The sequence below is a fragment of the Medicago sativa genome, chromosome 3 (genome assembly GCF_051527215.1).
Source record: "Medicago sativa cultivar Bolivia chromosome 3, Bolivia_mono, whole genome shotgun sequence".
NCBI lineage: Eukaryota > Viridiplantae > Streptophyta > Magnoliopsida > Fabales > Fabaceae > Medicago > Medicago sativa.
Genome location: NC_140751.1, coordinates 46,204,300 through 46,276,388, shown reverse-complemented (window position 1 = coordinate 46,276,388; position 72,089 = coordinate 46,204,300). Strand labels below are relative to the sequence as shown.

Here is a 72,089-nt window from a genome sequence, read left to right as displayed (position 1 = left end):
TGTTGAGAACTAGAAATAATAGCATGAATGATAAGTATGGCAAGTATAGGATATGAATCCCTAGAATGATAAGACGCGTAGTGTATTCTCTTCGTTTATGATCAAGTATGTATATGTTTAGCTTATGTGTACAACAAGACCATGACTAATAAGTGTAGGTGGCATGTCTCTTGTTATCCACATCAGGGGGATACAAGGGGTTCTCATGATGGGAATGGTTCAAGCCGTAAGGGACCCACATGTCACTGAGTAACAAGACGTAGGTGCTCGTGTCTCTTGTTATCCACGCCAGGGGGATACGAGAGGTTCTCAACCTAAGGAGAACGGTTCAAGCCGCAAGGGACCCGCACGACACCGAGGGAGTTCAATGTACGTACATCGGTCATGTATGGGATTGTTCTCGGGGTTACTCCACCCGGGACTATCCGTAAAATGAATCAAGATAATGACTGTTTGTTCAACGCTAACCTAATGAATGAACTTAGATACGTTTATGCATGATATGAATATGATTATGTTATGGCATGTAGAATGATTCCATGCAAGACCATGTTTAAGAACAAGAGCATTAGATGCTGCAAGCAAGTACAGGTTATGTATAGAGCAAGTAAAGATTATGATACCGATGACGATCTTAGGTTTCCCCTAATCGTCCGGTTTAGAAACGTGCCATGATTATGTTATGTTTAGGCCTCGATACGTAGAGCGTATTCTTGGCAATGCGGTTCTAGATTCCCCCTCGACCGCCATGACACGTATAGGAAGTGAAGTAAGATAAGACTATGACGGCCCTAGTATGCACGACCGTCTAAGCATGCAAGTCCCCACACACGTATAATCAACCGTCAGGTTGTATTGTAGACACGTGGTGACCGTAGGTTTCCCCTTGAGGTTGCCTATAGCCTAGGATTTGTGGGAACTCACTGAGACATTATGTCTCATCCCAATCCTTATTTGTTTCAGATAAGCAGATGGTTATGCAAGCTTGAAGTCGGATGGATGTTTCAGCAAGTGTGCATTCGTATCGCTGCGGGATGCTTTGGATTCCAAGGATGAAATTATATATGTATGGTTGAGATGTTATGTGATTTACGTATGAACGCAATTTGTTGTATAAATATTCATTCGTATGTATTTAATGTTGTATATTTTAATGTATCCAGTACTAAATTTAATGCACGTGCTAGACTTTCTAGATACATCTGGTATGGGTGTTACATGTGTAGTCTTAGTTCATTGTTTAGTGACCTAAAAGGATATTGTTAGTTAATATTATAATCATTTTTATGTGATATATTTATTTAGTTTCTTATCTTGTGGAGATTAATAGTTTGAAAAAGTACTATAAGATAGACAAAATAATGACTTTTATAAATTTATATATCCAATTAAATATACTTTTTAAAATAAAATATTTGTTTTTTAACGATATATTATAACATTTCAATGTTATGAAATTTAAGAAAATTTGACATAGCTATCTATAAACTTTAATAAATCTTTTTTTTGTTATTTTCTTTTAAAAAATTAATTTGGCTAAGTGGACGTTGTCGTCTATAGTGTGGTGATTGTAATGTCCATTTGAAAATTGTCGTATATGAGGTTTGAACTTCACCCTTTAAGATTGTAAAGATAAGTTCTTACTGTTGAGTTAACACATCATGTGGAATTATTTTCAATAATTAAATAAACTCAAACCTTATATGTAACATCCCATACGACTTTAAGTATTGCCGACAGACCCCACAAACCAGCACGGGTGCTTTTAGCGTCCTTTGTCCTCACTCACACACTTTAAGAAAAACTTGCCAGAAGGTCACCCATCCCAATATTAATCCAAGTAAAGCACACTTAACTGTGGAGTTCTAATGGTCCTGGCTACTGAAAAAAAGTTGCATCTTGTTTGTACAGGTAGTACCAAACAATTCTTATAAGCGTTCTTCAACCGTGCACTCAAATACCTGCACGAACTCAGGAACCCTATCATTCCTATGTCAATACGGTTGCTTAGAAGCTTCTAGGAGCCACTCATTGTCATACCTTGTGGACCCGCGATCACTCCCTGCCCTTGTCAGCCTCAGGCATTGCAATATTTATGTAAATTTCAAACACAGTGGTTTTCTACGTGATGTTTTGATACAAGACGTCAGTGAACAAGATCAATATACTCCTTCTGATCAAATACTTAACTAAAATATTGCTCATGGTATCCATTTTTTTAAAGAATTCTATAAAATGAACATTGTTTTATTTCAGATGTCTCCAAGTCAAAATAAAAATTTCATAAAATCATTGTATTTAGTTGTTTATAATACTCGTTCAACGGTGCGGACCAGTTCTCCTAATACTCTAAAATTGATTTTTGTTCTCGGGTATGATTTACGTCCTCCATAAAATAAAATTCTCTTATAGTAATATTATTTGTCGCGCGCACACACTTGTTTAAACAAACATTTCAAAGAAAAAGACTTGAGTAAAAATTTATAAAGTATATAAATAGCTAAAATAAATTTGAGAATTGTAATACTAAATGAATTTTTTGTTTTATTGTTTGATTTATTTAAAAAAATTATTACAATTGATTTAAGAGTAATATTTCAAATTACGAACATTCACATTTTACTAATTACAGTGAAAATAATGGCCATTATAACTATCCTTGAGGGGGTTAGAACTATTGTAACACCCATACTAGACGTATCTAGAAAGTCTAGCATGTGCATTCTTTTAGTACTGGATACATTAAAATTTACAACATAAATTACATACGAATGAATATTTATACAACAAATTGAGTTCGTACATAAATCACATAAACATCTCGACCATACATATATAATTTCATCCTTAAAAATCCAAAGCATCTTGCAGCAACACAAACGCACACTTGCTGAACATCCATCCGACTTCAAGCTTGCATAACATCCTGCTTATCTGAAACAAATAAGGATTGGGATGAGACATAATGTCTCAGTGAGTTCCCCTAAATCCTAGGCTATAGGTAACCTCAGGGGTATCCTACGGTCACCACGTGTCTACATTACAACCTGACGGTTGATTATACGTGTGTGGTCATGTTTCCTAGACGGTAGTGCATGCTAGACCCGTCATAGGCTTATCTCACTTGTTATAGGCTTCACTTCCTATACGTGTCATGGCGGTCGAGGGGGGATCTAGAACCGCATTGCCAAGAATACACTCTACGTATCAAGGCCTAAACATAACATAATCATGGCACGATTCTAAACCGGACGATAAGGGAAACCTAAGGTCGTCATCGGTATCATGTTCATAACTTGCTCTATACATAACTTGTACTTGTCTTAGAATATAATGCTCTTAACTTGATCATACATGTAATCATTCTTAACATGACGGTTGATTATACGTGTGTGGTCATGTTTCCTAGATGGTAGTGCATGCTAGACCCGTCATAGGCTTATCTCACTTGTTATAGGCTTCACTTCCTATACGTGTCATGACAGTCGACGGGGGATTTAGAACCGCATTGCCAAGAATACACTCTACGTATCAAGGCCTAAACATAACATAATCATGGCACGATTCTAAACTGGACGATTAGGGGAAACCTAAGGTCATCATCGGTATCATGTTCATAACTTGCTCTATATATAACTTGTACTTATCTTAGCATCTAATGCTCTTAACTTGATCATACATGTAATCATTCTTGCATAAACATAACATAATCATATCTGGCATAAACATATCTAAGTTCATTCATTAGGTTAGCATTGAACAAACAATATTTATCTTGGTTCATTTTACGGATAGTCCGGGTGGAGCAACCCCGAGATCAATCCCATACATGACCGATGTACGTACATCAGACTCCCTCGGTGTCGTGCGGGTCCCTTGCGGCTTGAACCGTTCCCCTTAGATCGAGAACCTCCCGTATCCCCCTGACATGGATAACAAGAGACACGAGCACCGCCATGCGGTTATAATCTTAGTCTCGCGGTTTCGGTGACATGCGGGTCCCTTGCGGCTTTAATCGTTCTCATAAAGAGAACCCCTTGTATCCCCCTGATGTGGATAACAAGAGACATGCCAACTACTTATACATATCATAGTCTTGTCATTAATTTAGGTAAAACCTAATCATGCATGCATGTTTACCTCGGAACCTTGATCGGTCCGATTAATGGTAAGTTCATACTTAATCATGCTTGTTCATTTTAAATCACAACTTAACATACTTGCTACATCACTCTTGATCATGTGCGAAGACAACAAGCTTCGCGTCTTATCATTCTAGGGATTCATGCTAACAAGCTAGTTCTCGACAACTATGTTGAGGCTCTAGTTTTTCCCTTGCTTAATGAGTAACTTACTACCCAATTCATGACATGATTCTCTCGTATGCCATGCCTTACTAATATGTATAATACTTGCCTCTTTAACATAAGAATCTTGCTTTCATTGATCATCATTTGGGACCTTGGTTTGAGGGGTTTACTTTCGTAAAAAGACACCACGGAGAAAACCGCGTCGCGAATCCCCATGCCTGCCTGAAGCAAGCAAAACAGTGAGGTTTCTCACTGTATTACTCGCATAGGCGAGTAGATTTGCTGGGGAGGCGAGTGGTAGCTCGCCGTGGCGAGTTGGGGGCGAGCAGGACCCCCCTTTCGGAGTTCTAGCTCGCCGTGGCGAGTTAGGACAGTCCAGAACACTTAAAAATGGTATTTTTGACCCAAAAACCTCAAACCAAGTGTCTCTAAGTATTTTGGAACATAATTGATCATATGAAACATGTAAAACGTGCATATGGCAAGTATTAACATGTATAGCATGCATGGCATAAAAAGGGGCAACTAGACTAACACTTAAACCCTAGAATTTCTTATTATTCATAACATACATACATATCATAATCATAATCCCAAAGGGTGGGAATTCTATCTATGGAACTCACCTAGCAAAATCTTGAAGCATTAACTAGCGTCCAAGCATTAAAACCCTAACTTGATTCTCTTGCACTCTTAACCCATACCATTCAAACTTGTCATCCTATTCTTGCAAACCAAGACTCCTTATCAAGCTCCAAACCATGCTCCTAACATCACCCTCAAAACACATAATCAAACCTTAACATCAAGAGGAATTCTTTGTGAGGAAGGATAAAAATATCAATCCATTCAAACTTAATATTATTACCTTGATCATGTAGAGACCATTCCTTCTACCAATTTAGAATCCATCTTCACCATACATCAAACCCTAGTTTTCCAATCACTTCCTCAAGAGGAGAAAATAGAAGAATCAAACACAATACACACTTCCTTAATCTTAAGTGACCACCAAGGAACAAGTTTGGAACTTACCATGTGAGGATGGAATGTCATGAAAGATTGGTGAAGAGAGAAAGAGAGAGTGGCGTGAGGGATGAGAGGAAAGAAGAGATTCCAACAAAACTCTAGCTTGCATACATCTCTATGATCTTGGAGAAACATAGATCAAAGCCTTGCCTTGAGGGAAGAAGATTTGATAAATTTGTGAGGTGGGAAGAGAGAAAAGAAATCGATGGAAGAAAAGAGAAGGAAGAGAAAGCTTATGCCAAAACCTAGAGAGAGAAACACAAAGGGAAAATGAGATATTCTGGCCCCAACTTGCTTAAATATCCCTTTTTCGTGAAATTACCAATTTGCCCTTGCCTCAAGCGTGTTTAAAACAACTCTGATACTTTTCCCGTAAAAAGCTGACATCTCATAAAATATTTCCATTAACTTACTTTTCATGAATTAAATTCATCTGACACGGTCAACGGGTAATATACCGATACTGACAGGCGGGATATTACAACTATGCATGCACCTTAAGGTTACAAGACTAACTTTTACACACTGAGCTAGCACCTAAAATGCAAACAATGCCATTCATGAAAAATAATTTAAAAATTATTTTAACATGTTGAATTGATCCAATATTAAGAAACATTATTTTGTCTCACTGGTAATTCATCATTTAAATTAAATAGAGGGTCATGATTTGTTTAAACTAGAAGTTATTAATAGTATAGCGACAGCTCTAATAATGGTTTAAAATTTCAATTTAATAATCTAAAAGATAAAGGAGTCACATGTCCTATGGATTGTTTACTGTGTACGGTGCAGTGAGGATACACTTCATTCATTTTTTCAATGTCCAAGTAGCTTAACTGTTTGGAGTATGCTTCCTTTCTTTTCTTCTATTTCTATTTTGCTACAACAAGATATGGATAGCAAGAACATTATTTTCAAAGCTTTACAGGAGGATTTATCTACGGAAGATGCAGCTTTATTTTGTTGTGTGTTGTGGAGTATATGGAAATAAAGAAACATCAAAGTGTGGATTAAGGTAATTGATACTCAAACCAGTTGAAATGGAGCTTTATTGGCAAGATGTACGTAGGTTTCGTAATACATCTTGTGCACATCCGAGACAAGAAGGAAATGTGAAATGGATCAAACCAGTTGAAGGAAGATGTAAGTGCAATATTGATGCTTCTTTCTCACAACTTTCTAATAGAGTACGAATAGAAGTTTGTATAAGGGAGTATACAAACACTTTTTTTTGGCAAAAACTGAATTGTTTACTCAAGTCTGTGAGGTACATGTTGGCGAAGCTATTGGATTGTTATTAGCTTTGGAATGTGTTCATCAATTACACTTGGGACCTATCGATTTCGAGCTTGATGCCAAAGAAGTGGTGGATAGTTTATCATCTGCATGTCAGGATGTTACAAAATTTGGGATGATTATCCATAATTATAAAACTATCATTGAACAATGTTATGTCAACTTTAGTGTTGAGTTTGTGAGGAGACATGCAAATGAGGCAGGCTATAGATTAGCTAAGGAGGCCACATCTTCAGCTAGATTTCAGATTTTGGTAGAAATACTGTAACACCCTATTTCTAATAAGCGGTAAAACGCGCGAATACATCAGACATATTCTAGAAATAGATGCTACGTCTCCGAATAAACCACAATACATACATGCATAAAGATCATGTTACACAACATAGCAGCGGACATACTTAAAAATCATAAAACATCTCCAGATCTTAACAAAATACAATTGTATTCTCCAAATCCCAAATAACAGAATATATCAACAACTCCAAGATACATAGTCAAAATGAAACAACATGCAAGGACTACCCTAGATCAGAGCCCTAATCTAGACACTTGCATGAAAAAGAGGAACTCCACTCCTCGGCATCAATAAGCAAACAACTAAGCATCCTGCACGCCGTCTACCCATCCATACAGAGAGGTAGGCGGTCCACCACAGACCACTGAGGGTTAGCATTACATCATCATAATCCACGAAAAACATTTATCATGAACATTGGAAATGAAAGAATATATATTCAAGAATACAGAATAATAAATCATACATGTATTCACAAGTATTCATGATTCTCATACCATTCAAACCATTCCATACAATCATTCCAAGTTCATATCAATAAGTGTATCATACACGTATCACATATACATAACCCTCCCTCCTAGAACACTAGCATCACATGATCATTATTATCCCCCATCACTTACATTTCAAGCTATCACATTAATATCATAGCATAGCATGCATATTCAACCTCTAATCAAGTCATCAACAAAAGCTCATTATTTATCAACATCAATCAATGAAAACGTTACTCACTTCATTACTCATCTAGCATGCTTATCTTAACACAAGAAGATGATAAAGCGTAAGAAAAAGAACGTGGAGTTTCATTCGTCTCTATGATTTTGAGTATTGGTTAAAGACAACCGGTGGGAATCAGAGTAGCGCAACGGAAGTAAATCGGTTGAGTTGTTAACAGTAAAGAAGATTCATGAGAAGTATTATGAGACAAACGAAAAGTTCCCGAAATGTTAAGTAATAAGACTTATACAGTCAGTGAAGGATAAGATAACAGTTCAGTATTCTAGAAACAAGGGAGTTAAATATTACTATGTGAATCAAGGATCCTACATGGTCTAAGTTATGTAGAATTGCGTATCGGAGGCATACACGTAAGTTAAGAAGGAATATATATATATATATATATATATATATATATATATATATATATATATATATATATATATATATAGAGTCCACTCCCAAAGTTTATGAACTAAGCAAGATGAGATTCATACTCTCCGATGCCCTAAGGGTTAAGTGATAACGATACTTGCTAGAACAAAGTTAAACCAGGATTTTATAACTTTTAAAAGTTAAGACGGGTATTAAGGGACTTGGAAATGAATTATTTTAAACAACATGATATTTTCCTTTTCTGAACCCGATGACACACGTCATAAATGAGTAAGTTCACTTAAGACGTGAGGACTTCCAGACCAACTCGTCAGAGGCGAGCTTGGGCGAGATTCAAACCTTTTTCAAAACATGGAAACTCGTCCTATGGTTCTACAGTACCGTTATCGGTTTGAATACAAAATGTTTTCTTTAAATAGGAAATACATATATTCATCCCAAGGATCCGTATACCAATGTTTATAAGATTTATTAAGGTAAAAAGATAGAACAAGTATCGTTATTATCTAATAGTATGTGGCACTTGGAAGTATGTAATACGTAATGGAAAATAAAGTTTGACGACATGGATAACAATGTTCTCCGAAAGGACGTCTGAAACGTACAAGAGTATGTTAAGGATATTCAAGTGCAAATGGTTTTAGTCGGCAAGTTTAAGAGCATGTGAACTAAAAGACCGGCTAATGAACGTAAAGAATAATTGCAAAATTTGAAGTCGCTTATCCATGCCAAGTTATATGAGTTACCGATAGTTCCAAGTGCATGAGATCATAATAAGATCGGAAGACTTTCCTAAGGCTTTGAAAGGAGATTCGTGGAATCGTCTAGTAAGTAATGTAAGTGAGACATACGTGTCTCAAGTTACATAAGGAAAAGTATGTATGAGTCAAGTGTTTACACGATAAGATATTTATGATGCAATTGAGCACTGCAGGGATTATTTCAAGATGTTATGTTTGAACTCGTTATATGTTAAATGATTTCTAAATTTCGAGGACGAAATTTTTTAAGGAGGGTAGAATGTAATATCCCGCATGTCAGTGTCGGAATATTACCGGCGATCGTGCCATAAGATTAGTATAAAGGAAAGTAAGTTTATGAAGGATATTATTAAGTGATGTCAGTTAAATACGAGCTAAGTCTCAGAGTCGTATTTAACACGCTTAAGGCAAAAGGGTATTTTGGTAATTTCACGTCAAGGGAGTATTTAAATGTTTTTGGGGCCAAATATCTTCATAATGTTTTCTCTTTCTCTCTCTAGGGTTTGAAGTTGGGAACTTCTCTCCCTTCTCTCTCCTTTCCCACGCCTTTCTCTCTTTCCCTCCACCAAAATCTTCCAAATTTTCTTCCTTCCTTGGCATGAGAATTCATCTTGTTTCCTCTTGATCTCTTATACTTTTAGAAGTTGGGTTTTGTTGGCTTCTCTACATCTTCTTTCAAGAAGAGAAACAAGGATTAGGGTTTTTGATTGGTAGAGGTTATTATTGAAGGTTTATGCATGAAGTTTCTTTATGGATGGAGCAAAAGAAACAAGAGGGACAAAAGCTAGGATTTGGATTTGTTGCAGCTTGGGACTTGTTGATGCTTCAAGAAATTGTTTAGGTGAGTTCTTTAGTTAGTTTCCACCTTTGGGATCATGTGATTTAAGCTTGCAAGAAAACTATGTATTTTCCCTAGGGTTTTTATATAGAAAAGTCACCCCTTTTTGTATCATGCATCCTTATACAAATGAATACTTGTTATAAGATGGTTTTACATGTTCTTTATGATCTCTAGTAGTGTGCCATGCCTTGGGAAGCTTGTGTTGAGGATTTTTGGGTCAAAACCACCATTTTTGCAGGTCTGGACAGTCATAACTCGCAACGGCGAGCAATTACTCGCCATGGCAAGCAAACACCACAGGAAGAGGTGTTTACTCGCCATGAACTCGAAGTGGCGAGTTGAGCAACTCGCAGTGGCGAGTAGAGGTACTCGCAGTTGCGAGTAATTGGGTGCCAGCACCCTGTTTGCTCGCTTCAGGCCCTTTTTGGCGTACTTCGGTCCAGTTTCTTCGAACATTCTTTTACAGTATTAAACCCCTCAACATATGACTCCAAGACATGGACTTTAAAAATGTTTCCTTGGAAAATTAAGTAAAGCAAGTATTCATTTAGTATAGAGAAGCATGGCTTATGAGGGCGTTATTTGAATCACGATCGGGTAGCAAGTTATATTTCAAGTAAGGGAATGGGACTAGAGCCTCGACATAGTAGTCGAGAACTAGAATGATTAGGAGCGAAGTATGTTATCTTCGCACATGAGTAAGATAGATATAGTAATGCATAAGTTGTGGACAAGATAGTTATCTTTACACCACGTTATGAATGAACAAGTATGAACACTTACCGCTATTCGGATCGATCAAGGTTCCGAGGTAAGCTTTAAGCATGAATAGGTTTAACCTAAATAAGCGACAAGACCATGACAAGTATAAGTAGGTGGCATGTCTCTTGCTATCCACGTCAGGGGGATACAAGGGGTTCTCAATATGAGAACGATTCAAGCCGTAAGGGACCCGCATGTCACTGAAATTAACAAGATGTAGGTGCTCGTGTCTCTTGTTATCCACGCCAGGGGGATACGGGAGGTTCTTGACCTAAGGGGAATGGTTTAAGCCGCAAGGGACCCGCACGACACCGAGGGAGTCCGATGTACGTACATCGGTCATGTATGGGATTGTACTCGGGGTTACTCCACCCGGGACTATCCGTAAAATGAATCAAGATAAGAATGTTTGTTCAACGCTAACATAAAGATTAATGAACTTAGATGCGATTATGATATGACAAGATTAAGATTACGAATGAACTTATGTATTAATGTTAAGTACAAGTCAAGATTAGGATAAGTAAAGAATGTGATGCCGATGACGTTCTTAGGTTTCCCTAATCGTCCGGCTTAGGATGGTGTCATGAACATGTTATATGAAGACCTCGATGCGTTTACCGTATCTTGGCATAGTGGTCTTAGGTTCCCTCGACCGCCATGACACATATGATTATAGTAAACCCTTAACAAGTAAGATGATTTATGACGGTCCTAGTATGCACCACCGTCTAAGCATGCAAGTCCCCACACACGTATAATCAACCGTCAGGTTGTAAAATAGACACGTGGTGACCTTAGGTTTTCCCCCGTGGTTGCCTATAGCCTAGGATTAGGTGGAACTCACTGAGACATTATGTCTCATACCAATCCTATTTTGTTTCAAATAAACAGGTTGGACGTCAAGTTAGATGCCGAATGAATGATTCAACAAGTGTTCGTTCGTACCGGCGATTGATGAGATGGACGTTCAAGGATGTACCTTTATGTTTCGGACAAGTTGAGTTGTATTTTTATGTACGAACGAATTTAGTTGTATAATGTATTCATTCGAAGTATTATTTGTTGTAAAATTTTAATGTATCCAATACTAAATTAACGCTCTTGCTAGACTTTCTAGATACGTCTAGTATGGGTGTTACAAATATACTTTTTAAAATAAAATATTTGTTTTTTAACGATATATTATAACATTTCAATGTTATGAAATTTAAGAAAATTTGACATAGCTATCTATAAACTTTAATAAATCTTTTTTTGTTATTTTCTTTTAAAAAATTAATTTGGCTAGGTGGACGTTGTCGTCTATAGTGTGGTGATTGTAATGTCCATTTGAAAAATGTTCGTATATGAGGTTTGAACTTCACCCTTTAAGATTGTAAAGATAAGTTCTTACTGTTGAGTTAACACATCATGTGGAATTATTTTCAATAATTAAATAAACTCAAACCTTATATGTAACATCCCATACGACTTTAAGTATTGCCGACAGACCCCACAAACCAACACGGGTGCGTTTAACGTCCTTTGTCCTCACTCACACACTTTAAGAAAAACTTGCCAGAGGGTCACCCATCCCAATATTGATGCAAGTAAAGCACACTTAACTATGGAGTTCTAATGGTCCTGGCTACTGAAAAAAAGTTGCATCTTGTTGGTACAGGTAGTAGCAAACAATTCTTATAAGCCTTCTTCAACCGTGCACTCAAATACCTGCATGAACTCAGGAACCCTATCATTCCTATGTCAATACGCGGTTGCTTAGAGCTTCTAGGAGCCACTCATTGTCATACCTTGTGGACCCGCGATCACTCCCTGCCCTTGTCAGCCTCAGGCATTGCAATATATATGTAAATTTCAAACACAGTGGTTTTCTACGTGATGTTTTGATACAAGACGTCAGTGAACAAGATCAATATACTCCTTCTGATCAAATACTTAACTGAAATATTGCTCATGGTATCCATTTTTTTAAAGAATTCTATAAAATGAACATTGTTTTATTTCAGATGTCTCCAAGTCAAAAATAAAAATTTCATAAAATCATTGTATTTAGTTGTTTATAATACTCGTTCAATGGTGCGGACCAGTTCTCCTAATACTCTAAAATTGATTTTTGTTCTCGGGTATGATTTACGTCCTCCATAAAATAAAATTCTCTTATAGTAATATTATTTGACGCGTGCACACACTTGTTTAAACAAACATTTCAAAGAAAAAGACTTGAATAAAAATTTATAAAGTATATAAATAGCTAAAATAAATTTGAGAATTGTAATACTAAATGAATTTTTTGTTTTATTGTTTGATTTATTTAAAAAAATTATTAAAATTGATTTAAGAGTAATATTTCAAATTACGAACATTCACATTTTACTAATTACAGTGAAAATAATGGTCATTATAACTATCCTTGAGGGGGTTAGAACTATACATGCACCTTAAGGTTACAAGACTAACTTTTACAAACTGAGCTAGCACCTAAAATGCAAACAATGCCATTCACGAAAAATAATTTAAAAATTATTTTAACATGTTGAATTGATCTAATACTAAGAAAATTATTTTGTCTCACTGGTAATTCATCATTTAAATTAAATAGAGGGTCATGATTTGTTTAAACTAGAGGTTATTAATAGTATAACGACACCTCTAATAATGGTTAAAAATTTCAATTTAATAATCTAAAAGATAAAGGAGTCACATGTCCTATGGATTGTTTACTGTGTACGGTGGGCAGTGAGGATACACTTCATTCATTTTATCAATGTCCAAGTAGCTTAACTGTTTGGAGTATGCTTCCTTTCTTTTCTTCTATTTCTATTTTGCTACAACAAGATATGGATAGCAAGAACAGTATCTTCAAAGCATTACAGGAGGATTTATCTACAGAAGATGTAGCTTTATTTTGCTGTGTGTTGTGGAGAATATGGAAATAAAGAAACAACAAAGTGTGGAATAAGGTAATTGATACTCAAACCAGTTGAAATGGAGCTTTATTGGCAAGATGTACGTAGGTTTCGTCATACATCTTGTGCACATCCGGGACAAGAAGGAAATGTGAAATGGATCAAACAAGTTGAAGGAAGATGTAAGTGCAATATTGATGCTTCTTTCTCACAACTTTCTAATAGAGTGTGAATAGAAGTTTGTATAAGGGATGATACAAACACTTTTGTTTTGGCAAAAACTGAATTGTTTACTCAAGTCTGTGAGGTACATGTTGGCGAAGCTATTGGATTGTTATTAGCTTTGGAATGTGTTCATCAATTACACTTGGGACCTATCGATTTTGAGCTTGATGCCAAAGAAGTGGTGGATAGTTTATCATCTGCACGTCAGGATGTTACAAAATTTGGGATGATTATCCGTAATTATAAAACTATCATTGAACAATGTTATGTCAACTTTAGTGTTGAGTTTGTGAGGAGACATGCAAATGAGGCAGCCCATAGATTAGCTAAGGAGGCCACATCTTCAGCTAGTTTTCAGATTTTGGTAGAAATACCAGATTGTATTAAACACATTTTAAGTAATACAAGATTGGATTGTTATAAAATATAGATTGTTTAAATATTTATGTCCCAGTTCTTTGACGATACAACTTTACCTATATTTTTAAGTATCTTATAAAACATTAAAATAAAATGACATGATAAAGTCTTAGAAAAATAATAAATTTATAAAAGTATTTTCATACAGAATTTATTCAACTAGAACTTTTAGTCCTTTGAGTACAATTTGACACACTATCCGTGTATACAGTTTATGATTGTCAACCAATCACATAGAACTCATATATGTGACTTTAGAAGTAGTTATGATTAAAGACATTTGTTTTTAACGATCTAACAAATATGATTGTTTGACAATGTAAAAACATTTCACATCCTTTTTTTATTAAATTTTTTCCATTCAAATTTTATAAAAGATAAATAATTATATGCTCTTAGTATTTCTTTTGTTCTTTTGTTTGATTTAATTACTGAAACAGCGTATTAAGCTTCAAAACAATGGAACAAAAATATGGAGATGGTAATGAAACAAATTATTTTTCAATTAATATTAAAATTCAGAAAAGTTAACCAACATTAAATAGTTGTTACAATTTTTTCAGTTTGCTTATTGCTACATTTATAGTTATCTTGGTAAATCTTCGATATTTCTTCACAGTCTGCAAGTCCATGTTGTAGAATCATTGAACCCTGCTCAAAAATGAAAACAAATAGGTTTAGAACAAAAATCAAATGTGCTAGCAATTAAATAATACTTAGGATTTTTGTGTTGGAAGGAGATGTGAGGTTAGATTATAAGGAGTTCTTGGTTTTAACTCGTTCCATTTAAAAAAACAATTATTAACTAACTTTTAATATTTTAAAAAATAATATATGCATATGTTTGAGAAAAACTTACGTGTTGCAATCGACGCTTGGATCAAATGGGACATTGAGAGTAATGTTGCAAAGTTGTGGTAGTTGTCTTGATCTATCAGACTTAACTCCGAATCTTGATGCAGCAGGTTTGAGACAATTGCACACATCCCTCCGAATCTGAGTGGTGTCAGCCTTTTGATTTAAATCATTTGCTCCTGCACAACAATAACTAGTTGGTGTAGCAGGGCCAACACCCTGCAAGAAAGGAAGACATGGCAACAACGAAAAAAGAGCCGAAGTGCAGCTCACGTCATCAATTTGGCGTGCATCCAATGTTGTTACTAGCATGCCTAAAATCATCACAAGCATAGAAAGAGAAATAAATTTCTTGCCCGCCATTTTAATTTAAATATGTGTGTATGATGTTTTTGTGGATATTTAGAATGATTGGTCTCTGCAAGTGTTCCTTAATTTATAGGCAAAACCTGTTACGATTTGTTTGGTAATTCTTTAGTTTTTTTCTTTATTTTAAAATTAAAACAATTCTTGTTAGTGATTTCTTATTTTTCTTACATAAAAGGAAATGTATTTACCTTCAAAAATCATGGTCAAACTAATAATTAAGACAATTAATTCTAGCTATAAAGAATTGTAAGAATATAATGTATTCAAAATGCTTATAAAAGTAGTTTATTTATTCTTGCGACCATGTTCACACATTCTAAAAACGCAAATATAAAATTACTAGATTATTATGCATTGTTAACAGCTTTGCAAGGGTATGAATAATTAAGACAAAAAAAGTAAGAATAATTTAATAGGACAAAATGGAAATATGTATTTTTTATTATGCTTGATGAAAAAAAATTGTTTTAGATCAATGTGTGATGTAGATTAATATGAAACGTTTTTTATTTTTGTTGTGTTAATCTCGTTAATTACAATAAATCATTTAATCATCATTTATTTTTTTGACAAAGATAGATGGATTGTGATGTGTAGTCTTAGTTCATTGTTTAGTGACCTGGAAGGATATTGTTAGTTAATATTATAATCATTTTTATGTGATATATTTATTTAGTTTCTTATCTTGTGGAGATTAATAGTTTGAAAAAGTACTATAAGATAGACAAAATAATGACTTTTATAAATTTATATATCCAATTAAATATACTTTTTAAAATAAAATATTTGTTTTTTAACGATATATTATAACATTTCAATGTTATGAAATTTAAGAAAATTTGACATAGCTATCTATAAACTTTAATAAATCTTTTTTTGTTATTTTCTTTTAAAAAATTGATTTGCCTAGGTGGACGTTGTCGTCTATAGTGTGGTGATTGTAATGTCCATTTGAAAATTGTCGTATATGAGGTTTGAACTTCACCCTTTAAGATTGTAAAGATAAGTTCTTACTGTTGAGTTAACACATCATGTGGAATTATTTTCAATAATTAAATAAACTCAAACCTTATATGTAACATCCCATACGACTTTAAGTATTGCCGACAGACCCCACAAACCAACACGGGTGCGTTTAACGTCCTTTGTCCTCACTCACACACTTTAAGAAAAACTTGCCAGAGGGTCACCCATCCCAATATTGATGCAAGTAAAGCACACTTAACTGTGGAGTTCTAATGGTCCTGGCTACTGAAAAAAAGTTGCATCTTGTTGGTACAGGTAGTACCAAACAATTCTTATAAGCCTTCTTCAACCGTGCACTCAAATACCTGCACGAACTCAGGAACCCTATCATTCCTATGTCAATACGGTTGCTTAGAAGCTTCTAGGAGCCACTCATTGTCATACCTTGTGGACCCGCGATCACTCCCTGCCCTTGTCAGCCTCAGGCATTGCAATATATATGTAAATTTCAAACACAGTGGTTTTCTACGTGATGTTTTGATACAAGACGTCAGTGAACAAGATCAATATACTCCTTCTGATCCAATACTTAACTGAAATATTGCTCATGGTATCCATTTTTTTAAAGAATTCTATAAAATGAACATTGTTTTATTTCAGATGTCTCCAAGTCAAAAATAAAAATTTCATAAAATCATTGTATTTAGTTGTTTATAATACTCGTTCAACGGTGCGGACCAGTTCTCCTAATACTCTAAAATTGATTTTTGTTTTCAGGTATGCTTTACGTCCTCCATAAAATAAAATTCTCTTATAGTAATATTATTTGACGCGTGCACACACTTGTTTAAACAAACATTTCAAAGAAAAAGACTTGAATAAAAATTTATAAAGTATATAAATAGCTAAAATAAATTTGAGAATTGTAATACTAAATGAATTTTTTGTTTTATTGTTTGATTTATTTAAAAAAATTATTAAAATTGATTTAAGAGTAATATTTCAAATTACGAACATTCACATTTTACTAATTACAGTGAAAATAATGGTCATTATAACTATCCTTGAGGGGGTTAGAACTATACATGCACCTTAAGGTTACAAGACTAACTTTTACAAACTGAGCTAGCACCTAAAATGCAAACAATGCCATTCACGAAAAATAATTTAAAAATTATTTTAACATGTTGAATTGATCTAATACTAAGAAAATTATTTTGTCTCACTGGTAATTCATCATTTAAATTAAATAGAGGGTCATGATTTGTTTAAACTAGAGGTTATTAATAGTATAACGACACCTCTAATAATGGTTTAAAATTTCAATTTAATAATCTAAAAGATAAAGGAGTCACATGTCCTATGGATTGTTTACTGTGTACGGTGGGCAGTGAGGATACACTTCATTCATTTTTTCAATGTCCAAGTACCTTAACTGTTTGGAGTATGCTTCCTTTCTTTTCTTCTATTTCTATTTTGCTACAACAAGATATGGATAGCAAGAACATTATCTTCAAAGCATTACAGGAGGATTTATCTACAGAAGATGCAGCTTTATTTTGCTGTCTGTTGTGGAGAATATGGAAATAAAGAAACAACAAAGTGTGGAATAAGGTAATTGATACTCAAACCAGTTGAAATGGAGATTTATTGGAAAGATGTACGTAGGTTTCGTAATACATCTTGTGCACATCGGGACAAGAAGGAAATGTGAAATGGATCAAACCAGTTGAAGGAAGATGTAAGTGCAATATTGATGCTTCTTTCTCACAACTTTCTAATAGAGTGTGAATAGAAGTTTGTATAAGGGATGATACAAACACTTTTGTTTTGGCAAAAACTGAATTGTTTACTCAAGTCTGTGAGGTACATGTTGGCGAAGCTATTGGATTGTTATTAGCTTTGGAATGTGTTCATCAATTACACTTGGGACCTATCGATTTTGAGCTTGATGCCAAAGAAGTGGTGGATAGTTTATCATCTGCACGTCAGGATGTTACAAAATTTGGGATGATTATCCGTAATTATAAAACTATCATTGAACAATGTTATGTCAACTTTAGTGTTGAGTTTGTGAGGAGACATGCAAATGAGGCAGCCCATAGATTAGCTAAGGAGGCCACATCTTCAGCTAGTTTTCAGATTTTGGTAGAAATACCAGATTGTATTAAACACATTTTAAGTAATACAAGATTGGATTGTTATAAAATATAGATTGTTTAAATATTTATGTCCCAGTTCTTTGACGATACAACTTTACCTATATTTTTAAGTATCTTATAAAACATTAAAATAAAATGACATGATAAAGTCTTAGAAAAATAATAAATTTATAAAAGTATTTTCATACAGAATTTATTCAACTAGAACTTTTAGTCCTTTGAGTACAATTTGACACACTATCCGTGTATACAGTTTATGATTGTCAACCAATCACATAGAAATCATATATGTGACTTTAGAAGTAGTTATGATTAAAGACATTTGTTTTTAACGATCTAACAAATATGATTGTTTGACAATGTAAAAACATTTCACATCCTTTTTTTATTAAATTTTTTCCATTCAAATTTTATAAAAGATAAATAATTATATGCTCTTAGTATTTCTTTTGTTCTTTTGTTTGATTTAATTACTGAAACAGCGTATTAAGCTTCAAAACAATGGAACAAAAATATGGAGATGGTAATGAAACAAATTATTTTTCAATTAATATTAAAATTCAGAAAAGTTAACCAACATTAAATAGTTGTTACAATTTTTTCAGTTTGCTTATTGCTACATTTATAGTTATCTTGGTAAATCTTCGATATTTCTTCACAGTCTGCAAGTCCATGTTGTAGAATCATTGAACCCTGCTCAAAAATGAAAACAAATAGGTTTAGAACAAAAAACAAATGTGCTAGCAATTAAATAATACTTAGGATTTTTGTGTTGGAAGGAGATGTGAGGTTAGATTATAAGGAATTCTTGGTTTTAACTCGTTCCATTTAAAAAAACAATTATTAACTAACTTTTAATATTTTAAAAAATAATATATGCATATGTTTGAGAAAAACTTACGTGTTGCAATCGACGCTTGGATCAAATGGGACATTGAGAGTAATGTTGCAAAGTTGTGGTAGTTGTCTTGATCTATCAGACTTAACTCCGAATCTTGATGCAGCAGGTTTGAGACAATTGCACACATCCCTCCGAATCTGAGTGGTGTCAGCCTTTTGATTTAAATCATTTGCTCCTGCACAACAATAACTAGTTGGTGTAGCAGGGCCAACACCCTGCAAGAAAGGAAGACATGGCAACAACGAAAAAAGAGCCGAAGTGCAGCTCACGTCATCAATTTGGCGTGCATCCAATGTTGTTACTAGCATGCCTAAAATCATCACAAGCATAGAAAGAGAAATAAATTTCTTGCCCGCCATTTTAATTTAAATATGTGTGTATGATGTTTTTGTGGATATTTAGAATGATTGGTCTCTGCAAGTGTTCCTTAATTTATAGGCAAAACCTGTTACGATTTGTTTGGTAATTCTTTAGTTTTTTTCTTTATTTTAAAATTAAAAAAATTCTTGTTAGTGATTTCTTATTTTTCTTACATAAAAGGAAATGTATTTACCTTCAAAAATCATGGTCAAACTAATAATTAAGACAATTAATTCTAGCTATAAAGAATTGTAAGAATATAATGTATTCAAAATGCTTATAAAAGTAGTTTATTTATTCTTGCGACCATGTTCACACATTCTAAAAACGCAAATATAAAATTACTAGATTATTATGCATTGTTAACAGCTTTGCAAGGGTATGAATAATTAAGACAAAAAAAGTAAGAATAATTTAATAGGACAAAATGGAAATATGTATTTTTTATTATGCTTGATGAAAAAAAATTGTTTTAGATCAATGTGTGATGTAGATTAATATGAAACGTTTTTTATTTTTGTTGTGTTAATCTCGTTAATTACAATAAATCATTTAATCATCATTTATTTTTTTGACAAAGATAGATGGATTGTGATGTGTAGTCTTAGTTCATTGTTTAGTGACCTGGAAGGATATTGTTAGTTAATATTATAATCATTTTTATGTGATATATTTATTTAGTTTCTTATCTTGTGGAGATTAATAGTTTGAAAAAGTACTATAAGATAGACAAAATAATGACTTTTATAAATTTATATATCCAATTAAATATACTTTTTAAAATAAAATATTTGTTTTTTAACGATATATTATAACATTTCAATGTTATGAAATTTAAGAAAATTTGACATAGCTATCTATAAACTTTAATAAATCTTTTTTTGTTATTTTCTTTTAAAAAATTGATTTGCCTAGGTGGACGTTGTCGTCTATAGTGTGGTGATTGTAATGTCCATTTGAAAATTGTCGTATATGAGGTTTGAACTTCACCCTTTAAGATTGTAAAGATAAGTTCTTACTGTTGAGTTAACACATCATGTGGAATTATTTTCAATAATTAAATAAACTCAAACTTTATATGTAACATCCCATACGACTTTAAGTATTGCCGACAGACCCCACAAACCAACACGGGTGCGTTTAACGTCCTTTGTCCTCACTCACACACTTTAAGAAAAACTTGCCAGAGGGTCACCCATCCCAATATTGATGCAAGTAAAGCACACTTAACTGTGGAGTTCTAATGGTCCTGGATACTGAAAAAAAGTTGCATCTTGTTGGTACAGGTAGTACCAAACAATTCTTATAAGCCTTCTTCAACCGTGCACTCAAATACCTGCACGAACTCAGGAACCCTATCATTCCTATGTCAATACGGTTGCTTAGAAGCTTCTAGGAGCCACTCATTGTCATACCTTGTGGACCCGCGATCACTCCCTGCCCTTGTCAGCCTCAGGCATTGCAATATATATGTAAATTTCAAACACAGTGGTTTTCTACGTGATGTTTTGATACAAGACGTCAGTGAACAAGATCAATATACTCCTTCTGATCCAATACTTAACTGAAATATTGCTCATGGTATCCATTTTTTTAAAGAATTCTATAAAATGAACATTGTTTTATTTCAGATGTCTCCAAGTCAAAAATAAAAATTTCATAAAATCATTGTATTTAGTTGTTTATAATACTCGTTCAACGGTGCGGACCAGTTCTCCTAATACTCTAAAATTGATTTTTGTTTTCAGGTATGATTTACGTCCTCCATAAAATAAAATTCTCTTATAGTAATATTATTTGACGCGTGCACACACTTGTTTAAACAAACATTTCAAAGAAAAAGACTTGAATAAAAATTTATAAAGTATATAAATAGCTAAAATAAATTTGAGAATTGTAATACTAAATGAATTTTTTGTTTTATTGTTTGATTTATTTAAAAAAATTATTAAAATTGATTTAAGAGTAATATTTCAAATTACGAACATTCACATTTTACTAATTACAGTGAAAATAATGGTCATTATAACTATCCTTGAGGGGGTTAGAACTATACATGCACCTTAAGGTTACAAGACTAACTTTTACAAACTGAGCTAGCACCTAAAATGCAAACAATGCCATTCACGAAAAATAATTTAAAAATTATTTTAACATGTTGAATTGATCTAATACTAAGAAAATTATTTTGTCTCACTGGTAATTCATCATTTAAATTAAATAGAGGGTCATGATTTGTTTAAACTAGAGGTTATTAATAGTATAACGACACCTCTAATAATGGTTTAAAATTTCAATTTAATAATCTAAAAGATAAAGGAGTCACATGTCCTATGGATTGTTTACTGTGTACGGTGGGCAGTGAGGATACACTTCATTCATTTTTTCAATGTCCAAGTACCTTAACTGTTTGGAGTATGCTTCCTTTCTTTTCTTCTATTTCTATTTTGCTACAACAAGATATGGATAGCAAGAACATTATCTTCAAAGCATTACAGGAGGATTTATCTACAGAAGATGCAGCTTTATTTTGCTGTGTGTTGTGGAGAATATGGAAATAAAGAAACAACAAAGTGTGGAATAAGGTAATTGATACTCAAACCAGTTGAAATGGAGCTTTATTGGCAAGATGTACGTAGGTTTCGTCATACATCTTGTGCACATCCGGGACAAGAAGGAAATGTGAAATGGATCAAACAAGTTGAAGGAAGATGTAAGTGCAATATTGATGCTTCTTTCTCACAACTTTCTAATAGAGTGTGAATAGAAGTTTGTATAAGGGATGATACAAACACTTTTGTTTTGGCAAAAACTGAATTGTTTACTCAAGTCTGTGAGGTACATGTTGGCGAAGCTATTGGATTGTTATTAGCTTTGGAATGTGTTCATCAATTACACTTGGGACCTATCGATTTTGAGCTTGATGCCAAAGAAGTGGTGGATAGTTTATCATCTGCACGTCAGGATGTTACAAAATTTGGGATGATTATCCGTAATTATAAAACTATCATTGAACAATGTTATGTCAACTTTAGTGTTGAGTTTGTGAGGAGACATGCAAATGAGGCAGCCCATAGATTAGCTAAGGAGGCCACATCTTCAGCTAGTTTTCAGATTTTGGTAGAAATACCAGATTGTATTAAACACATTTTAAGTAATACAAGATTGGATTGTTATAAAATATAGATTGTTTAAATATTTATGTCCCAGTTCTTTGACGATACAACTTTACCTATATTTTTAAGTATCTTATAAAACATTAAAATAAAATGACATGATAAAGTCTTAGAAAAATAATAAATTTATAAAAGTATTTTCATACAGAATTTATTCAACTAGAACTTTTAGTCCTTTGAGTACAATTTGACACACTATCCGTGTATACAGTTTATGATTGTCAACCAATCACATAGAAATCATATATGTGACTTTAGAAGTAGTTATGATTAAAGACATTTGTTTTTAACGATCTAACAAATATGATTGTTTGACAATGTAAAAACATTTCACATCCTTTTTTTATTAAATTTTTTCCATTCAAATTTTATAAAAGATAAATAATTATATGCTCTTAGTATTTCTTTTGTTCTTTTGTTTGATTTAATTACTGAAACAGCGTATTAAGCTTCAAAACAATGGAACAAAAATATGGAGATGGTAATGAAACAAATTATTTTTCAATTAATATTAAAATTCAGAAAAGTTAACCAACATTAAATAGTTGTTACAATTTTTTCAGTTTGCTTATTGCTACATTTATAGTTATCTTGGTAAATCTTCGATATTTCTTCACAGTCTGCAAGTCCATGTTGTAGAATCATTGAACCCTGCTCAAAAATGAAAACAAATAGGTTTAGAACAAAAAACAAATGTGCTAGCAATTAAATAATACTTAGGATTTTTGTGTTGGAAGGAGATGTGAGGTTAGATTATAAGGAGTTCTTGGTTTTAACTCGTTCCATTTAAAAAAACAATTATTAACTAACTTTTAATATTTTAAAAAATAATATATGCATATGTTTGAGAAAAACTTACGTGTTGCAATCGACGCTTGGATCAAATGGGACATTGAGAGTAATGTTGCAAAGTTGTGGTAGTTGTCTTGATCTATCAGACTTAACTCCGAATCTTGATGCAGCAGGTTTGAGACAATTGCACACATCCCTCCGAATCTGAGTGGTGTCAGCCTTTTGATTTAAATCATTTGCTCCTGCACAACAATAACTAGTTGGTGTAGCAGGGCCAACACCCTGCAAGAAAGGAAGACATGGCAACAACGAAAAAAGAGCCGAAGTGCAGCTCACGTCATCAATTTGGCGTGCATCCAATGTTGTTACTAGCATGCCTAAAATCATCACAAGCATAGAAAGAGAAATAAATTTCTTGCCCGCCATTTTAATTTAAATATGTGTGTATGATGTTTTTGTGGATATTTAGAATGATTGGTCTCTGCAAGTGTTCCTTAATTTATAGGCAAAACCTGTTACGATTTGTTTGGTAATTCTTTAGTTTTTTTCTTTATTTTAAAATTAAAACAATTCTTGTTAGTGATTTCTTATTTTTCTTACATAAAAGGAAATGTATTTACCTTCAAAAATCATGGTCAAACTAATAATTAAGACAATTAATTCTAGCTATAAAGAATTGTAAGAATATAATGTATTCAAAATGCTTATAAAAGTAGTTTATTTATTCTTGCGACCATGTTCACACATTCTAAAAACGCAAATATAAAATTACTAGATTATTATGCATTGTTAACAGCTTTGCAAGGGTATGAATAATTAAGACAAAAAAAGTAAGAATAATTTAATAGGACAAAATGGAAATATGTATTTTTTATTATGCTTGATGAAAAAAAATTGTTTTAGATCAATGTGTGATGTAGATTAATATGAAACGTTTTTTATTTTTGTTGTGTTAATCTCGTTAATTACAATAAATCATTTAATCATCATTTATTTTTTTGACAAAGATAGATGGATTGTGATGTGTAGTCTTAGTTCATTGTTTAGTGACCTGGAAGGATATTGTTAGTTAATATTATAATCATTTTTATGTGATATATTTATTTAGTTTCTTATCTTGTGGAGATTAATAGTTTGAAAAAGTACTATAAGATAGACAAAATAATGACTTTTATAAATTTATATATCCAATTAAATATACTTTTTAAAATAAAATATTTGTTTTTTAACGATATATTATAACATTTCAATGTTATGAAATTTAAGAAAATTTGACATAGCTATCTATAAACTTTAATAAATCTTTTTTTGTTATTTTCTTTTAAAAAATTGATTTGCCTAGGTGGACGTTGTCGTCTATAGTGTGGTGATTGTAATGTCCATTTGAAAATTGTCGTATATGAGGTTTGAACTTCACCCTTTAAGATTGTAAAGATAAGTTCTTACTGTTGAGTTAACACATCATGTGGAATTATTTTCAATAATTAAATAAACTCAAACCTTATATGTAACATCCCATACGACTTTAAGTATTGCCGACAGACCCCACAAACCAACACGGGTGCGTTTAACGTCCTTTGTCCTCACTCACACACTTTAAGAAAAACTTGCCAGAGGGTCACCCATCCCAATATTGATGCAAGTAAAGCACACTTAACTGTGGAGTTCTAATGGTCCTGGCTACTGAAAAAAAGTTGCATCTTGTTGGTACAGGTAGTACCAAACAATTCTTATAAGCCTTCTTCAACCGTGCACTCAAATACCAGCACGAACTCAGGAACCCTATCATTCCTATGTCAATACGGTTGCTTAGAAGCTTCTAGGAGCCACTCATTGTCATACCTTGTGGACCCGCGATCACTCCCTGCCCTTGTCAGCCTCAGGCATTGCAATATATATGTAAATTTCAAACACAGTGGTTTTCTACGTGATGTTTTGATACAAGACGTCAGTGAACAAGATCAATATACTCCTTCTGATCCAATACTTAACTGAAATATTGCTCATGGTATCCATTTTTTTAAAGAATTCTATAAAATGAACATTGTTTTATTTCAGATGTCTCCAAGTCAAAAATAAAAATTTCATAAAATCATTGTATTTAGTTGTTTATAATACTCGTTCAACGGTGCGGACCAGTTCTCCTAATACTCTAAAATTGATTTTTGTTTTCAGGTATGCTTTACGTCCTCCATAAAATAAAATTCTCTTATAGTAATATTATTTGACGCGTGCACACACTTGTTTAAACAAACATTTCAAAGAAAAAGACTTGAATAAAAATTTATAAAGTATATAAATAGCTAAAATAAATTTGAGAATTGTAATACTAAATGAATTTTTTGTTTTATTGTTTGATTTATTTAAAAAAATTATTAAAATTGATTTAAGAGTAATATTTCAAATTACGAACATTCACATTTTACTAATTACAGTGAAAATAATGGTCATTATAACTATCCTTGAGGGGGTTAGAACTATACATGCACCTTAAGGTTACAAGACTAACTTTTACAAACTGAGCTAGCACCTAAAATGCAAACAATGCCATTCACGAAAAATAATTTAAAAATTATTTTAACATGTTGAATTGATCTAATACTAAGAAAATTATTTTGTCTCACTGGTAATTCATCATTTAAATTAAATAGAGGGTCATGATTTGTTTAAACTAGAGGTTATTAATAGTATAACGACACCTCTAATAATGGTTTAAAATTTCAATTTAATAATCTAAAAGATAAAGGAGTCACATGTCCTATGGATTGTTTACTGTGTACGGTGGGCAGTGAGGATACACTTCATTCATTTTTTCAATGTCCAAGTACCTTAACTGTTTGGAGTATGCTTCCTTTCTTTTCTTCTATTTCTATTTTGCTACAACAAGATATGGATAGCAAGAACATTATCTTCAAAGCATTACAGGAGGATTTATCTACAGAAGATGCAGCTTTATTTTGCTGTCTGTTGTGGAGAATATGGAAATAAAGAAACAACAAAGTGTGGAATAAGGTAATTGATACTCAAACCAGTTGAAATGGAGATTTATTGGAAAGATGTACGTAGGTTTCGTAATACATCTTGTGCACATCGGGACAAGAAGGAAATGTGAAATGGATCAAACCAGTTGAAGGAAGATGTAAGTGCAATATTGATGCTTCTTTCTCACAACTTTCTAATAGAGTGTGAATAGAAGTTTGTATAAGGGATGATACAAACACTTTTGTTTTGGCAAAAACTGAATTGTTTACTCAAGTCTGTGAGGTACATGTTGGCGAAGCTATTGGATTGTTATTAGCTTTGGAATGTGTTCATCAATTACACTTGGGACCTATCGATTTTGAGCTTGATGCCAAAGAAGTGGTGGATAGTTTATCATCTGCACGTCAGGATGTTACAAAATTTGGGATGATTATCCGTAATTATAAAACTATCATTGAACAATGTTATGTCAACTTTAGTGTTGAGTTTGTGAGGAGACATGCAAATGAGGCAGCCCATAGATTAGCTAAGGAGGCCACATCTTCAGCTAGTTTTCAGATTTTGGTAGAAATACCAGATTGTATTAAACACATTTTAAGTAATACAAGATTGGATTGTTATAAAATATAGATTGTTTAAATATTTATGTCCCAGTTCTTTGACGATACAACTTTACCTATATTTTTAAGTATCTTATAAAACATTAAAATAAAATGACATGATAAAGTCTTAGAAAAATAATAAATTTATAAAAGTATTTTCATACAGAATTTATTCAACTAGAACTTTTAGTCCTTTGAGTACAATTTGACACACTATCCGTGTATACAGTTTATGATTGTCAACCAATCACATAGAAATCATATATGTGACTTTAGAAGTAGTTATGATTAAAGACATTTGTTTTTAACGATCTAACAAATATGATTGTTTGACAATGTAAAAACATTTCACATCCTTTTTTTATTAAATTTTTTCCATTCAAATTTTATAAAAGATAAATAATTATATGCTCTTAGTATTTCTTTTGTTCTTTTGTTTGATTTAATTACTGAAACAGCGTATTAAGCTTCAAAACAATGGAACAAAAATATGGAGATGGTAATGAAACAAATTATTTTTCAATTAATATTAAAATTCAGAAAAGTTAACCAACATTAAATAGTTGTTACAATTTTTTCAGTTTGCTTATTGCTACATTTATAGTTATCTTGGTAAATCTTCGATATTTCTTCACAGTCTGCAAGTCCATGTTGTAGAATCATTGAACCCTGCTCAAAAATGAAAACAAATAGGTTTAGAACAAAAAACAAATGTGCTAGCAATTAAATAATACTTAGGATTTTTGTGTTGGAAGGAGATGTGAGGTTAGATTATAAGGAATTCTTGGTTTTAACTCGTTCCATTTAAAAAAACAATTATTAACTAACTTTTAATATTTTAAAAAATAATATATGCATATGTTTGAGAAAAACTTACGTGTTGCAATCGACGCTTGGATCAAATGGGACATTGAGAGTAATGTTGCAAAGTTGTGGTAGTTGTCTTGATCTATCAGACTTAACTCCGAATCTTGATGCAGCAGGTTTGAGACAATTGCACACATCCCTCCGAATCTGAGTGGTGTCAGCCTTTTGATTTAAATCATTTGCTCCTGCACAACAATAACTAGTTGGTGTAGCAGGGCCAACACCCTGCAAGAAAGGAAGACATGGCAACAACGAAAAAAGAGCCGAAGTGCAGCTCACGTCATCAATTTGGCGTGCATCCAATGTTGTTACTAGCATGCCTAAAATCATCACAAGCATAGAAAGAGAAATAAATTTCTTGCCCGCCATTTTAATTTAAATATGTGTGTATGATGTTTTTGTGGATATTTAGAATGATTGGTCTCTGCAAGTGTTCCTTAATTTATAGGCAAAACCTGTTACGATTTGTTTGGTAATTCTTTAGTTTTTTTCTTTATTTTAAAATTAAAAAAATTCTTGTTAGTGATTTCTTATTTTTCTTACATAAAAGGAAATGTATTTACCTTCAAAAATCATGGTCAAACTAATAATTAAGACAATTAATTCTAGCTATAAAGAATTGTAAGAATATAATGTATTCAAAATGCTTATAAAAGTAGTTTATTTATTCTTGCGACCATGTTCACACATTCTAAAAACGCAAATATAAAATTACTAGATTATTATGCATTGTTAACAGCTTTGCAAGGGTATGAATAATTAAGACAAAAAAAGTAAGAATAATTTAATAGGACAAAATGGAAATATGTATTTTTTATTATGCTTGATGAAAAAAAATTGTTTTAGATCAATGTGTGATGTAGATTAATATGAAACGTTTTTTATTTTTGTTGTGTTAATCTCGTTAATTACAATAAATCATTTAATCATCATTTATTTTTTTGACAAAGATAGATGGATTGTGATGTGTAGTCTTAGTTCATTGTTTAGTGACCTGGAAGGATATTGTTAGTTAATATTATAATCATTTTTATGTGATATATTTATTTAGTTTCTTATCTTGTGGAGATTAATAGTTTGAAAAAGTACTATAAGATAGACAAAATAATGACTTTTATAAATTTATATATCCAATTAAATATACTTTTTAAAATAAAATATTTGTTTTTTAACGATATATTATAACATTTCAATGTTATGAAATTTAAGAAAATTTGACATAGCTATCTATAAACTTTAATAAATCTTTTTTTGTTATTTTCTTTTAAAAAATTGATTTGCCTAGGTGGACGTTGTCGTCTATAGTGTGGTGATTGTAATGTCCATTTGAAAATTGTCGTATATGAGGTTTGAACTTCACCCTTTAAGATTGTAAAGATAAGTTCTTACTGTTGAGTTAACACATCATGTGGAATTATTTTCAATAATTAAATAAACTCAAACTTTATATGTAACATCCCATACGACTTTAAGTATTGCCGACAGACCCCACAAACCAACACGGGTGCGTTTAACGTCCTTTGTCCTCACTCACACACTTTAAGAAAAACTTGCCAGAGGGTCACCCATCCCAATATTGATGCAAGTAAAGCACACTTAACTGTGGAGTTCTAATGGTCCTGGATACTGAAAAAAAGTTGCATCTTGTTGGTACAGGTAGTACCAAACAATTCTTATAAGCCTTCTTCAACCGTGCACTCAAATACCTGCACGAACTCAGGAACCCTATCATTCCTATGTCAATACGGTTGCTTAGAAGCTTCTAGGAGCCACTCATTGTCATACCTTGTGGACCCGCGATCACTCCCTGCCCTTGTCAGCCTCAGGCATTGCAATATATATGTAAATTTCAAACACAGTGGTTTTCTACGTGATGTTTTGATACAAGACGTCAGTGAACAAGATCAATATACTCCTTCTGATCCAATACTTAACTGAAATATTGCTCATGGTATCCATTTTTTTAAAGAATTCTATAAAATGAACATTGTTTTATTTCAGATGTCTCCAAGTCAAAAATAAAAATTTCATAAAATCATTGTATTTAGTTGTTTATAATACTCGTTCAACGGTGCGGACCAGTTCTCCTAATACTCTAAAATTGATTTTTGTTTTCAGGTATGATTTACGTCCTCCATAAAATAAAATTCTCTTATAGTAATATTATTTGACGCGTGCACACACTTGTTTAAACAAACATTTCAAAGAAAAAGACTTGAATAAAAATTTATAAAGTATATAAATAGCTAAAATAAATTTGAGAATTGTAATACTAAATGAATTTTTTGTTTTATTGTTTGATTTATTTAAAAAAATTATTAAAATTGATTTAAGAGTAATATTTCAAATTACGAACATTCACATTTTACTAATTACAGTGAAAATAATGGTCATTATAACTATCCTTGAGGGGGTTAGAACTATACATGCACCTTAAGGTTACAAGACTAACTTTTACAAACTGAGCTAGCACCTAAAATGCAAACAATGCCATTCACGAAAAATAATTTAAAAATTATTTTAACATGTTGAATTGATCTAATACTAAGAAAATTATTTTGTCTCACTGGTAATTCATCATTTAAATTAAATAGAGGGTCATGATTTGTTTAAACTAGAGGTTATTAATAGTATAACGACACCTCTAATAATGGTTTAAAATTTCAATTTAATAATCTAAAAGATAAAGGAGTCACATGTCCTATGGATTGTTTACTGTGTACGGTGGGCAGTGAGGATACACTTCATTCATTTTTTCAATGTCCAAGTACCTTAACTGTTTGGAGTATGCTTCCTTTCTTTTCTTCTATTTCTATTTTGCTACAACAAGATATGGATAGCAAGAACATTATCTTCAAAGCATTACAGGAGGATTTATCTACAGAAGATGCAGCTTTATTTTGCTGTGTGTTGTGGAGAATATGGAAATAAAGAAACAACAAAGTGTGGAATAAGGTAATTGATACTCAAACCAGTTGAAATGGAGCTTTATTGGCAAGATGTACGTAGGTTTCGTCATACATCTTGTGCACATCCGGGACAAGAAGGAAATGTGAAATGGATCAAACAAGTTGAAGGAAGATGTAAGTGCAATATTGATGCTTCTTTCTCACAACTTTCTAATAGAGTGTGAATAGAAGTTTGTATAAGGGATGATACAAACACTTTTGTTTTGGCAAAAACTGAATTGTTTACTCAAGTCTGTGAGGTACATGTTGGCGAAGCTATTGGATTGTTATTAGCTTTGGAATGTGTTCATCAATTACACTTGGGACCTATCGATTTTGAGCTTGATGCCAAAGAAGTGGTGGATAGTTTATCATCTGCACGTCAGGATGTTACAAAATTTGGGATGATTATCCGTAATTATAAAACTATCATTGAACAATGTTATGTCAACTTTAGTGTTGAGTTTGTGAGGAGACATGCAAATGAGGCAGCCCATAGATTAGCTAAGGAGGCCACATCTTCAGCTAGTTTTCAGATTTTGGTAGAAATACCAGATTGTATTAAACACATTTTAAGTAATACAAGATTGGATTGTTATAAAATATAGATTGTTTAAATACTTATGTCCCAGTTCTTTGACGATACAACTTTACCTATATTTTTAAGTATCTTATAAAACATTAAAATAAAATGACATGATAAAGTCTTAGAAAAATAATAAATTTATAAAAGTATTTTCATACAGAATTTATTCAACTAGAACTTTTAGTCCTTTGAGTACAATTTGACACACTATCCGTGTATACAGTTTATGATTGTCAACCAATCACATAGAAATCATATATGTGACTTTAGAAGTAGTTATGATTAAAGACATTTGTTTTTAATGATCTAACAAATATGATTGTTTGACAATGTAAAAACATTTCACATCCTTTTTTTATTAAATTTTTTCCATTCAAATTTTATAAAAGATAAATAATTATATGCTCTTAGTATTTCTTTTGTTCTTTTGTTTGATTTAATTACTGAAACAGCGTATTAAGCTTCAAAACAATGGAACAAAAATATGGAGATGGTAATGAAACAAATTATTTTTCAATTAATATTAAAATTCAGAAAAGTTAACCAACATTAAATAGTTGTTACAATTTTTTCAGTTTGCTTATTGCTACATTTATAGTTATCTTGGTAAATCTTCGATATTTCTTCACAGTCTGCAAGTCCATGTTGTAGAATCATTGAACCCTGCTCAAAAATGAAAACAAATAGGTTTAGAACAAAAAACAAATGTGCTAGCAATTAAATAATACTTAGGATTTTTGTGTTGGAAGGAGATGTGAGGTTAGATTATAAGGAGTTCTTGGTTTTAACTCGTTCCATTTAAAAAAACAATTATTAACTAACTTTTAATATTTTAAAAAATAATATATGCATATGTTTGAGAAAAACTTACGTGTTGCAATCGACGCTTGGATCAAATGGGACATTGAGAGTAATGTTGCAAAGTTGTGGTAGTTGTCTTGATCTATCAGACTTAACTCCGAATCTTGATGCAGCAGGTTTGAGACAATTGCACACATCCCTCCGAATCTGAGTGGTGTCAGCCTTTTGATTTAAATCATTTGCTCCTGCACAACAATAACTAGTTGGTGTAGCAGGGCCAACACCCTGCAAGAAAGGAAGACATGGCAACAACGAAAAAAGAGCCGAAGTGCAGCTCACGTCATCAATTTGGCGTGCATCCAATGTTGTTACTAGCATGCCTAAAATCATCACAAGCATAGAAAGAGAAATAAATTTCTTGCCCGCCATTTTAATTTAAATATGTGTGTATGATGTTTTTGTGGATATTTAGAATGATTGGTCTTTGCAAGTGTGCCTTAATTTATAGGCAAAACCTGTTACGATTTGTTTGGTAATTCTTTAGTTTTTTTCTTTATTTTAAAATTAAAAAAATTCTTGTTAGTGATTTCTTATTTTTCTTACATAAAAGGAAATGTATTTACCTTCAAAAATCATGGTCAAACTAATAATTAAGACAATTAATTCTAGCTATAAAGAATTGTAAGAATATAATGTATTCAAAATGCTTATAAAAGTAGTTTATTTATTCTTGCGACCATGTTCACACATTCTAAAAACGCAAATATAAAATTACTAGATTATTATGCATTGTTAACAGCTTTGCAAGGGTATGAATAATTAAGACAAAAAAAGTAAGAATAATTTAATAGGACAAAATGGAAATATGTATTTTTTATTATGCTCGATGAAAAAAAATTGTTTTAGATCAATGTGTGATGTAGATTAATATGAAACGTTTTTTATTTTTGTTGTGTTAATCTCGTTAATTACAATAAATCATTTAATCATCAATTATTTTGTAACACCCATACCAAACGTATCTAGAAAGTCTGGCACGTGCGTTAATATTAGTACTGGATACATTAAAATATACAACATAAAATTTTCCCGAATGAATAATATTTACATCAAGTCACGTTCGTATAAATCATAATACAATACATTCATCCATACATAAAAATTACATCCTTAATGTTCATATCGCCCTGCAGCTTCTCGAACGAACCCTTGAAGTAAATTCCATCCGGCTCCGATCAAGCATAAACATCCTGCTTATCTGAAACAAATAAGGATTGGGATGAGACATAATGTCTCAGTGAGTTCCGCTAAATCCTAGGCTATAGGCAACCTCAAGGGGAAACCTACGGTCACCACGTGTCTACAATACAACCTGCCGGTTGATTATACGTGTGTGGGGACTTGCATACTTAGACGGTAGTGAATACTAGAGCCGTCATAGTTTTATCTTAACTTGTTATAGGCTTCACATCCTATACGTGTCATGGCGGTCGAGGGGAACCTAGAACCGCGTCGCCAAGAATACACTCTATGTATCGTGGCCTAAACATAACATAATCATGACACGACTCTAAACCGGACGATTAGGGGAAACCTAATATCGTCATCGGTATCATGTTCTTTACTTGCTCTATTTCATGCCTTGTATTTATCATATAACATCTAGTGCTCATATTCTTAAACATAATGTGCATGGATTCATTCTTGCATAAACATGAGAAACATAATCATATTCATATACTGCATAAACGTATCTAAGTTCATTCATTAGGTTAGCGTTGAACAAACAGTTATTATCTTGATTCATTTTACGGATAGTCCCGGGTGGAGTAACCCCGAGATTAATCCCATACATGACCGATGTACGTACATCGGACTCCCTCGGTGTCGTGCGGGTCCCTTGCGGCTTAAACCGTTCCCCTTAGGTCGAGAACCTCCCGTATCCCCCTGGCGTGGATAACAAGAGACACGAGCACCTACGTCTTGTTTACTCAGTGACATGCGGGTCCCTTACGGCTTGAATCGTTCTCATTACGAGAACCCCTTGTATCCCCTTGATGTGGATAGCAAGAGACATGTCACCTACACTTATTAATCATGGTCTTGTCGTATACATAAGTTAAACATGTACATACTTGATTGTTTACCTCGGAACCTTAATCGAACCGATTAGTGGTAAACTCTTACTTGTTCTAGCTTATACGTTCTTATTCTTAGTGGAGAGATTGACTAATCAATCCATGGCTTAATGTGCTAACTAAACATATATGATCATATGCGAATAGATTACACTTCGCGTCTAAACATTCTTGGGATACTTGCTAGACATGCTAGTTCTCGACAACTAGTCGAGGCTCTAGTTCATTCCCTTACTTAAAGATTATCTTGCTACCCAAATCAAACATCATACTCTCGCTTACCATGCTTTACCATATTTGCCAAATACTTGTTTCATTTATAAGGAAGTCTCCTTTTAAAACTTTAACAATTAGGATCTTGGTTTGAGGGGTTTATTTCTCTTAAAAAGACTGCTCAAGAAAAACCGCTCGCGAAATGCCGAAACGACCTGAGGCGAACAAAACAATGGGTTCCCCCACTGTGTTGCTCGCCTAGGCGAGTAAAATTACTGGGGAGGCGAGCTCTTACTCGCCATGGCGAGTTGGGGGCGAGCAGGACCCCCTGTTCGACCTTCTAGCTCGCCTTGCGAGCAGTTTACTCGCCGTGGCGAGCTGTGACAGTCCAGCCACTTCAAAATTGATATTTTTGACTTAAAAACCTCAAACCAAGCATCACCAAGTGCCATATGACCCTTAGGATCATTAGAAACCTATAAAACAGTCATGGAACAAGTACATACAAGTATAGCAAGCATGGCAAGAAAAAGGGCAACTAAACATATACTTAAAACCCTAGAAATTATCATATGATTCATGTTAATTAACAAGGCTTAAACATAATCCCAAAGGGAGGGAAACTAACTAAGGAACTCACCAAGCATGATTGCACTTGATTCCCAAAAGCTCCTAAGCATCAACAAACCAAACCCTAGCTCCTTGCTCCTTTTGCTTTCTTGTTCAAACCAACTCACTCTTGATGTTTCCTTGCAATCCAAAATATCATCTTCCTTGCTAGCTCATCTCTAATCCAAGGCAAAGCTTCTTTCCACATAACCCTAATTCTTCATAAATTTCTTTCAAGGAGGAAAAGTAGTGAAAACACTTCAACCCAAACTTCATATTGCTTCTTTGATCATGTTGAGACCATAACATAGCGAGACTCAAGCTTCCACTTCACCAAACCATAAACCCTAACTTGTTGGATCCATCCATGAGAAGAGAAATAAAGGAATCTAACAAAAATCCAAGCTTTTAGAAGTTTAAGAATCAAGAGGAAGCAAGATGAATTCACTTGCCACGGAAGGAAGAAGATTTGGAAGATTTGGTGGTGAGAAAGAAAGATGGGGGCGTGAGGAAGAAGAGAGAAGAAGGAGAAAAGTTTTTGCCAAGCTTAGAGAGAGAAAGAGAATTGAAGAATGAGATATTTTGGGTCCAAACACAATTAAATATCCAATAGACACGCAATTACCAAATTGCCCTCACCATAAACTTGTTTTAAGCAACACTGATACTTTATCCGTATTTTGCTGACATGGCATAATAAATATTATCCATACTTACTTTCCTTAAATTTCATCCTCTGGCACGATCGACTGGCAATATTCTGATACTGACAGGCGGGATATTACATTCTACCCCCCTTAAAAAAATTTCGTCCTCGAAATTTAAAGATCGACTACCAATCATCATGATAAAAACTTATCATCTATGGTCTGGGTCAAACATTTTTTTTTTTCTTTTTCATTCATACATATCCAAAGGGTGCATCGCATCATGTCCTCATCTTATTTCTTAATCCACATGTAACTGAACATAGCCTTCTTGTAACTTACATGCTCTTAAAACTTCCGACTTGGACCTCTTGCATTTGAATACTCTTATCATATACTTGTGCGTCTCATAAGACTTTTCGAAAAACTGTTGTTTACTTCATCAAATCGTACCTTACATGGTGCCCTACATACTCTCAAGTGTCGCATCTTGTTAGATAATAACGATACTTGTTCCAACATCTTGATTAAAGAAATTTTCTAAACTTTGGTATTTGGGTCCTTGGAACAAATAATTGTACAACCAAAAAGAAAACATTACGAAATCATATTTTTAAAATAATCATCATTCCAAAGTCCCTTACTACCCATTTTAACTTTAAAAGTTATAAATCATAATTCGAAATCTTCATAGCAAGTATCGTGATCATTTAACAAGTTCGACATAGGAGAGTATGTACTTCCTCGTGCATAACTCACGGTTTATATCTCCATCCATAATAAAATTCTTGAACTTTAAAAGTAACTCCTTTATTATTCTTTCTTAACTTACATACATACCTTGGAGACTCACATAATCGCATAACATAAATCATATAGGATCCTTGACCCTCATAACATTATCTCCTTTCCTCGTTCTAAGAACAATAAACTTGAATCTTCAAAACATCATATCCGGTTACGATCACATATTGTTACCTTATCTCGCATAACACTTCTTCTTTTAATACCGGCTTCACACTTGATAGCTCAATTATTACTCTGAGTCACAAAAAGGAACCTCTCGACTCTTTCATGTATTTCTCTTGTCATAGCACATATTCTTCATTTGTTGTGTCTCTAGCCTTTCTTATCATACTTAGATGAAATCATATCCATCACTGACTGTATCGGTCTCATTACTTATTCCATATTTCGAGAACTCCTCGCTTGTTCCATAATGCTTCTTAAGAAGACTCTCCCTATCAAGCTCCATGCTTACCGTCGAAAACTTCATCCATTAACTTTCGTTGTGCCACTCTGATTCCCACCGGTTGGCTTCAACCATTACTCTATTCCATTAGGACAACTAAAACTTTATGTATGAGCATCATCTTCTTGAACTCTTGTCAAGACCTTTCATGTGGCAACCAAAGCCAAAATCTTGCACCCTAATAATACTTTACCATAATTACCTTGTAAGATTGAATCTCACGGTAGACTTGTCACATTACCATAATACTTTACTTGGGGATAGATCTTATATTCACACTGGTTGAGTTTACCCTATGACATATACTTATCGTATTTAAACTTGTCTCCGAGCAATCTCGAATTCCCATAGTAGACTCATCATATATTCATACATACTTTGCTTGATCATACTTCATTGTATTCTCGCGCACTATGTTTTGCATAATCAAACTAATGCTCGCTCGTTAATTTCTTTCTCAAATAAACTTCACAAATTTGCACACGGGTTATTGGCGTTGACGATTTCTTTTTATATAAAAACGTAATAAGTTTGGCCCCAGTCGTTACTCTAAAATCACGGAATAAGTTGACAACACAACTGTGTTATCCCACCTTAGTTCCGGTGAGTTTAGCCCACTCTACGTGAGTCGTAACAACCGGTACCTACAAAAAAATTCCATTTTAAAATCTATAAACATCAACTCCAATGACCCATATGTGTCTACCTTTCTAAAATCTTGTAAACTTTTGAATTCAATATCTTAACGGGCTTTAGCAATTCAATTAAGCAAAACATAGATCCGGGGGTACTCATAACTTTCTTAAATCTGAAAATCTCGCGACTTTACATAATTCCTTACCACTTACCTTCCATCTCATGCACGTGTATCCACTTTATCCATTCATATGCTGGAACCTTAAAACTTTTTGACCCAAGCTCTTCATCAACTCTTGCCGCATTAACTTCTAATGTTGCCTTAAACCAGATTGATTCCGTTAATACTTGTCCATGCATTTTCTTCCTTAGAAATCATAGGGTGTGATGTGCATTCGATACTTGATGTTATAGAGAGGGTTTGTTACATAAAAGTTTGTGAAAACAATTCCCCAATAGCTACTAAGGCCCTAGAGACGAAATGACAGTGTTCTGAAAACTGAAAATTTCGCTCCAGGCTCGCTATTAGCGAAATCCTCTTGAGTAATTTCTCTATTAGCGAAATTTTCGCTATTGGAGTATTTTCTTCAACTCAGTTTTCCAAAAATCATACTTTGCCTAAAAATCTCATTTCTCAAGTAATGCAATACATATCATTCCTTCAAATCATCTTAAAAACAATCTCACAACTGTTGCATGGCAAGCATTAACTCCAATCAATATTCCACGGCACCTCAGAAACTAATATCTTGTTCATCATGTCACTTAACATAAAACTTCCACATAAAACCTTAACTTCGTCCGCTAAGAACAACTTAACTTATTTCTTTGCCGAGTCATTTATTGTTAGAACCTTATTAACATTGAACATATAGATCTTTAACTTCATTCTCATAACTCAATCCCTGAGAGCTTATTAACTCCATCAACATATGTCGACTTCTCCTTAACTTTTAGTTTTGTACTTACGTTCCAAAATATATTTCCTTTGCATACAATAATCCCGTTCCAACAACGACTCTTACCAAAGCTCCCGGTCGTAGCTAGATATTCCAAACTCTGTACTTACAGGCATACGAAATATTACTAGCATCTTACCCAACGTTGTCGGAACATCCTGTCTTAACATCACTTTACATTCCCGGAGGATTTATACTTCTACTTGCTTAGTTCACCGGCCACTTACTGGCACGACCAACCTCTTGCTAATACTCATTCCGAGTTCTTACTCCTGAGTTCACATTTTCCAGTGCTTCTTCATCACATACTTCATTCCTCCTGGGTCCTATTCAACTCTCAGGCATCTATTCTAATCGTTGAATGCTAAATTGAGTTGATCAGACTCAACTAACAACAACAATTAGAACTTTTACCCGGAACCCAATGGTCCCACTACCTTAGTTGTAATTTAATGACCCAAGGCACGGTCTGAATCGACCTGCTCTGATACCAATTGTAACACCCATACCAAACGTATCTAGAAAGTCTGGCACGTGCGTTAATATTAGTACTGGATACATTAAAATATACAACATAAAATTTTCCCGAATGAATAATATTTACATCAAGTCACGTTCGTATAAATCATAATACAATACATTCATCCATACATAAAAATTACATCCTTAATGTTCATATCGCCCTGCAGCTTCTCGAACGAACCCTTGAAGTAAATTCCATCCGGCTCCGATCAAGCATAAACATCCTGCTTATCTGAAACAAATAAGGATTGGGATGAGACATAATGTCTCAATGAGTTCCGCTAAATCCTAGGCTATAGGCAACCTCAAGGGGAAACCTACGGTCACCACGTGTCTACAATACAACCTGCCGGTTGATTATACGTGTGTGGGGACTTGCATACTTAGACGGTAGTGCATACTAGAGCCGTCATAGTTTTATCTTAACTTGTTATAGGCTTCACATCCTATACGTGTCATGGCGGTCGAGGGGAACCTAGAACCGCGTCGCCAAGAATACACTCTATGTATCGTGGCCTAAACATAACATAATCATGACACGACTCTAAACCGGACGATTAGGGGAAACCTAATATCGTCATCGGTATCATGTTCTTTACTTGCTCTATTTCATGCCTTGTATTTATCATATAGCATCTAGTGCTCATATTCTTAAACATAATGTGCATGGATTCATTCTTGCATAAACATGAGAAACATAATCATATTCATATACTGCATAAACGTATCTAAGTTCATTCATTAGGTTAGCGTTGAACAAACAGTTATTATCTTGATTCATTTTACGGATAGTCCCGGGTGGAGTAACCCCGAGATCAATCCCATACATGACCGATGTACGTACATCGGACTCCCTCGGTGTCGTGCGGGTCCCTTGCGGCTTAAACCGTTCCCCTTAGGTCGAGAACCTCCCGTATCCCCCTGGCGTGGATAACAAGAGACACGAGCACCTACGTCTTGTTTACTCAGTGACATGCGGGTCCCTTACAGCTTGAATCGTTCTCATTACGAGAACCCCTTGTATCCCCCTGATGTCGATAGCAAGAGACATGTCACCTACACTTATTAATCATGGTCTTGTCGTATACATAAGTTAAACATGTACATACTTGATTGTTTACCTCGGAACCTTAATCGAACCGATTAGTGGTAAACTCTTACTTGTTCTAGCTTATACGTTCTTATTCTTAGTGGAGAGATTGACTAATCAATCCATGGCTTAATGTGCTAACTAAAAATATATGATCATATGCGAAGAGATTACACTTCGCGTCTAAACATTCTAGGGATACTTGCTAGACATGCTAGTTCTCGACAACTAGTCGAGGCTCTAGTTCATTCCCTTACTTAAAGATTATCTTGCTACCCAAATCAAACATCATACTCTCGCTTACCATGCTTTACCATATTTGCCAAATACTTGTTTCATTTATAAGGAAGTCTCCTTTTAAAACTTTAACAATTAGGATCTTGGTTTGAGGGGTTTATTTCTCTTAAAAAGACTGCTCAAGAAAAACCGCTCGTGAAATGCCGAAACGACCTGAGGCGAACAAAACAATGGGTTCCCCCACTGTGTTGCTCGCCTAGGCGAGTAAAATTACTGGGGAGGCGAGCTCTTACTCGCCATGGCGAGTTGGGGGCGAGCAGGACCCCCTGTTCGACCTTCTAGCTCGCCTTGCGAGCAGTTTACTCGCCGTGGCGAGCTGTGACAGTCCAGCCACTTCAAAATTGATATTTTTGACTTAAAAACCTCAAACCAAGCATCACCAAGTGACATATGACCCTTAGGATCATTAGAAACCTATAAAACAGTCATGGAACAAGTACATACAAGTATAGCAAGCATGGCAAGAAAAAGGGCAACTAAACATATACTTAAAACCCTAGAAATTATCATATGATTCATGTTAATTAACAAGGCTTAAACATAATCCCAAAGGGAGGGAAACTAACTAAGGAACTCACCAAGCATGATTGCACTTGATTCCCAAAAGCTCCTAAGCATCAACAAACCAAACCCTAGCTCCTTGCTCCTTTTGCTTTCTTGTTCAAACCAACTCACTCTTGATGTTTCCTTGCAATCCAAAATATCATCTTCCTTGCTAGCTCATCTCTAATCCAAGGCAAAGCTTCTTTCCACATAACCCTAATTCTTCATAAATTTCTTTCAAGGAGGAAAAGTAGTGAAAACACTTCAACCCAAACTTCATATTGCTTCTTTGATCATGTTGAGACCATAACATAGCAAGACTCAAGCTTCCACTTCACCAAACCATAAACCCTAACTTGTTGGATCCATCCATGAGAAGAGAAATAAATGAATCTAACAAAAATCCAAGCTTTTAGAAGTTTAAGAATCAAGAGGAAGCAAGATGAATTCACTTGCCATGGAAGGAAGAAGATTTGGAAGATTTGGTGGTGAGAAAGAAAGATGGGGGCGTGAGGAAGAAGAGAGAAGAAGGAGAAAAGTTTTTGCCAAGCTTAGAGAGAGAAAGAGAATTGAAGAATGAGATATTTTAGGTCCAAACACAATTAAATATCCAATAGACGCGCAATTACCAAATTGCCCTCACCATAAACTTGTTTTAAGCAACACTGATACTTTATCCGTATTTTGCTGACATGGCGTAATAAATATTATCCATACTTACTTTCCTTAAATTTCATCCTCTGGCACGATCGACTGGCAATATTCTGATACTGACAGGCGGGATATTACATATTTTTTTGACAAAGATAGATGGATTGTGATGTGTAGTCTTAGTTCATTGTTTAGTGACCTGGAAGGATATTGTTAGTTAATATTATAATCATTTTTATGTGATATATTTATTTAGTTTCTTATCTTGTGGAGATTAATAGTTTGAAAAAGTACTATAAGATAGACAAAATAATGACTTTTATAAATTTATATATCCAATTAAATATACTTTTTAAAATAAAATATTTGTTTTTTAACGATATATTATAACATTTCAATGTTATGAAATTTAAGAAAATTTGACATAGCTATCTATAAACTTTAATAAATCTTTTTTTGTTATTTTCTTTTAAAAAATTAATTTGGCTAGGTGGACCTTGTCGTCTATAGTGTGGTGATTGTAATGTCCATTTGAAAATTGTCGTATATGAGGTTTGAACTTCACCCTTTAAGATTGTAAAGATAAGTTCTTACTGTTGAGTTAACACATCATGTGGAATTATTTTCAATAATTAAATAAACTCAAACCTTATATGTAACATCCCATACGACTTTAAGTATTGCCGACAGACCCCACAAACCAACACGGGTGCGTTTAACGTCCTTTGTCCTCACCCACACACTTTAAGAAAAACTTGCCAGAGGGTCACCCATCCCAATATTGATGCAAGTAAAGCACACTTAACTGTGGAGTTCTAATGGTCCTGGCTACTGAAAAAAAGTTGCATCTTGTTGGTACAGGTAGTACCAAACAATTCTTATAAGCCTTCTTCAACCGTGCACTCAAATACCTGCACGAACTCAGGAACCCTATCATTCCTATGTCAATACGGTTGCTTAGAAGCTTCTAGGAGCCACTCATTGTCATACTTTGTGGACCCGCGATCACTCCCTGCCCTTGTCAGCCTCAGGCATTGCAATATATATGTAAATTTCAAACACAGTGGTTTTCTTCGTGATGTTTTGATACAAGACGTTAGTGAACAAGATCAATATACTCCTTCTGATCAAATACTTAACTGAAATATTGCTCATGGTATCCATTTTTTTAAAGAATTCTATAAAATGAACATTGTTTTATTTCAGATGTCTCCAAGTCAAAAATAAAAATTTCGTAAAATCATTGTATTTAGTTGTTTATAATACTCGTTCAACGGTGCGGACCAGTTCTCCTAATACTCTAAAATTGATTTTTGTTTTCAGGTATGATTTACGTCCTCCATAAAATAAAATTCTCTTATAGTAATATTATTTGACGCGTGCACACACTTGTTTAAACAAACATTTCAAAGAAAAAGACTTGAATAAAAATTTATAAAGTATATAAATAGCTAAAATAAATTTGAGAATTGTAATACTAAATGAATTTTTTGTTTTATTGTTTGATTTATTTAAAAAAATTATTAAAATTGATTTAAGAGTAATATTTCAAATTACGAACATTCACATTTTACTAATTACAGTGAAAATAATGGTCATTATAACTATCCTTGAGGGGGTTAGAACTATACATGCACCTTAAGGTTACAAGACTAACTTTTACAAACTGAGCTAGCACCTAAAATGCAAACAATGCCATTCACGAAAAATAATTTAAAAATTATTTTAACATGTTGAATTGATCTAGTACTAAGAAAATTATTTTGTCTCACTGGTAATTCATCATTTAAATTAAATAGAGGGTCATGATTTGTTTAAACTAGAGGTTATTAATAGTATAACGACACCTCTAATAATGGTTTAAAATTTCAATTTAATAATCTAAAAGATAAAGGAGTCACATGTCCTATGGATTGTTTACTGTGTACGGTGGGCAGTGAGGATACACTTCATTCATTTTTTCAATGTCCAAGTACCTTAACTGTTTGGAGTATGCTTCCTTTCTTTTCTTCTATTTCTATTTTGCTACAACAAGATATGGATAGCAAGAACATTATCTTCAAAGCATTACAGGAGGATTTATCTACAGAAGATGCAGCTTTATTTTGCTGTGTGTTGTGGAGAATATGGAAATAAAGAAACAACAAAGTGTGGAATAAGGTAATTGATACTCAAACCAGTTGAAATGGAGCTTTATTGGCAAGATGTACGTAGGTTTCGTAATACATCTTGTGCACATCGGGACAAGAAGGAAATGTGAAATGGATCAAACCAGTTGAAGGAAGATGTAAGTGCAATATTGATACTTCTTTCTCACAACTTTCTAATAGAGTGTGAATAGAAGTTTGTATAAGGGATGATACAAACACTTTTGTTTTGGCAAAAACTGAATTGTTTACTCAAGTCTGTGAGGTACATGTTGGCGAAGCTATTGGATTGTTATTAGCTTTGGAATGTGTTCATCAATTACACTTGGGACCTATCGATTTTGAGCTTGATGCCAAAGAAGTGGTGGATAGTTTATCATCTGCACGTCAGGATGTTACAAAATTTGGGATGATTATCCGTAATTATAAAACTATCATTGAACAATGTTATGTCAACTTTAGTGTTGAGTTTGTGAGGAGACATGCAAATGAGGCAGCCCATAGATTAGCTAAGGAGGCCACATCTTCAGCTAGTTTTCAGATTTTGGTAGAAATACCAGATTGTATTAAACACATTTTAAGTAATACAAGATTGGATTGTTATAAAATATAGATTGTTTAAATATTTATGTCCCAGTTCTTTGACGATACAACTTTACCTATATTTTTAAGTATCTTATAAAACATTAAAATAAAATGACATGATAAAGTCTTAGAAAAATAATAAATTTATAAAAGTATTTTCATACAGAATTTATTCAACTAGAACTTTTAGTCCTTTGAGTACAATTTGACACACTATCCGTGTATACAGTTTATGATTGTCAACCAATCACATAGAAATCATATATGTGACTTTAGAAGTAGTTATGATTAAAGACATTTGTTTTTAACGATCTAACAAATATGATTGTTTGACAATGTAAAAACATTTCACATCCTTTTTTTATTAAATTTTTTCCATTCAAATTTTATAAAAGATAAATAATTATATGCTCTTAGTATTTCTTTTGTTCTTTTGTTTGATTTAATTACTGAAACAGCGTATTAAGCTTCAAAACAATGGAACAAAAATATGGAGATGGTAATGAAACAAATTATTTTTCAATTAATATTAAAATTCAGAAAAGTTAACCAACATTAAATAGTTGTTACAATTTTTTCAGTTTGCTTATTGCTACATTTATAGTTATCTTGGTAAATCTTCGATATTTCTTCACAGTCTGCAAGTCCATGTTGTAGAATCATTGAACCCTGCTCAAAAATGAAAACAAATAGGGTTAGAACAAAAAACAAATGTGCTATCAATTAAATAATACTTAGGATTTTTGTGATGGAAGGAGATGTGAGGTTAGATTATAAGGAGTTCTTGGTTTTAACTCGTTCCATTTAAAAAAACAATTATTAACTAACTTTTAATATTTTAAAAAATAATATATGCATATGTTTGAGAAAAACTTACGTGTTGCAATCGACGCTTGGATCAAATGGGACATTGAGAGTAATGTTGCAAAGTTGTGGTAGTTGTCTTGATCTATCAGACTTAACTCCGAATCTTGATGCAGCAGGTTTGAGACAATTGCACACATCCCTCCGAATCTGAGTGGTGTCAGCCTTTTGATTTAAATCATTTGCTCCTGCACAACAATAACTAGTTGGTGTAGCAGGGCCAACACCCTGCAAGAAAGGAAGACATGGCAACAACGAAAAAAGAGCCGAAGTGCAGCTCACGTCATCAATTTGGCGTGCATCCAATGTTGTTACTAGCATGCCTAAAATCATCACAAGCAAAGAAAGAGAAATAAATTTCTTCCCCGCCATTTTAATTTAAATATGTGTGTGTATGATGTTTTTGTGGATATCTAGAATGATTGGTCTCTGCAAGTGTGCCTTAATTTGTAGGCAAAACCTGTTACGATTTGTTTGGTAATTCTTTAGTTTTTTTCATTATTTTAAAATTTAAAAAAATTCTTGTTAGTGATTTCTTATTTTTCTTACATAAAAGGAAATGTATTTACCTTCAAAAATCATGGTCAAACTAATAATTAAGACAATAAATTCTAACTATACAGAATTGTAAGAATATAATGTATTCAAAATGCTTATAAAAGTAGTTTATTTATTCTTGCGACCATGTTCACACATTCTAAAAACGCAAATATAAAATTACTAGATTATTATGCATTGTTAACAGCTTTGCAAGGGTATGAATAATTAAGACAAAAAAAGTAAGAATAATTAAATAGGACAAAATGGAAATATGTATTTTTTTATTATGCTCGATGAAAAAAAATTGTTTTAGATCAATGTGTGATGTAGATTAATATGAAACGTTTTTTATTTTTGTTGTGTTAATCTCGTTAATTACAATAAATCATTTAATCATCATTTATTTTTTTGACAAAGATAGATGGATTGTGATGTGTAGTCTTAGTTCATTGTTTAGTGACCTGGAAGGATATTGTTAGTTAATATTATAATCATTTTTATGTGATATATTTATTTAGTTTCTTGTCTTGTGGAGATTAATAGTTTGAAAAAGTACTATAAGATAGACAAAATAATGACTTTTATAAATTTATATATCCAATTAAATATACTTTTTAAAATAAAATATTTGTTTTTTAACGATATATTATAACATTTCAATGTTATGAAATTTAAGAAAATTTGACATAGCTATCTATAAACTTTAATAAATCTTTTTTTGTTATTTTCTTTTAAAAAATTAATTTGGCTAGGTGGACGTTGTCGTCTATAGTGTGGTGATTGTAATGTCCATTTGAAAATTGTCGTATATGAGGTTTGAACTTCACCCTTTAAGATTGTAAAGATAAGTTCTTACTGTTGAGTTAACACATCATGTGGAATTATTTTCAATAATTAAATAAACTCAAACCTTATATGTAACATCCCATACGACTTTAAGTATTGCCGACAGACCCCACAAACCAACACGGGTGCGTTTAACGTCCTTTGTCCTCACTCACACACTTTAAGAAAAACTTGCCAGAGGGTCACCCATCCCAATATTGATGCAAGTAAAGCACACTTAACTGTGGAGTTCTAATGGTCCTGGCTACTGAAAAAAAGTTGCATCTTGTTGGTACAGGTAGTACCAAACAATTCTTATAAGCCTTCTTCAACCGTGCACTCAAATACCTGCACGAACTCAGGAACCCTATCATTCCTATGTCAATACGGTTGCTTAGAAGCTTCTAGGAGCCACTCATTGTCATACCTTGTGGACCCGCGATCACTCCCTGCCCTTGTCAGCCTCAGGCATTGCAATATATATGTAAATTTCAAACACAGTGGTTTTCTACGTGATGTTTTGATACAAGACGTCAGTGAACAAGATCAATATACTCCTACTGATCAAATACTTAACTGAAATATTGCTCATGGTATCCATTTTTTTAAAGAATTCTATAAAATGAACATTGTTTTATTTCAGATGTCTCCAAGTCAAAAATAAAAATTTCATAAAATCATTGTATTTAGTTGTTTATAATACTCGTTCAACGGTGCGGACCAGTTCTCCTAATACTCTAAAATTGATTTTTGTTTTCAGGTATGATTTACGTCCTCCATAAAATAAAATTCTCTTATAGTAATATTATTTGACGCGTGCACACACTTGTTTAAACAAACATTTCAAAGAAAAAGACTTGAATAAAAATTTATAAAGTATATATATAGCTAAAATAAATTTGAGAATTGTAATACTAAATGAATTTTTTGTTTTATTGTTTGATTTATTTAAAAAAATTATTAAAATTGATTTAAGAGTAATATTTCAAATTACGAACATTCACATTTTACTAATTACAGTGAAAATAATGGTCATTATAACTATCCTCGAGGGGGTTAGAACTATACATGCACCTTAAGGTTACAAGACTAACTTTTACAAACTGAGCTAGCACCTAAAATGCAAACAATGCCATTCACGAAAAATAATTTAAAAATTATTTTAACATGTTGAATTGATCTAATACTAAGAAAATTATTTTGTCTCACTGGTAATTCATCATTTAAATTAAATAGAGGGTCATGATTTGTTTAAACTAGAGGTTATTAATAGTATAACGACACCTCTAATAATGGTTTAAAATTTTAATTTAATAATCTAAAAGATAAAGGAGTCACATGTCCTATGGATTGTTTACTGTGTACGGTGGGCAGTGAGGATACACTTCATTCATTTTTTCAATGTCCAAGTACCTTAACTGTTTGGAGTATGCTTCCTTTCTTTTCTTCTATTTCTATTTTGCTACAACAAGATATGGATAGCAAGAACATTATCTTCAAAGCATTACAGGAGGATTTATCTACAGAAGAAGCAGCTTTATTTTGCTGTGTGTTGTGGAGAATATGGAAATAAAGAAACAACAAAGTGTGGAATAAGGTAATTGATACTCAAACCAGTTGAAATGGAGCTTTATTGGCAAGATGTACGTAGGTTTCGTAATACATCTTGTGCACATCGGGACAAGAAGGAAATGTGAAATGGATCAAACCAGTTGAAGGAAGATGTAAGTGCAATATTGATGCTTCTTTCTCACAACTTTCTAATAGAGTGTGAATAGAAGTTTGTATAAGGGATGATACAAACACTTTTGTTTTGGCAAAAACTGAATTGTTTACTCAAGTCTGTGAGGTACATGTTGGCGAAGCTATTGGATTGTTATTAGCTTTGGAATGTGTTCATCAATTACACTTGGGACCTATCGATTTTGAGCTTGATGCCAAAGAAGTGGTGGATAGTTTATCATCTGCACGTCAGGATGTTACAAAATTTGGGATGATTATCCGTAATTATAAAACTATCATTGAACAATGTTATGTCAACTTTAGTGTTGAGTTTGTGAGGAGACATGCAAATGAGGCAGCCCATAGATTAGCTAAGGAGGCCACATCTTCAGCTAGTTTTCAGATTTTGGTAGAAATACCAGATTGTATTAAACACATTTTAAGTAATACAAGATTGGATTGTTATAAAATATAGATTGTTTAAATATTTATGTCCCAGTTCTTTGACGATACAACTTTACCTATATTTTTAAGTATCTTATAAAACATTAAAATAAAATGACATGATAAAGTCTTAGAAAAATAATAAATTTATAAAAGTATTTTCATACAGAATTTATTCAACTAGAACTTTTAATCCTTTGAGTAAAATTTGACACACTATCCGTGTATACAGTTTATGATTGTCAACCAATCACATAGAAATCATATATGTGACTTTAGAAGTAGTTATGATTAAAGACATTTGTTTTTAACGATCTAACAAATATGATTGTTTGACAATGTAAAAACATTTCACATCCTTTTTTTATTAAATTTTTTCCATTCAAATTTTATAAAAGATAAATAATTATATGCTCTTAGTATTTCTTTTGTTCTTTTGTTTGATTTAATTACTGAAACAGCGTATTAAGCTTCAAAACAATGGAACAAAAATATGGAGATGGTAATGAAACAAATTATTTTTCAATTAATATTAAAATTCAGAAAAGTTAACCAACATTAAATAGTTGTTACAATTTTTTCAGTTTGCTTATTGCTACATTTATAGTTATCTTGGTAAATCTTCGATATTTCTTCACAGTCTGCAAGTCCATGTTGTAGAATCATTGAACCCTGCTCAAAAATGAAAACAAATAGGTTTAGAACAAAAAACAAATGTGCTAGCAATTAAATAATACTTAGGATTTTTGTGTTGGAAGGAGATGTGAGGTTAGATTATAAGGAGTTCTTGGTTTTAACTCGTTCCATTTAAAAAAACAATTATTAACTAACTTTTAATATTTTAAAAAATAATATATGCATATGTTTGAGAAAAACTTACGTGTTGCAATCGACGCTTGGATCAAATGGGACATTGAGAGTAATGTTGCAAAGTTGTGGTAGTTGTCTTGATCTATCAGACTTAACTCCAAATCTTGATGCAGCAGGTTTGAGACAATTGCACACATCCCTCCGAATCTGAGTGGTGTCAGCCTTTTGATTTAAATCATTTGCTCCTGCACAACAATAACTAGTTGGTGTAGCAGGGCCAACACCCTGCAAGAAAGGAAGACATGGCAACAACGAAAAAAGAGCCGAAGTGCAGCTCACGTCATCAATTTGGCGTGCATCCAATGTTGTTACTAGCATGCCTAAAATCATCACAAGCACAGAAAGAGAAATAAATTTCTTGCCCGCCATTTTAATTTAAATATGTGTGTATGATGTTTTTGTGGATATTTAGAATGATTGGTCTCTGCAAGTGTGCCTTAATTTATAGGCAAAACCTGTTACGATTTGTTTGGTAATTCTTTAGTTTTTTTCTTTATTTTAAAATTAAAAAAATTCTTGTTAGTGATTTCTTATTTTTCTTACATAAAAGGAAATGTATTTACCTTCAAAAATCATGGTCAAACTAATAATTAAGACAATAAATTCTAGCTATAAAGAATTGTAAGAATATAATGTATTCAAAATGCTTATAAAAGTAGTTTATTTATTCTTGCGAGCATGTTCACACATTCTAAAAACGCAAATATAAAATTACTAGATTATTATGCATTGTTAACAGCTTTGCAAGGGTATGAATAATTAAGACAAAAAAAGTAAGAATAATTTAATAGGACAAAATGGAAATATGTATTTTTTTATTATGCTCGATGAAAAAAAATTGTTTTAGTTCAATGTGTGATGTAGATTAATATGAAACGTTTTTTATTTTTGTTGTGTTAATCTCGTTAATTACAATAAATCATTTAATCATCATTTATTTTTTTGGCAAAGATAGATGGATTGTGATGTGTAGTCTTAGTTCATTGTTTAGTGACCTGGAAGGATATTGTTAGTTAATATTATAATCATTTTTATGTGATATATTTATTTAGTTTCTTATCTTGTGGAGATTAATAGTTTGAAAAAGTACTATAACATAGACAAAATAATGACTTTTATAAATTTATATATCCAATTAAATATACTTTTTAAAATAAAATATTTGTTTTTTAACGATATATTATAACATTTCAATGTTATGAAATTTAAGAAAATTTGACATAGCTATCTATAAACTTTAATAAATCTTTTTTTGTTATTTTCTTTTAAAAAATTAATTTGGCTAGGTGGACGTTGTCGTCTATAGTGTGGTGATTGTAATGTCCATTTGAAAATTGTCGTATATGAGGTTTGAACTTCACCCTTTAAGATTGTAAAGATAAGTTCTTACTGTTGAGTTAACACATCATGTGGAATTATTTTCAATAATTAAATAAACTCAAACCTTATATGTAACATCCCATACGACTTTAAGTATTGCCGACAGACCCCACAAACCAACACGGGTGCGTTTAACGTCCTTTGTCCTCACTCACACACTTTAAGAAAAACTTGCCAGAGGGTCACCCATCCCAATATTGATGCAAGTAAAGCACACTTAACTGTGGAGTTCTAATGGTCCTGGCTACTGAAAAAAAGTTGCATCTTGTTGGTACAGGTAGTACCAAACAATTCTTATAAGCCTTCTTCAACCGTGCACTCAAATACCTGCACGAACTCAGGAACCCTATCATTCCTATGTCAATACGGTTGCTTAGAAGCTTCTAGGAGCCACTCATTGTCATACCTTGTGGACCCGCGATCACTCCCTGCCCTTGTCAGCCTCAGGCATTGCAATATATATGTAAATTTCAAACACAGTGGTTTTCTACGTGATGTTTTGATACAAGACGTCAGTGAACAAGATCAATATACTCCTTCTGATCAAATACTTAACTGATATATTGCTCATGGTATCCATTTTTTTAAAGAATTCTATAAAATGAACATTGTTTTATTTCAGATGTCTCCAAGTCAAAAATAAAAATTTCATAAAATCATTGTATTTAGTTGTTTATAATACTCGTTCAACGGTGCGGACCAGTTCTCCTAATACTCTAAAATTGATTTTTGTTTTCAGGTATGATTTACGTCCTCCATAAAATAAAATTCTCTTATAGTAATATTATTTGACGCGTGCACACACTTGTTTAAACAAACATTTCAAAGAAAAAGACTTGAATAAAAATTTATAAAGTATATAAATAGCTAAAATAAATTTGAGAATTGTAATACTAAATGAATTTTTTGTTTTATTGTTTGATTTAGTTAAAAAAATTATTAAAATTGATTTAAGAGTAATATTTCAAATTACGAACATTCACATTTTACTAATTACAGTGAAAATAATGGTCATTATAACTATCCTCGAGGGGGTTAGAACTATACATGCACCTTAAGGTTACAAGACTAACTTTTACAAACTGAGCTAGCACCTAAAATGCAAACAATGCCATTCATGAAAAATAATTTAAAAATTATTTTAACATGTTGAATTGATCTAATACTAAGAAAATTATTTTGTCTCACTGGTAATTCATCATTTAAATTAAATAGAGGGTCATGATTTGTTTAAACTAGAGGTTATTAATAGTATAACGACACCTCTAATAATGGTTTAAAATTTCAATTTAATAATTTAAAGATAAAGGAGTCACATGTCCTATGGATTGTTTACTGTGTACGGTGGGCAGTGAGGATACACTTCATTCATTTTTTCAATGTCCAAGTACCTTAACTGTTTGGAGTATGCTTCCTTTCTTTTCTTCTATTTCTATTTTGCTACAACAAGATATGGATAGCAAGAAAATTATCTTCAAAGCATTACAGGAGGATTTATCTACAGAAGATGCAGCTTTATTTTGATGTGTGTTGTGGAGAATATGGAAATAAAGAAACAACAAAGTGTGGAATAAGGTAATTGATACTCAAACCAGTTGAAATGGAGCTTTATTGGCAAGATGTACGTAGGTTTCGTAATACATCTTGTGCACATCGGGACAAGAAGGAAATGTGAAATGGATCAAACCAGTTGAAGGAAGATGTAAGTGCAATATTGATGCTTCTTTCTCACAACTTTCTAATAGAGTGTGAATAGAAGTTTGTATAAGGGATGATACAAACACTTTTGTTTTGGCAAAAACTGAATTGTTTACTCAAGTCTGTGAGGTACATGTTGGCGAAGCTATTGGATTGTTATTAGCTTTGGAATGTGTTCATCAATTACACTTGGGACCTATCGATTTTGAGCTTGATGCCAAAGAAGTGGTGGATAGTTTATCATCTGCACGTCAGGATGTTACAAAATTTGGGATGATTATCCGTAATTATAAAACTATCATTGAACAATGTTATGTCAACTTTAGTGTTGAGTTTGTGAGGAGACATGCAAATGAGGCAGCCCATAGATTAGCTAAGGAGGCCACATCTTCAGCTAGTTTTCAGATTTTGGTAGAAATACCAGATTGTATTAAACACATTTTAAGTAATACAAGATTGGATTGTTATAAAATATAGATTGTTTAAATATTTATGTCCCAGTTCTTTGACGATACAACTTTACCTATATTTTTAAGTATCTTATAAAACATTAAAATAAAATGACATGATAAAGTCTTAGAAAAATAATAAATTTATAAAAGTATTTTCATACAGAATTTATTCAACTAGAACTTTTAGTCCTTTGAGTACAATTTGACACACTATCCGTGTATACAGTTTATGATTGTCAACCAATCACATAGAAATCATATATGTGACTTTAGAAGTAGTTATGATTAAAGACATTTGTTTTTAACGATCTAACAAATATGATTGTTTGACAATGTAAAAACATTTCACATCCTTTTTTTATTAAATTTTTTCCATTCAAATTTTATAAAAGATAAATAATTATATGCTCTTAGTATTTCTTTTGTTCTTTTGTTTGATTTAATTACTGAAACAGCGTATTAAGCTTCAAAACAATGGAACAAAAATATGGAGATGGTAATGAAACAAATTATTTTTCAATTAATATTAAAATTCAGAAAAGTTAACCAACATTAAATAGTTGTTACAATTTTTTCAGTTTGCTTATTGCTACATTTATAGTTATCTTGGTAAATCTTCGATATTTCTTCACAGTCTGCAAGTCCATGTTGTAGAATCATTGAACCCTGCTCAAAAATGAAAACAAATAGGGTTAGAACAAAAAACAAATGTGCTATCAATTAAATAATACTTAGGATTTTTGTGATGGAAGGAGATGTGAGGTTAGATTATAAGGAGTTCTTGGTTTTAACTCGTTCCATTTAAAAAAACAATTATTAACTAACTTTTAATATTTTAAAAAATAATATATGCATATGTTTGAGAAAAACTTACGTGTTGCAATCGACGCTTGGATCAAATGGGACATTGAGAGTAATGTTGCAAAGTTGTGGTAGTTGTCTTGATCTATCAGACTTAACTCCGAATCTTGATGCAGCAGGTTTGAGACAATTGCACACATCCCTCCGAATCTGAGTGGTGTCAGCCTTTTGATTTAAATCATTTGCTCCTGCACAACAATAACTAGTTGGTGTAGCAGGGCCAACACCCTGCAAGAAAGGAAGACATGGCAACAACGAAAAAAGAGCCGAAGTGCAGCTCACGTCATCAATTTGGCGTGCATCCAATGTTGTTACTAGCATGCCTAAAATCATCACAAGCAAAGAAAGAGAAATAAATTTCTTCCCCGCCATTTTAATTTAAATATGTGTGTGTATGATGTTTTTGTGGATATCTAGAATGATTGGTCTCTGCAAGTGTGCCTTAATTTGTAGGCAAAACCTGTTACGATTTGTTTGGTAATTCTTTAGTTTTTTTCATTATTTTAAAATTTAAAAAAATTCTTGTTAGTGATTTCTTATTTTTCTTACATAAAAGGAAATGTATTTACCTTCAAAAATCATGGTCAAACTAATAATTAAGACAATAAATTCTAACTATACAGAATTGTAAGAATATAATGTATTCAAAATGCTTATAAAAGTAGTTTATTTATTCTTGCGACCATGTTCACACATTCTAAAAACGCAAATATAAAATTACTAGATTATTATGCATTGTTAACAGCTTTGCAAGGGTATGAATAATTAAGACAAAAAAAGTAAGAATAATTTAATAGGACAAAATGGAAATATGTATTTTTTTATTATGCTCGATGAAAAAAAATTGTTTTAGATCAATGTGTGATGTAGATTAATATGAAACGTTTTTTATTTTTGTTGTGTTAATCTCGTTAATTACAATAAATCATTTAATCATCATTTATTTTTTTGACAAAGATAGATGGATTGTGATGTGTAGTCTTAGTTCATTGTTTAGTGACCTGGAAGGATATTGTTAGTTAATATTATAATCATTTTTATGTGATATATTTATTTAGTTTCTTGTCTTGTGGAGATTAATAGTTTGAAAAAGTACTATAAGATAGACAAAATAATGACTTTTATAAATTTATATATCCAATTAAATATACTTTTTAAAATAAAATATTTGTTTTTTAACGATATATTATAACATTTCAATGTTATGAAATTTAAGAAAATTTGACATAGCTATCTATAAACTTTAATAAATCTTTTTTTGTTATTTTCTTTTAAAAAATTAATTTGGCTAGGTGGACGTTGTCGTCTATAGTGTGGTGATTGTAATGTCCATTTGAAAATTGTCGTATATGAGGTTTGAACTTCACCCTTTAAGATTGTAAAGATAAGTTCTTACTGTTGAGTTAACACATCATGTGGAATTATTTTCAATAATTAAATAAACTCAAACCTTATATGTAACATCCCATACGACTTTAAGTATTGCCGACAGACCCCACAAACCAACACGGGTGCGTTTAACGTCCTTTGTCCTCACTCACACACTTTAAGAAAAACTTGCCAGAGGGTCACCCATCCCAATATTGATGCAAGTAAAGCACACTTAACTGTGGAGTTCTAATGGTCCTGGCTACTGAAAAAAAGTTGCATCTTGTTGGTACAGGTAGTACCAAACAATTCTTATAAGCCTTCTTCAACCGTGCACTCAAATACCTGCACGAACTCAGGAACCCTATCATTCCTATGTCAATACGGTTGCTTAGAAGCTTCTAGGAGCCACTCATTGTCATACCTTGTGGACCCGCGATCACTCCCTGCCCTTGTCAGCCTCAGGCATTGCAATATATATGTAAATTTCAAACACAGTGGTTTTCTACGTGATGTTTTGATACAAGACGTCAGTGAACAAGATCAATATACTCCTACTGATCAAATACTTAACTGAAATATTGCTCATGGTATCCATTTTTTTAAAGAATTCTATAAAATGAACATTGTTTTATTTCAGATGTCTCCAAGTCAAAAATAAAAATTTCATAAAATCATTGTATTTAGTTGTTTATAATACTCGTTCAACGGTGCGGACCAGTTCTCCTAATACTCTAAAATTGATTTTTGTTTTCAGGTATGATTTACGTCCTCCATAAAATAAAATTCTCTTATAGTAATATTATTTGACGCGTGCACACACTTGTTTAAACAAACATTTCAAAGAAAAAGACTTGAATAAAAATTTATAAAGTATATATATAGCTAAAATAAATTTGAGAATTGTAATACTAAATGAATTTTTTGTTTTATTGTTTGATTTATTTAAAAAAATTATTAAAATTGATTTAAGAGTAATATTTCAAATTACGAACATTCACATTTTACTAATTACAGTGAAAATAATGGTCATTATAACTATCCTCGAGGGGGTTAGAACTATACATGCACCTTAAGGTTACAAGACTAACTTTTACAAACTGAGCTAGCACCTAAAATGCAAACAATGCCATTCACGAAAAATAATTTAAAAATTATTTTAACATGTTGAATTGATCTAATACTAAGAAAATTATTTTGTCTCACTGGTAATTCATCATTTAAATTAAATAGAGGGTCATGATTTGTTTAAACTAGAGGTTATTAATAGTATAACGACACCTCTAATAATGGTTTAAAATTTTAATTTAATAATCTAAAAGATAAAGGAGTCACATGTCCTATGGATTGTTTACTGTGTACGGTGGGCAGTGAGGATACACTTCATTCATTTTTTCAATGTCCAAGTACCTTAACTGTTTGGAGTATGCTTCCTTTCTTTTCTTCTATTTCTATTTTGCTACAACAAGATATGGATAGCAAGAACATTATCTTCAAAGCATTACAGGAGGATTTATCTACAGAAGAAGCAGCTTTATTTTGCTGTGTGTTGTGGAGAATATGGAAATAAAGAAACAACAAAGTGTGGAATAAGGTAATTGATACTCAAACCAGTTGAAATGGAGCTTTATTGGCAAGATGTACGTAGGTTTCGTAATACATCTTGTGCACATCGGGACAAGAAGGAAATGTGAAATGGATCAAACCAGTTGAAGGAAGATGTAAGTGCAATATTGATGCTTCTTTCTCACAACTTTCTAATAGAGTGTGAATAGAAGTTTGTATAAGGGATGATACAAACACTTTTGTTTTGGCAAAAACTGAATTGTTTACTCAAGTCTGTGAGGTACATGTTGGCGAAGCTATTGGATTGTTATTAGCTTTGGAATGTGTTCATCAATTACACTTGGGACCTATCGATTTTGAGCTTGATGCCAAAGAAGTGGTGGATAGTTTATCATCTGCACGTCAGGATGTTACAAAATTTGGGATGATTATCCGTAATTATAAAACTATCATTGAACAATGTTATGTCAACTTTAGTGTTGAGTTTGTGAGGAGACATGCAAATGAGGCAGCCCATAGATTAGCTAAGGAGGCCACATCTTCAGCTAGTTTTCAGATTTTGGTAGAAATACCAGATTGTATTAAACACATTTTAAGTAATACAAGATTGGATTGTTATAAAATATAGATTGTTTAAATATTTATGTCCCAGTTCTTTGACGATACAACTTTACCTATATTTTTAAGTATCTTATAAAACATTAAAATAAAATGACATGATAAAGTCTTGGAAAAATAATAAATTTATAAAAGTATTTTCATACAGAATTTATTCAACTAGAACTTTTAATCCTTTGAGTAAAATTTGACACACTATCCGTGTATACAGTTTATGATTGTCAACCAATCACATAGAAATCATATATGTGACTTTAGAAGTAGTTATGATTAAAGACATTTGTTTTTAACGATCTAACAAATATGATTGTTTGACAATGTAAAAACATTTCACATCCTTTTTTTATTAAATTTTTTCCATTCAAATTTTATAAAAGATAAATAATTATATGCTCTTAGTATTTCTTTTGTTCTTTTGTTTGATTTAATTACTGAAACAGCGTATTAAGCTTCAAAACAATGGAACAAAAATATGGAGATGGTAATGAAACAAATTATTTTTCAATTAATATTAAAATTCAGAAAAGTTAACCAACATTAAATAGTTGTTACAATTTTTTCAGTTTGCTTATTGCTACATTTATAGTTATCTTGGTAAATCTTCGATATTTCTTCACAGTCTGCAAGTCCATGTTGTAGAATCATTGAACCCTGCTTAAAAATGAAAACAAATAGGTTTAGAACAAAAAACAAATGTGCTAGCAATTAAATAATACTTAGGATTTTTGTGTTGGAAGGAGATGTGAGGTTAGATTATAAGGAGTTCTTGGTTTTAACTCGTTCCATTTAAAAAAACAATTATTAACTAACTTTTAATATTTTAAAAAATAATATATGCATATGTTTGAGAAAAACTTACGTGTTGCAATCGACGCTTGGATCAAATGGGACATTGAGAGTAATGTTGCAAAGTTGTGGTAGTTGTCTTGATCTATCAGACTTAACTCCAAATCTTGATGCAGCAGGTTTGAGACAATTGCACACATCCCTCCGAATCTGAGTGGTGTCAGCCTTTTGATTTAAATCATTTGCTCCTGCACAACAATAACTAGTTGGTGTAGCAGGGCCAACACCCTGCAAGAAAGGAAGACATGGCAACAACGAAAAAAGAGCCGAAGTGCAGCTCACGTCATCAATTTGGCGTGCATCCAATGTTGTTACTAGCATGCCTAAAATCATCACAAGCACAGAAAGAGAAATAAATTTCTTGCCCGCCATTTTAATTTAAATATGTGTGTATGATGTTTTTGTGGATATTTAGAATGATTGGTCTCTGCAAGTGTGCCTTAATTTATAGGCAAAACCTGTTACGATTTGTTTGGTAATTCTTTAGTTTTTTTCTTTATTTTAAAATTAAAAAAATTCTTGTTAGTGATTTCTTATTTTTCTTACATAAAAGGAAATGTATTTACCTTCAAAAATCATGGTCAAACTAATAATTAAGACAATAAATTCTAGCTATAAAGAATTGTAAGAATATAATGTATTCAAAATGCTTATAAAAGTAGTTTATTTATTCTTGCGAGCATTTTCACACATTCTAAAAACGCAAATATAAAATTACTAGATTATTATGCATTGTTAACAGCTTTGCAAGGGTATGAATAATTAAGACAAAAAAAGTAAGAATAATTTAATAGGACAAAATGGAAATATGTATTTTTTTATTATGCTCGATGAAAAAAAATTGTTTTAGTTCAATGTGTGATGTAGATTAATATGAAACGTTTTTTATTTTTGTTGTGTTAATCTCGTTAATTACAATAAATCATTTAATCATCATTTATTTTTTTGGCAAAGATAGATGGATTGTGATGTGTAGTCTTAGTTCATTGTTTAGTGACCTGGAAGGATATTGTTAGTTAATATTATAATCATTTTTATGTGATATATTTATTTAGTTTCTTATCTTGTGGAGATTAATAGTTTGAAAAAGTACTATAACATAGACAAAATAATGACTTTTATAAATTTATATATCCAATTAAATATACTTTTTAAAATAAAATATTTGTTTTTTAACGATATATTATAACATTTCAATGTTATGAAATTTAAGAAAATTTGACATAGCTATCTATAAACTTTAATAAATCTTTTTTTGTTATTTTCTTTTAAAAAATTAATTTGGCTAGGTGGACGTTGTCGTCTATAGTGTGGTGATTGTAATGTCCATTTGAAAATTGTCGTATATGAGGTTTGAACTTCACCCTTTAAGATTGTAAAGATAAGTTCTTACTGTTGAGTTAACACATCATGTGGAATTATTTTCAATAATTAAATAAACTCAAACCTTATATGTAACATCCCATACGACTTTAAGTATTGCCGACAGACCCCACAAACCAACACGGGTGCGTTTAACGTCCTTTGTCCTCACTCACACACTTTAAGAAAAACTTGCCAGAGGGTCACCCATCCCAATATTGATGCAAGTAAAGCACACTTAACTGTGGAGTTCTAATGGTCCTGGCTACTGAAAAAAAGTTGCATCTTGTTGGTACAGGTAGTACCAAACAATTCTTATAAGCCTTCTTCAACCGTGCACTCAAATACCTGCACGAACTCAGGAACCCTATCATTCCTATGTCAATACGGTTGCTTAGAAGCTTCTAGGAGCCACTCATTGTCATACCTTGTGGACCCGCGATCACTCCCTGCCCTTGTCAGCCTCAGGCATTGCAATATATATGTAAATTTCAAACACAGTGGTTTTCTACGTGATGTTTTGATACAAGACGTCAGTGAACAAGATCAATATACTCCTTCTGATCAAATACTTAACTGATATATTGCTCATGGTATCCATTTTTTTAAAGAATTCTATAAAATGAACATTGTTTTATTTCAGATGTCTCCAAGTCAAAAATAAAAATTTCATAAAATCATTGTATTTAGTTGTTTATAATACTCGTTCAACGGTGCGGACCAGTTCTCCTAATACTCTAAAATTGATTTTTGTTTTCAGGTATGATTTACGTCCTCCATAAAATAAAATTCTCTTATAGTAATATTATTTGACGCGTGCACACACTTGTTTAAACAAACATTTCAAAGAAAAAGACTTGAATAAAAATTTATAAAGTATATATATAGCTAAAATAAATTTGAGAATTGTAATACTAAATGAATTTTTTGTTTTATTGTTTGATTTATTTAAAAAAATTATTAAAATTGATTTAAGAGTAATATTTCAAATTACGAACATTCACATTTTACTAATTACAGTGAAAATAATGGTCATTATAACTATCCTTGAGGGGGTTAGAACTATACATGCACCTTAAGGTTACAAGACTAACTTTTACAAACTGAGCTAGCACCTAAAATGCAAACAATGCCATTCACGAAAAATAATTTAAAAATTATTTTAACATGTTGAATTGATCTAATACTAAGAAAATTATTTTGTCTCACTGGTAATTCATCATTTAAATTAAATAGAGGGTCATGATTTGTTTAAACTAGAGGTTATTAATAGTATAACGACACCTCTAATAATGGTTTAAAATTTCAATTTAATAATCTAAAAGATAAAGGAGTCACATGTCCTATGGATTGTTTACTGTGTACGGTGGGCAGTGAGGATACACTTCATTCATTTTTTCAATGTCCAAGTAGCTTAACTGTTTGGAGTATGCTTCCTTTCTTTTCTTCTATTTCTATTTTGCTACAACAAGATATGGATAGCAAGAACATTATCTTCAAAGCATTACAGGAGGATTTATCTTCAGAAGATGCAGCTTTATTTTGCTGTGTGTTGTGGAGAATATGGAAATAAAGAAACTACAAAGTGTGGAATAAGGTAATTGATACTCAAACCAGGTGAAATGGAGCTTTATTGGCAAGATGTACGTAGGTTTCGTAATACATCTTGTGCACATCGGGACAAGAAGGAAATGTGAAATGGATCAAACCAGTTGAAGGAAGATGTAAGTGCAATATTGATGCTTCTTTCTCACAACTTTCTAATAGAGTGTGAATAGAAGTTTGTATAAGGGATGATACAAACACTTTTGTTTTGGCAAAAACTGAATTGTTTACTCAAGTCTGTGAGGTACATGTTGGCAAAGCTATTGGATTGTTATTAGCTTTGGAATGTGTTCATCAATTACACTTGGGACCTATCGATTTTGAGCTTGATGCCAAAGAAGTGGTGGATAGTTTATCATCTGCACGTCAGGATGTTACAAAATTTGGGATGATTATCCGTAATTATAAAACTATCATTGAACAATGTTATGTCAACTTTAGTGTTGAGTTTGTGAGGAGACATGCAAATGAGGCAGCCCATAGATTAGCTAAGGAGGCCACATCTTCAGCTAGTTTTCAGATTTTGGTAGAAATACCAGATTGTATTAAACACATTTTAAGTAATACAAGATTGGATTGTTATAAAATATAGAATGTTTAAATATTTATGTCCCAGTTATTTGACGATACAACTTTACCTATATTTTTAAGTATCTTATAAAACATTAAAATAAAATGACATGATAAAGTCTTGGAAAAATAATAAATTTATAAAAGTATTTTCATACAGAATTTATTCAACTAGAACTTTTAATCCTTTGAGTACAATTTGACACACTATCTGTGTATACAGTTTATGATTGTCAACCAATCACATAGAAATCATATTTGTGACTTTAGAAGTAGTTATGATTAAATTCATTTGTTTTTAACGATCTAACAAATATGATTGTTTGACAATGTAAAAACATTTCACATCCTTTTTTTATTAAATTTTTTCCATTCAAATTTTATAAAAGATAAATAATTATACGCTCTTAGTATTTCTTTTGTTCTTTTGTTTGATTTAATTACTGAAACAGCGTATTAAGCTTCAAAACAATGGAACAAAAATATGGAGATGGTAATGAAACAAATTATTTTTCAATTAATATTAAAATTCAGAAAAGTTAACCAACATTAAATAGTTGTTACAATTTTTTCAGTTTGCTTATTGCTACATTTATAGTTATCTTGGTAAATCTTCGATATTTCTTCACAGTCTGCAAGTCCATGTTGTAGAATCATTGAACCCTGCTCAAAAATGAAAACAAATAGGTTTAGAACAAAAAACAAATGTGCTAGCAATTAAATAATACTTAGGATTTTTGTGTTGGAAGGAGATGTGAGGTTAGATTATAAGGAGTTCTTGGTTTTAACTCGTTCCATTTATAAAAACAATTATTAACTAACTTTTAATATTTAAAAAAATAATATATGCATATGTTTGAGAAAAACTTACGTGTTGCAATCGACGCTTGGATCAAATGGGACATTGAGAGTAATGTTGCAAAGTTGTGGTAGTTGTCTTGATCTATCAGACTTAACTCCGAATCTTGATGCAGCAGGTTTGAGACAATTGCACACATCCCTCCGAATCTGAATGGTGTCAGCCTTTTGATTTAAATCATTTGCTCCAGCACAACAATAACTAGTTGGTGTAGCAGGGCCAACACCCTGCAAGAAAGGAAGACATGGCAACAACGAAAAAAGAGCCGAAGTGCAGCTCACGTCATCAATTTGGCGTGCATCCAATGTTGTTACTAGCATGCCTAAAATCATCACAAGCATAGAAAGAGAAATAAATTTCTTGCCCGCCATTTTAATTTAAATATGTGTGTGTATGATGTCTTTGTGGATATTTAGAATGATTGGTTTCTGCAAGTGTGCCTTAATTTATAGGCAAAACCAGTTACGATTTGTTTGGTTTCTTTAGTTTTTTTTCTTTTTTTTTAAAATTCAAAAAATTCTTGTTAGTGATTTCTTATTTTTCTTACATAAAAGGAAATGTATTTACCTTCAAAAATCATGGTCAAACTAATAATTAAGACAATAAATTCTAACTATAAAGAATTGTAAGAATATTATGTATTCAAAATGCTTATAAAAGTAGTTTATTTATTCTTGAGAGCATGTTCACACATTCTAAAAACGCAAATATAAAATTACTAGATTATTATGCATTGTTAACAGCTTTGCAAGGGTATGAATAATTAAGACAACAAAAGTAAGAATAATTTAATAGGACAAAATGGAAATATGTATTTTTTTATTATGCTCGATGAAAAAAAATTGTTTTAGATCAATTTGTGATGTAGATTAATATGAAACGTTTTTTTTACTTTTGTTGTGTTAATCTCGTTAATTACAATAAATCATTTAATCATCATTTATTTTTTTGACAAAGATAGATGGATTGTGATGTGTAGTCTTAGTTCATGTTTAGTGACCTAGAAGGATATTGTTAGTTAATATTATAATCATTTTTATGTGATATATTTATTTAGTTTCTTATATTGTGGAGATTAATAGTTTGAAAAAGTACTATAAGAAAGGCAAAATAATGACTTTTAGAAATTTATATATCCAATTAAATATACTTTTTAAAATAAAATATTTGTTTTTTAACGATATATTATTACATTTCAATGTTATGAAATTTAAGAAAATTTGACATAGCTATCTATAAACTTTAATAAATCTTTTTTAGTTATTTTCTTTTAAAAAATTAATTTGGCTAGATAGACATTGTCGTCTATAGTGTGGTGATTGTAATGTCCATTTGAAATTTGTCGTATATGAGGTTTGAACTTCACCCTTTAAGATTGTAAAGATAAGTTCTTACTGTTGAGTTAACACATCATGTGGAATTATTTTCAATAATTAAATAAACTCAAACCTTATATGTAATATCCCATACGACTTTAAGTATTGCCGACAGACCCCACAAACCAACACGGGTGCTTTTAGCGTCCTTTGTCCTCACTCACACACTTTAAGAAATACTTGCCAGAAGGTCACCCATCATAATATTGATCCAAGTAAAGCACACTTAACTGTGGAGTTCTAATGGTCCTGGCTACTGAAAAAAAGTTGCATCTTGTTTGTACAGGTAGTACCAAACAATTCTTATAAGCCTTCTTCAACCGTGCACTCAAATACCTGCACGAACTCAGGAACCCTATCATTCCTATGTCAATACGGTTGCTTAGAAGCTTCTAGGAGCAACACATTGTCATACCTTGTGGACCCGCGATCACTCCCTGCCCTTGTCAGCCTCAGGCATTGCAATATATATGTAAATTTCAAACACAGTGGTTTTCAACGTGATGTTTTGATACAAGACGTCAGTGAACAAGATCAATATACTCCTTCTGATCAAATACTTAACTGAAATATTGCTCATGGTATCCATTTTTTTAAAGAATTCTATAAAATGAACATTGTTTTATTTCAGATGTCTCCAAGTCAAAAATAAAAATTTCATAAAATCATTGTATTTAGTTGTTTATAATACTCGTTCAACGGTGCAGACCAGTTCTCCTAATACTCTAAAATTGATTTTTGTTCTCGGGTCTGATTTACGTCCTCCATAAAATAAAATTCTCTTATAGTAATATTATTTGTCGCGCGCACACACTTGTTTAAACAAACATTTCAAAGAAAAAGACTTGAATAAAAATTTATAAAGTATATAAATAGCTAAAATAAATTTGAGAATTGTAATACTAAATGAATTTTTTGTTTTATTGTTTGATTTATTTAAAAAAATTATTAAAATTGATTTAAGAGTAATATTTCAAATTACGAACATTCACATTTTACTAATTACAGTGAAAATAATGGTCATTATAACTATCCTTGAGGGGGTTAGAACTATACATGCACCTTAAGGTTACAAGACTAACTTTTACAAACTGAGCTAGCACCTAAAATGCAAACAATGCCATTCACGAAAAATTATTTAAAAATAATTGAAGAATGGATTGTTGAACCAAAAAGCTAGGGTTTTCATTGTTTGAGCTTGGGACTTGATGATGATGCTATAAGAAACTTGCTAGGTGAGTTCCTTAGATAGTTCCCACCTTTGGGATTATGTGTTTTTCCCTCTTGTATGATTATATGCTTTTTAGGGTTTATGTAGGAGGATAGTCACCCTTTTTCATGTTATGCTCACTATACATGCAAAATACTTGTGCTATGAATGTTTTACAGGTTTGTAAGATTATTAGGGTCACCATATGCCTTGGGATACTTGGATTTGATGATTTTGGATCAAAAATAACAATTTTGCAGGTGCTGGACTGTCAGTACTCGCAACTGCGAGCAGTGCTCGCAACTGCGAGCAGAATGGCCGAACTGGAGGTTTACTTGCCTCCTAGCTCGCCACTGTGAGTTGAAGCTCGCCACTGTGAGTTGTAAGTCGCCATTGCGAGTGGAACAGTGCCCAGTGCATTGTTTTGCTCGTCTCGCCTCAGTCGTCGTACTTCGGTCCAGTTTGCTTGCATGCACTCTTTTTCATTGGTAAACCTCTTATACCAAGACCCAAAGGCATAGGTTTTTAAAATGAAATCATGATTTAAAAAGCAAGTATTTGGTTGTATAGTGAAGCATGGCATGTGAGAGATATATCAAGTTATGTTCGGGTAGCAAGTTATACTTTAAGTAAGGGAATGAACTAGAGCCTCGACATAGTAGTCGAGAACTAGCTAGTTAGCAAGAACCCCTAGAATGTTAAGACGCGAAGTGTAATCTCTTCGCATATGATTAAGTATGATAAGTTAGCATGTTAAGCCATGGATTGATTAGTTAATCTCTCCACTAAGAGTAAGTATGTATAAGCATGAACAAGTATAAGTATACCGCTAATCGGATCGACTCAAGGGTCCGAGGTATTAAGCAAGCAAGTATGAATATGTTTAAGTATACGTACGACAAGACCATGACTAATAAGTAGGTGGCATGTCTCTTGCTATCCACATCAGGGGGATACAAGAGGTTCTCGATCTAAGGGGAAGGATTCAAGCCGTAAGGGACCCGCATGTCACTGAAATTAACAAGACGTAGGTGCTCGTGTCTCTTGTTATCCACGTCAGGGGGATACAGGAGGTTCTCGACCTAAGGGGAACGGTTTAAGCCGCAAGGGACCCGCACGACACCGAGGGAGTCCGATGTACGTACGTCGGTCATGTATGGGATTGATCTCGGGGTTACTCCACCCGGGACTATCCGTAAAATGAATCCAGATTATAATTGTTTGTTCAACGCTAACATAATTGAATGAACTTAGATCCGTTTATGTATGATTATGATTATGATTATGATTATGTTCACGAATGAAAGCACGTATGATTAAGTTAAGTATAAGAGCATGTGATGCTATAAGACAAGTTCAAGTAATGTATAGAACAAGTAAAGAACATGATACCGATGACGATCTTAGGTTTCCCCTAATCGTCCGGTTTAGAATCGTGCCATGATTATGATATGTTTAGGCCTTGATACGTAGATCGTATTCTTGGCAATGCGGTTCTAGGTTCCCTTTCGACCGCCATGACACGTATAGTAAGAGAAGCCTATAACAAGTGAGATATGATTATGACGGCTCTGGTATGCACTACCGTCTAAGTATGCAAGACCCCACACACGTATAATCAACCGTCAGGTTGTAATGTAGACACGTGGTGACCGTAGGTTTCCCCTTGAGGTTGCCAATAGCCTAGGATTTAGGGGAACTCACTGAGACAATATGTCTCATCCCAATCCTTATTTGTTTCAGATAAGCAGGGTGTTTATGCATGTTTGGAGCCGGATGGATATTACTTCAAGGGTTCGTTCGTAAAGCTGCAGGACGTTATGGACATCAAATGGATGCGTTATATTGTATTATGATTTATACGAACTTGACTTGATGTAAATATTATTCATTCGTAGAAATTTTATGTTGTATATTTTAATGTATCCAGTACTAATATTAACGCACGTGCCAGACTTTCTAGATACGTCTGGTATGGGTGTTACAATTGGTATCAGAGCAGGTCGATTCAGACCATGCCTTGGGTCATTAAATTACAACAAAGGAAGTGGGACCATTGTGTTCCAGGTAAATGTTCTAGTTGTTGATGTTAGTTGAGCCTGATCAACTCAATTTAACATTCGATGATTAGAATGGATGCCTGAGAGCTGAATAGGACCCAGGAGGAACGAAGTATGTGATGAAGAAGTTTTATCGTGCCAAAAGGTGGCCGGTGAACTAATCAGGTACAAGTGTCAATCCTCTGGGAATGTAAGGCATGTTAAGAAGGGACGTTCCGACAATGTCGGGTAAGATGTTGGTGATACTTCATGAACCTGTAAGTGAAGAGATGTTGGAACGGATTTATGATATTCTTGAATGATAGTACAAGGTTACAAGATAGGGAGAAGTCGACTTACGTTGACGGAGTCAGCGGGCTCTCAGGAACAGTAATATGTAAATGAAGTCAAGGAAATGTAGGTTTGTCAAGTTGCGTAAGTGGCAACGTAAAGAGGCAAGTTAATCATAGTGGTGGAAGTTAAGGATTCAGGAGAAGGTTTTATGTTATCAGGATTAAGGCATTAGTTTCCGATGTGCCGAGAATTGTATCGAAATAGGTTGATGTTGCCATGCATATGTTATAGAATATTTCACGGTGATAGGAATGAATGATGTGCATTGTATGCTTGAGAAAAAGAATTTCATGTAAAGAATGTTTTCTGAAAAAATTAGAGTTGGAGAAGCTCACCAATTGCAAGCCTGGGATGAAATTTTCTGTTTTCTATCAATACATTTCAATGGTTTGCAATGATTATTGGGGAGATGTCTTCACAAAAATCTTTTATATGACGAAAATAATTTATGACATCAAGTAACGAATGCATATCATATCCTAAGTTTTTTAAGGAAAAGACATGGGCAACCATCAACGAAATCGATACGGTTTAAGGTAGCTTTGGAGGTTAATGTGTCAAGAGTCAAGAACAAGCCAAGACCAAGAGTATAGATGTTCTGGCATTTAGAAGGAAAGTCACAAATGTATATGCATGAGGTATGAAGTAAGAAGTTAAAGCAGTGCAAAGTTGTGAGAAATCACAAGGTTCTCAGATTTTGAGGAATTGTGACGTATCTTTCGAATCTATGTTTTGCTTAATAGACTTGCTAAGGCTCGATATGATGTTGAATTATAAAGTTTAAATAATTTTAAAAAGATTTACGCGTATGGGTGATTGAAGTTGACTTTTTAAAAAAAAAAAAAAATTCACGAGATTTTCTAGGAACCGGTTTGCTACGACACTTGTGGAGCGGGCTGGACTTATTAGAGTCTAGCATTGATGGCACATATGTGTTATCAACTCGTTCTATGATTTTAGAGCAATGGTCGGGGCCTAAACTCAATATTTATGTATAAAGTAGAAAATTATCAACGTCAATGACCCGTGCGCTAGTTTACGAAGTTTTCTTTACATGAAAAATCAACGAGCAAGCAATGGTATTATTAAGCAAAAGGTAGTATGAGAGAATGCGAAGGTACAAGGTTAGAAGTTTAAGAAAGGTGTGTTCAATTGATGAATGAGATTGGCATGAGAATTTGAGTTACTCAGAAATCAAGTTTAATGTATGTTATGTGTACCACAACAGGTATATCCAACCAGCAAGGATGTAAGTTTTACCCCCAAATCAAGCATATGAGTATAAGATAAGTTATCACGAGTTTCGAATTTACAAGACAAGTGTAAGGTTGTGATGTCGGTTGCAACACGGAAGATCTCAAGCAGTGAGGATTCAAGTGATAAGCGTGAATTGAAGACTCAATTGCTCTAACAGATTAGAGTAATGGTTTAATCCAACCGGTAGGAATCAGAGTGGCGCCATGGGAGTTAGTTGTTAAGCATGAAATATGAAAATGCTAATATGTATGAATGTTTATATAGTTCGGATACATGAAAGAGGATAATGGAAAATATGTAAGGTTCAGAATCGTTATTTTTCGTGACTCAAGTAAAGGATCAAAGCATCAAGAATGATGACCGGTATACGGAAAAGGTAGTAATGTTCAAGGAATACTTGAAAAGGATTATTTGAAGATTCAAGCTTAGTGTTCCGAAGAAGATGAACAAGTTAATATATCAAGAAGTCTAAGGATTTCCTATGGATATGTAAGCGGAAATGTGAGCATGCATATCGGTTAAAGGGAAGGAATCCTCTTCGAAGTTAAGCATGCTATCATGAGAGAGAAGCAACTTTTGAGTGATGTGTAAGGAGCTTCATACTCTTGTATGCAATACTTGTTGAGTGAAAACGATACTCGTTAAGATATGCCAAAACATGATTTTATATAAAATTTTAAAGTTAAGATTGGTATATGGAACTTGGAACCGATGTTTATTTTAAACATGAAACCTTTCATTGGCAAAACTGAGGAAGTACGTTCAGAGCAATTAAGTTCACATAAGACGAGCTATGAAACCTTTTTCAAACATAAAGACTCGTCTTGTGATTATGTAGTACCATTACTGACTCAGTCTTGAAATGATAATTCTTTTAGCTGAGTATCTATTCGTTCCAAGAACCCGTATACTAATATTTAAGAAATTTCATTAAGAAGGATGCTAGAACACGTATCGTTATCATTTAACAAGAAGTGGCACTCGAGAATATGTACGTGTGGTGAAAATAACAATGTTCGTATGAAGTCAATATCCTATTGGATACACGGAAATATGTTAAGAATGTATGATGTATGTGCAAGTAAAAATTGCTAGAAAGTTTCAAGAACACGTTAACCACACGTTAATTATTAGATTGTCAGATGAAGTAGCAAATTTGATTTCACTCCTCTATGTCAAGCTATATAAGTTACCCATTAGTTCGGGTGCAATAAGATGCAATAAGATCTCAGTGAGATCGGAAGATTTCTTAAGGCTCAGAAAAGGGATAAGAGATTCGTGGAATCGTTTATGTGAGTAATGAAAGTAAGAAGCATGTGTCTCAAGGTACAGTAAGTAAATGAGGTATGGATTATATGTTTACCCGATAAGATTATGTATGCATGAAAAGATGTTTTATGTTGCAAGTAAGCACTGCAGGGCAAACCTGGTTTCCGGTAGGATTCTAGTTAAAAGGCAAATCCTGAGTGTTCAAGTTAATGATAAGCTATTTATATGAATGTTTTATGTTAAGCGGGTAAGATACGAGTCCAAGACAATAAATCTATGTGTAGCAAGGAAAGTTCCAAATCATGATGAACTTCTCAAGAGTCTGTGTTTCGAACGTGTGTGGCCTAGCCCGGAGATGCTAAGATTTTGTCATGATGAATGTTAGACGATCTCTAAATTTCGAGGACGAATTTTTTTTAAGGGGGGTAGAATGTAATATCCCGCCTGTCAGTACCGGAATTTTACCAGCTTGACGTATCAGACGTCAGATATTTAATGGAAAATATTTATTAAGATATGTCAGCTTAAAACAAGATAAGTATCAGTGTCGGAATTAACACGTTTGAGGCAAGGGTAATTTGGTAATTGCACGGAAAGGGATATTTATTTGGTAAAGATACCAAAATATCCCATTTCCAATCTTCTTTCTCTCTCTAGGTTTTGGGCAAGAGCTTTCTCTTCCTTCTCTCTTCTCTTGCGCCACCCTCTCTCCTTCTTTTTTTTCCACAATTCTTCCTAAGTCTTCCTCTACTCATGGCAAGTTTGTGGGTTATGTTCCTCTATGATCTTCCAAGTTGTGGGAGTTTGGGTTGGGTTGTTTCCACTCTTTCTCCTCAAGATAAGTTTTGAAGGAATTAGGGTTTGATGATGACAAGAGAAGATGGTGCAAGCTATGGTTTATTCATGGTAAAGAATCAAAGGAAAGATGATTTGAGGTTGAATTGAAGAATGGATTGTTGAACCAAAAAGCTAGGGTTTTCATTGTTTGAGCTTGGGACTTGATGATGATGCTATAAGAAACTTGCTAGGTGAGTTCCTTAGATAGTTCCCACCTTTGGGATTATGTGTTTTACCCTCTTGTATGATTATATGCTTTTTAGGGTTTATGTAGGAGGATAGTCACCCTTTTTCATGTTATGCTCACTATACATGCAAAATACTTGTGCTATGAATGTTTTACAGGTTTGTAAGATTATTAGGGTCACCATATGCCTTGGGATACTTGGATTTGATGATTTTGGATCAAAAATAACAATTTTGCAGGTGCTGGACTGTCAGTACTCGCAACTGCGAGCAGGGTGCTCGCAACTGCGAGCAGAATGGCCGAACTGGAGGTTTACTCGCCTCCTAGCTCGCCACTGCGAGTTGAAGCTCGCCACTGCGAGTTGTAACTCGCCATTGCAAGTGGAACAGTGCCCAATGCATTGTTTTGCTCGTCTCGCCTCAGTCGTCGTACTTCGGTCCAGTTTGCTTGCATGCACTCTTTTTCATTGGTAAACCTCTTA

The 72,089-nt window shown here is 32.8% G+C and overlaps 4 protein-coding genes and 6 pseudogenes across 4 annotated transcripts; all 10 read right to left on the bottom strand.

The window, feature by feature from the left end:
• Nucleotides 1–14,458: 14,458 nt before the first annotated feature.
• On the bottom strand, nucleotides 14,459–15,215 carry LOC146937746 (non-specific lipid-transfer protein 1-like). The gene is made up of 2 exons (XM_085757795.1): nucleotides 14,833–15,215; nucleotides 14,459–14,624 (listed from the first exon to the last, which is right to left on the bottom strand). Exons 1-2 carry the CDS (start codon nucleotides 15,189–15,191, stop codon nucleotides 14,615–14,617), a joined length of 369 nt encoding a protein of 122 aa, XP_085613921.1. The 5' UTR covers nucleotides 15,192–15,215; the 3' UTR covers nucleotides 14,459–14,614.
• A 3,637-nt stretch (nucleotides 15,216–18,852) lies between these two features.
• On the bottom strand, nucleotides 18,853–19,609 carry LOC146937745 (non-specific lipid-transfer protein 1-like). The gene is made up of 2 exons (XM_085757794.1): nucleotides 19,227–19,609; nucleotides 18,853–19,018 (listed from the first exon to the last, which is right to left on the bottom strand). Exons 1-2 carry the CDS (start codon nucleotides 19,583–19,585, stop codon nucleotides 19,009–19,011), a joined length of 369 nt encoding a protein of 122 aa, XP_085613920.1. The 5' UTR covers nucleotides 19,586–19,609; the 3' UTR covers nucleotides 18,853–19,008.
• Nucleotides 19,610–23,617: 4,008 nt separating this feature from the next.
• Nucleotides 23,618–24,004, bottom strand: LOC146937744 (non-specific lipid-transfer protein 1 pseudogene; annotated as a pseudogene).
• A 3,637-nt stretch (nucleotides 24,005–27,641) lies between these two features.
• LOC146937743 (non-specific lipid-transfer protein 1-like) lies at nucleotides 27,642–28,398 on the bottom strand. Its single transcript, XM_085757793.1, has 2 exons — nucleotides 28,016–28,398; nucleotides 27,642–27,807 (listed from the first exon to the last, which is right to left on the bottom strand). The coding sequence occupies exons 1-2, from the start codon at nucleotides 28,372–28,374 to the stop codon at nucleotides 27,798–27,800; spliced, it is 369 nt and encodes a 122-aa protein (XP_085613919.1). The 5' UTR covers nucleotides 28,375–28,398; the 3' UTR covers nucleotides 27,642–27,797.
• Nucleotides 28,399–32,406: 4,008 nt separating this feature from the next.
• LOC146937742 (non-specific lipid-transfer protein 1 pseudogene) lies at nucleotides 32,407–32,793 on the bottom strand (annotated as a pseudogene).
• A 12,339-nt stretch (nucleotides 32,794–45,132) lies between these two features.
• Nucleotides 45,133–45,893, bottom strand: LOC146937741 (non-specific lipid-transfer protein 1-like). Its single transcript, XM_085757792.1, has 2 exons — nucleotides 45,507–45,893; nucleotides 45,133–45,298 (listed from the first exon to the last, which is right to left on the bottom strand). Exons 1-2 carry the CDS (start codon nucleotides 45,863–45,865, stop codon nucleotides 45,289–45,291), a joined length of 369 nt encoding a protein of 122 aa, XP_085613918.1. The 5' UTR covers nucleotides 45,866–45,893; the 3' UTR covers nucleotides 45,133–45,288.
• Nucleotides 45,894–49,823: 3,930 nt separating this feature from the next.
• On the bottom strand, nucleotides 49,824–50,263 carry LOC146937740 (non-specific lipid-transfer protein 1 pseudogene; annotated as a pseudogene).
• Nucleotides 50,264–54,294: 4,031 nt separating this feature from the next.
• LOC146937739 (non-specific lipid-transfer protein 1 pseudogene) lies at nucleotides 54,295–54,685 on the bottom strand (annotated as a pseudogene).
• A 3,930-nt stretch (nucleotides 54,686–58,615) lies between these two features.
• On the bottom strand, nucleotides 58,616–59,055 carry LOC146937738 (non-specific lipid-transfer protein 1 pseudogene; annotated as a pseudogene).
• A 4,032-nt stretch (nucleotides 59,056–63,087) lies between these two features.
• Nucleotides 63,088–63,477, bottom strand: LOC146937737 (non-specific lipid-transfer protein 1 pseudogene; annotated as a pseudogene).
• Nucleotides 63,478–72,089: the final 8,612 nt, after the last annotated feature.

Coding starts and splice junctions, on each gene's coding strand:
- LOC146937743 (XM_085757793.1), bottom strand. CDS start 28,374: ATGGCGGGCAAGAAATTTATTTCTCTTTCTATGCTTGTGATGATTTTA.
- LOC146937745 (XM_085757794.1), bottom strand. CDS start 19,585: ATGGCGGGCAAGAAATTTATTTCTCTTTCTATGCTTGTGATGATTTTA.
- LOC146937741 (XM_085757792.1), bottom strand. CDS start 45,865: ATGGCGGGGAAGAAATTTATTTCTCTTTCTTTGCTTGTGATGATTTTA.
- LOC146937746 (XM_085757795.1), bottom strand. CDS start 15,191: ATGGCGGGCAAGAAATTTATTTCTCTTTCTATGCTTGTGATGATTTTA.